At 47.3% G+C, this 72,089-nt stretch overlaps 1 pseudogene; it reads right to left on the bottom strand.

The window, feature by feature from the left end:
* Window positions 1–33,744: 33,744 nt before the first annotated feature.
* On the bottom strand, window positions 33,745–38,178 carry LOC149404017 (uncharacterized; annotated as a pseudogene).
* Window positions 38,179–72,089: the final 33,911 nt, after the last annotated feature.

The raw sequence follows: 72,089 nt of genomic DNA on the forward strand, positions 1-72,089 counted from the left end.
CAAGGCCGGACCAAGTGATCGCGCCCGGGCCAAAAATGGGAGCTCGTAGACCGAGCTGCACCCTCCAGACCCTGAGGTGTGTTTTGGGGGGTGTGACCGTGCCAAAGGTTGGCTGCCTACGTACCCTTTAGTCGGGATCAGGTCAGAACGTAGTTCCATTTGTGTATCGGGGGCTATCTTGGGCTCAGAGGCTTTGGGAATCCAAGGATTTAGAGTAGGACCCGTCTTGTAGCTTCTAGTGAAGACTTTAGAGGGGTCGCTTGTTCGTAGCTCGGAGTTCTAGCTCAAGCGCCAAGAAGCAGGAGAGCGGTGTGTACCGCAGAATCTCGGGTCACAGAAGAGGATCGCGCTCCCTCTCGTGGAGGGGGGTCCTCGTGTTTCTGAGCCGAGGGAGGAGGAGTGCGCGCTCTCGGAATATCACAAGAGCGCGAGAGAGAATTCTCGAGAGAAGAGAAGTAAAGATGTGTTGGCGTCAACCAGGGTGTTGTGGACTAAATCCATTGTCTCAATGTCCCCTTTTTTCCCTCCCCTAGGGGGGGGGGGGGGGGTATTTATAGTATTTGAGGGGAGGCCTAGGGCCGGACCCTTGAGGCCCACCGGGTGGCCGGGAGCGGGGCGCGCGAGGCTTCAAGCCCAGGAGGGCGCAGGGCGCGCGGGACATGTCGCCTGGATGGGCGCGGGGCGTGCCGGGCGCGGGACTTGGCCGGGCGCGGCGTGCCCGGCAGCGGGCGTGCCTGGCCGAGGTGGCAAGAATGCTCGGCCGAGTTAGCAGGGATGCTCGGCCGAGGTGGCCGTGGTGGCAAGGACGCTCGGCCGAGGTGGCCGAGGTGGCAAGGATGCTCGGCCGAGGTAGCAAGGACACCCGGCCGAGGTGACCGAGGTGGCAAGGATGCTCGGCCGAGGTGGCCGAGGTGGTCGAGGACACCCGGCCGAGGTAGCAGGGGCGCTCGGCCGGGGCAGCAGGAGTACCCGGCCGAGGCAGCAGGGGCGCTCGGCCAGGGTGTCGGGGCGCGCGCGGGCCGGGAGGCCGGGGCACGGGAGCGCGCGCGGGCCGGGAGGCCGGGGCACGGGAGCGCGCGCGGGCCGGGAGGCCGAGGCACGGGAGCGCACACGGGCCGGGAGGCCGGGGCGCAGGGTGCGCACGAGCCAGGGGCGCTAGGACGCGCTGAGACCGTGTCGGGCCGTGGGTGCGTCAGGGCGCTCGGGCTTGGTAGGCCGGGGCCCGTTGGGCTTCCCGCCGGCAAAACCTGGCCGGCCTTGAATCGTTTTTGAATTTCCGGTGTCTCGAAAACGACCGGTAACATTAGCCCCCCAAGTTTACGGCTTACGGGACGTAAGTCGCGAACTTTAGAAAAGAAAAGGGCGTTGAGGTAATTTCACCTTTGATCATGCGCGACCGTACGCACACATATCTTTTTTCTTTCTTTTTTTTTTTTTTGGCCGGACCCCTGGGGGCCGGACCGGGCCGGCCGGGCAGCAAGACCCGCGCGCGGCTTGGCGCTGGGGGAATGGCGCGTGCGCGAGGCCGGCCCGCGGGCCGGGCCTTCTGTCGCGCGCGCAGGGGGGGGGGGGGGAGGGAAGGAGCAGGGTTTGCTCCTTCCTCTCCTATAAATAGGAGAGCCCCCGCCCTTTCTGTTCACACTGGCAGCCTGTGGGTAATCGGAAAATTCCTTTGAGTTTGAAATTTCCCCTGGGCAGCTGACTTTTTTCCTTTTTTAATGAGGAGTGAGCTTGTTTCCCATGTTGATGATCCCGAGGTTGACCCTACCTGCCCTCTCCTAAATTTTGGGGGGGCGGCCAAGAGTCCCTTTGAGGAACTCGATGGGATTCCCATATTTGTCGAGGAAGACTCTAGCGCGGCCGACAAATGGCTCACGGAGTTGGAGACCGATGCCACGGCGATAGCCGAGCTGGCGGGGCCCGGGAGCGGCCACCTACTAAGTGTGGCGCCGAAAGGGAGGACGAAGGGTCCAAGGACCCACGTTCGTCACGGTTGGTGATCAAACTGGTCTCCCGCGAGGCGTCCTTTGACACCCTCTTGCTCAAGCAGCGAGGTGAAGCGGTAGTGGGTGCTGAGCTCCCTCGGGTGTCTAACTTGGACGCCTCGGGTGCTGAGCTTGCGATAGTGCCGTCCGAATCTTTCATGGACGAGATTTATTCGGACGATCCCCAAGGGTCGGGCTCAGAGGGCCCTGAAGAGGACTTGGAGGCTCCTCCCACGAGGGGGAATGAGAGACACAACGGAAAGGTGTTGGCGACGGCCTGGTCGGCCTTCGAGTCTGCGGAGGCTTCGGGCTACACTTATGTCCGGTCACTGGAGAGAACTCGTATGTACGGAGTAGGCGACTCTGTCGCCCCTGTAGGCTTAGCTTGCAGGGGAGTCGATGCCGCAAGCACGCTCACTTCCCGAGTCTTCAGCACGCTTTGGGAGACGTACAACATCCCTCCCTCGGTGGGATTGCTTAGACCTGCCCCCGAGGACAGGCCCTCTCGTCCCAGGGACGGGTACGCGGCCGTGACGATCGGGACTCTTGTCTGCGGGTTGCGTCTCCCGTTCCCCAAGATGGCTTCGACATCGGCGCCTCCTGAAGAGCGTTCCGAGCCCAAGAGGGCGAACTCGGCGGTGGAGCTGGAGGCGATAGAGGCTCGAGGGGATTGCTTCCGCCACCTCGAGGGATCCCCACTGTCCTGGTGGAAGGGCGTGGTATCGAAGAATGATATTGCCTTCTTCCAGGTGGGGGTTACAGACGCTCAGAGGGTCAGTATTTCTGTTTATTCTGTCGCAAGTGTAGGTCTTAGTTTTAACCCTTGCTTCTTTATCGTCGCAGGCGTATGCGAGGGCCGTGCGAAGCGACAGGATTTTGCACGACTTCGTCCGGCGCTTAGGGGCATCCCAGGAGGAGCTGGCTCGGACGAAGGCTAGGATGGCTCAGGTCGAGCGAGGTTCGCACCCGGGGGCAGAGACCAAGGCGCTTCGAGACCAGCTTCGCGAGGCCAAGGTGGAACTCCAAATTGCACAGGATCAACGTGACGGAGCCCAAATGTCGGTGGCCAAGATGGCGGGAGAGCTCATCGAAGAACGGCGAGCTTGCAAGGTGGCGACCCGATCAGCGGAGATTTTTCGCACTGAGGTTACCGACCTTCGGAGGCAATTGGATGCTCGATCCGATGCTTTGGAAATGTCGCACCGCGAGCTTACTTCGAGCGAAGCGACGCGTGTTCGGGCGGAGGGCGCGCGCGACTCTCTGGCGGAGGAAAACTGTCGCCTCCCGTCCCAGCTTGCTGAAGCAGAGCGAAGAGCGTCCGACTTGCAGGATGACTACGACATAGGCCGACGATTCGTCCTCCGCTCATTTCGTCGTTTAAACGTTCGATGTGAGGGGGTGTTTGCGCCCAGTTAGGTGATTGGCCGACCCGTGTTTGAACGGTGGTATCGGCCCGTCGGGTTAGGCCGACGATTCAGCGTGCCTAATGTGGACGTGGCCCAGTGACTTCGCTTCGTGCCTTCCGGCGGTCGAAGAGGTCGTACCGGGTAGTTCCTGGGGGCTCTGTATCCGTGCTTTTGGCGACTAGACATGTATGTCGCGCCGGGTTGGGCCGATGTCTTTTTGGGTTCGTGCCTTGGAGCAAGCGAACACGCTTTGCGTTGGGTTATGCCAACGTCTTTTTGAGTTCGCGCCCTGGAGCGTCGGAACGAAGGTGCGCTGGGTTAGGCCAGTGTCTTTTTAGTGTTCGCGCCCTGGAGCGTTGGAACGTAGGTGCGCCGGGTTAGGCCGGCGTCTTTTTAGTGTTCGCACCCTGGAGCGTCGAAACGTAGGTGCGCCGGGTTAGGCCGGCGTCTTTTTAGTGTTCGCGCCCTGGAGCGTCGGAAGGTAGGTGCGCCGGGATTAGGCATGTAGGACTACTCACATCTTCTTTGAGTCAAGTGGGAGTTTGTTGTCAATGGTGCCCACAAGAAGAGTAGTAGTGTCTATTTATGTACATTTGATGTCATATAGTCTTACGAAGACTCTTGCTTGTAATTGCTTATTCATTAATAAAAAGTTGAAACGTTCATTCAATCTTCTTTGTTTGAAGCTTTATGATAAAACCTTAGTCTTTTAGTCCATAAACAAACTTAACAACTTACGAAGAGACAAATGTAGATTTGCATGAACAAACTCTTCGTAGTTTGCTTAAAACGATATATTCGCAATCTTAGGGTCAAAGGACTATTGACCTCAGTATGATTGTTAGAAGAATCTATGATGTCTGGTTATGAGGCATTGAGAGTTGGAGACTCTATAGTTCTTCTAGGTATCTTCCGAAGGTACTGAATTGACCAGTGCACTTCTAGAGACAATATAAGAACAAACCATTTAACCTCTTATGTCTCGAAGTCACTATGTATGAATTGCATCATGCTTACCTTAATCCTGAAATGAGACATGCCATTTCACACCTTAGTATTCTCATTTGAGAAAGTCAAAGTTCGGACTCACTATGTGATTCCGAACAAGGCCTATTGGTGAAGTACTAAGTTGTGAGTCTGTCATGAGTAACTTTGTGAAGTTCTCATAGATATGGAATTCATGTACAAGATTGCTGAAATGCAATGTATGTCACCTCATGCTTTGTTCCTTGGAGTGTGAATAAATGAACTGGCCAGTGTCCAAATTGAGTCCTGACTCTTTTGGATGAAACAATGTGACTTGTTAGCTCCTCGTCAATACATTGTTTCTAACTTATTCACAAGCGACAAAGGAGTTGAGGAAATAACAGCTAGAAGGGTAAAATGGTAATTTAGTAAATCCCGACTAGCTGATGACATTCATGAAGGGTAAACATAGATAATATTCAGTGGATCCGCTCATCATAATTAGGTCGAATTCTTGAGTAGAAAACAAATTCATTTGAACCGAGAGATTTTCAGTGTCAGCTCTTTAGTGGAGTCAGTTGGCATTAAGCTAAACTTGGAAAAGGTTTGTGAACTTTTGAGTCCAAGTGTTTAGCTCAAGCTTTGTTCATTTGGGTCCATGAGGTCACTGTCACGAATCACATCGATAGGAATAGTTAAACTGGAAGCTAAGTCAAAACAAGAACGAGACAGTTTTACGAAAATTGTCAAAAGGGTATTTTTGTCTTTTTGGACATAGGACGAAAAGAATGTCAATAAATTTTTTTTTGACATTGTCATATGATGACAAATGAAATAAATATTACTCAGCCATATTAGTGTAATTGGGCCTTGAGGATTAATTTCATTTCATAGAATTTTACTTGAAAATTCTTAATGGGCTTTTCTTATGTTGTCATGAACAAATGAAGAAACATCTAGAAGCTCCTTCTAGAAGCTCAAATTTCGTCCAACCCAAGGAAAATAAGGCTGAATTTCGTTCATGCCATAGTGGGAAAGAGAGTTTATTTTGTGCATTGATGTATGAAGATACTTGCCAAAAGAAAAAGGGGAAACAAATTTCCTTAAGAAGGAAAGTGCATTTTCGGCCAACTAAGAGGAAATCAAATGAGGAAACAAATCCTAAGCCTTCATGAGGCATGTTGGACGTGCAAGGCAATAGGAAAAGAGGAAACTACCTTTTGAAGGTAATCCTCCTCCTATAAATAGGAGCATCATTCCTCACATTTCATTCATCCAAGTTTAAGAGATTTGAGACACTCTCTCTCTAGAACTTTGGCCGAACTCCTCTCTCTCTCTCTAGTTTATTTTCAATTTTGTTTTGGCACCTAGGTCCTCATTTGACCTAGAGTTTAGCTCTGCGACTTCAAGACTCGTTCTTAAGTCGTAGTGTTTAAAAGTGCCCACTCACTAATTCCTTTTCTCTCGAGTGATTTAGTGATAGAAACTTTCGTGGTTGCTCGAGGTGCCAAGGAAAGAAAGAGGGACGTGCTGCGAGGGGAGACGAGCGTTGCAACTTTTTAAGAGCTTCTCAAAGATCAAGCTTCAAGAAAGGTTAGTAAACTTCTTAGCTCATAATAGTTTTTAATTACGTGTACTTGCTCTTTTGTCTAGGTTAGTAAAAACTGTTTTTTCTTGTAAAAGAAAATTTTTAAAATTCCGCCGCTTACCGAAGCGTTAATTATTTTCTTAAACCCTAGATCGATTCCAACAAATGGTATCAGAGCTATGGTCAAAGATATGCATGTACATGTTTTTAAAATTATGAGCTTGAAAATCGTTTTCGAAAGTTTACTAATTTTGTGACAAGTTAGAATTGTAATCTTAGATTTTTTTTAATTTAATGCTCTTGTCTTTAAATTAAAAAGCATGTTGATTTTCTATGAGTTTGGGATGTTTTTAAAACACATTAGAATCAGTTCTAAAAGTTTTTAATTTTTTATATTGAAAAACGTGTTTTAAAGGTTTGAGAAATTTTGAGTAAAATTTTGTGACTAGTTTTGATATCTTACTAGTTTCTAATTTTTACTTGAATCGTTTTATGCATGTTGTTATCTCTTTTATTCTATGTTATTACCCTGCTAATAAAACAAAAATAAAAGCTTTAAACAACATCTTAAAACGTTCCGTTACACTCGATTCTTTTTCGCACCTAAAAAGGACCAATCTTTAATTTATTTCTTTTTCTTCGAGCTGGAGTAAACCCGCATTAAAAGTGGCATAACTCTCTGCTCAGAAATCGAAATATAACAATTCTTAAATTAAATTAAAGCTCTGTCTGTTCTCTGTCCAATGCCACCGGTTTCGGCTCAAAAGGACATCGGAGCCGCCAGATATGGCGATTTTACTCCGAGGTGCGCGGCTGTCTGAAACTCCAGTTTTTTTTGAAATCCGGATTTTCAAACCCCACTACCATGAGTTATAGAACTCTAATGAGAAAATTTTCTTGAGCAAAAATGTTTTTCATATGATTATAAACATGATGTGTAAGATTAAAAGTTTTGATTTTTGAAAGAGTAATTGAAATTGAATTTTTACAAAACTAGTTTGAATTTTGAAAAACCGTTTTCACTTTCAAACTTGAAAAATATTTTGTCATCCAAATCAAATAAATTTTCAAAATGTTTTCAAAACTATATCTATATCACATATGTTCAAAATCTATATGCTCTTGAAAATTTGAGTGGGAGGTCTCCTTGTAGACGAGCCGAAAAATAAAAAGATGTGTAATCTCAAACTTTCAAGTGTTCGAGTGAGTTGAAGTTCACACTTCCCTCACGCACTTTCCCGAAATAGAAAATAGGAAAAGATCGAGTATGTACCTTGTGCCTTTATGCACTAATACTGCTCTGAACATGTCGATCTAGGATTCTCTTCTAGTTGTCCGCTCTGTCGCTCTCTAACTAGGAAATCTGTTTCCGAACTTATAAGAGTCGATGAACCAACTCCAAAAACTAAGTGGGAGGGTTATACTTGTTGTTTGTAACCCACGATCCCCAACACTAATGAAAAGTGCAAGTGTCGCCGGACTAAGAGTCACCCTCGTGGCCCTCTCTTAAATGAGAGTACTCAAGGGCGCTTAGCTCTGATCATTGCTCAATGAGCTACGTCCGAGAGTGAGACGATGATGGCAAGGCCTCCCCTTGGGGGATTGTTTTTCAAAGTTGATCTTTTGGACTAAGTGGTTGGTTGCACACTTAGGCTCAATCCCTAGTAATCCTCCCTCGAGGCCCTGCGAAAGGATGTGAGTGATCAAACCAATTTACAAGGTGGCTAGTCAAAATAGATGTATTGACATCTTGGCTTAGCATTAATGATGTGTCATTTACTTATAAAAGGAGATTTTTTGCGGCCTTCTCTTGAGGGAGTAAATTATCGTTTGGTTTATAACACCTTTGGATTTTATAAAAGTCTTAATAAAACTTAAATCCTAAACCAAAGACTAATCATAAACTTGTTTCAACTTATATAGGCAATTTGTCTCTCAACCATCTCTCAATCTTTCTTTCCTCGAATAAACTCGAAAACGAAAACTACGTAGATTCGAAACGTAACCTCGACATAAAACCTACCGTTAACAAGCACAAAATGGGTACTCACCACCCCATGTCCTCCTCTGACGAATGATGATTCAACTCAAGAGGACAATGACGCCTTAGCGGCCTGGCTTCGATCCGATGAGATTGTGAGGTGCTATATCTTGGCATCTATGAACAATATGCTGAAAGAGCAACATCGTGACTTCGAGACTGCTGCTGACATGCTCTACAATCTCCTTGAGATGTTTTGAGGGCAAAGGCGTCAAACAAGGCAACAAGCAGTCCGACAGTTTATGAACTGTCATATGAAGGCTAGGACTCCTGTTAGAGACTTTATGATACTGATCATTAGTTTTCTGAATAGAATGGAAATCCTAGGATCCGAGATTGATGGGAAGAGTGTCATAGATATGATCTTAGAAACTCTCCCGGCATCTCTTGATACCTCCAAGATGAACTACTCCATTAACAAGCTAGAGTACACTGTTACCAAGCTTATGGAGGAACTTCACACTGCTGTAGGTCTCACTAAGAGAAAGAGGAATCAAGGAGAGGCACATGCTACTGAGCACAAAGCCTCCGCCTGTGGAACTGTGAAGAGACCTTACAACGCCGATAAAAAGAACTGTCCTGCCTATCTCAAAGCAAAGGAACATAGTATTGTACTAGTTACTGAAGCATGCTTAGTAGCTGATAATGTATCAACGTGGATTCTTGACTCCGCTGCTACTAACCATATTTGTTGTTCCTTGAATGGTTTCAAAAAAACCAAAAGCTTAGAGGAAGGCGAGTTCTGTTTTAAATGGGGTGATGGGAGCCTGGTGTCTGCAAAGGCTGTGGGATCCGTGACGCTGTCTTTTGAAGACCGCACTTTAAACTTGAATAATGTATATTTTGTTCCTACCTTTGGGAAGAACTTAATATCCGTTGCTCGTCTCCGTGAGCAAGATTATTGTTTAAAGTTCATTAAGAATGGAATTCGTATTTCGTTTCCTGATAATTCTTTTGTCACTGATGCATGTATGAAGAATGCTCTTTTCTACATCTATCCCGCTCAACCTTCTCTTTTAGACACCGAAATAGATAACGATCTAATTAGGGAGCCAAAGAGGATCAAACTTTCTGAATCCTCCGATCTAACAAAATCAACATACCTCTGGCACTTAAGACTTGGTCATATCAGTCTAGATAGGATTAAGAGACTTGTGAGGGATGGTCCACTCCAAGCCTCTGCAATAGGTTCACTACCTACTTGTGAATCCTGCATAGAAGGAAAAATGACTAAGCGACCTTTCTCCGATAAGGGTCGAAGAGCCACTGAGTTGCTGGAACTAGTACATTCTGATGTATGTGGTCCACTCAACCAACAGGCACGTGGAGGATACGAATACTTCGTTACCTTCACTGATGATTACTCAAGATATGGGTTTGTCTATTTGCTCAAACACAAATCCGAGACCTTTAACGTATTTAAGGTCTTTAGGGCTTTAGTGGAAAAGCAAACTGGCAAAGTGATCAAAACCCTTCGATCCGATCGAGGTGGTGAGTATATGTCTGGAGAGTTCGATGACTTTCTTAAAGAAGAAGGTATCGCTTCTCAGCTTACCGCACCTGGCACACCTCAACTAAACGGAGTGTCAGAGAGAAGAAACCGAACTCTTATGGAGATATTTAGATCAATGATGAGTTACTCATCACTCCCTCTTTCCTTTTGGGGATATGCCCTCGAAACAGCCGCTTATATTCTGAACCAAGTACCGTCCAAAACGGTTCCTGGTACTCCTTATGAACGATGGACTGGCCGTAAAGTGAATCTTGGCCGCATCCGAATTTGGGGTTGCCCTGCACACGTGCTGAGGCAAAAGACTAGCAAGTTGGCTAGTAGGTCAGAATTGTGCCTGTTTGTAGGATATCCGAAGGAAACCAAAGGTTTTACTTTCTATAGTCTCGAGCACGATAAGACTTTCGTTAGCACGAATGCTCGTTTCCTTGAGGAGGAATTTATGAAGGATGCGAAACCTAGAAGCAAAATTGTGCTTGAAGAAAAGTTGGGTGAGGAAGCTTCTACCTCATCTGTAAGAATTGTTCTTACCCCAACTGAAACACAACCTAACTCATCAGAATCTCGTCAAGTAGTACTTCGACGTAGTGGGAGGGCTGTTCAACAGCCTAACAGGTACATGTCGTATGGAGACTCTCTTGTAGCCGTCTCCGACATGGATGACCCTGTTTCCTATAGCCAAGCGATGGCTTGTTCTGAATCAAACCTTTGGCTTGACGCCATGAAAGTTGAAATGCACTCGATGTATGTCAACAAAGTCTGGAACCTTGTAGACCTTCCTGAAGGGATTAAACCCGTAGGGTGTAAGTGGATATACAAGAAGAAAAGGGGTCCTGATGGGAACGTTGAGACGTTCAAAGCACGACTTGTGGCGAAGGGTTATACCCAACAAGAAGGGATTGACTATGAAGAAAAATTCTCGCCAGTCGTGATGCTTAAATCCATCTGCATACTCCTATCCATAGCTGCAGCTCTCGACTATGAGATCTGGCAAATGGATGTCAAGACAGCCTTTCTGAATGGCAATCTTGACGAGCGCATTTACATGGCTCAACCAGACGGTTTCGTGGATAAAGGTCAAGAGACCAAGGTTTGTGAGTTGCTTAAATCCATTTATGGACTAAAGCAGGCATCTAGGTCATGGAATATTAGATTCGATGAAACTGTAAAGAGCTTTGGCTTTGAACAGTCAATAGACGAGCCTTGTGTTTACAAGTTAATACACGAAGGCAAGGTTGTGTTTCTGGTACTATATGTCGATGATATACTACTCATTGGTAATGACGTGGGTAAGTTATCTGAGGTTAAGGTCTGGCTAGCAAAGCAATTCGATATGAAGGATCTAGGAGAAGCCGCGTACATTCTGGGGATCCAAATCTTTCGAGATAGGAAAAACCGGACCCTGTCGCTCTCTCAAGCATCTTATATTGATAAGGTGATGGATCGCTTCTCGATGCAAGACTGCAAGAGGGGTCAAACACCCTTTAGGCATGGAGTTTCACTCTCTAAGGACCAGTCTCCCAAGACTGCACAAGAGATTGAAGACATGAGGAAGATTCCTTACGCCTCTGTTGTAGGAAGCCTCATGTATGCTATGCTTTGCACTAGACCTGACATCTGTTTCGCCGTTGGCGTAATTAGTCGTTTCCAATCCAACCCTGGACCCGAGCACAAGATTGCTGTTAAGCATGTTCTTAAGTATCTTCGAAGAACTAGGAACTTGATGCTTACATACTCAGGTACTGACCTGACTATGACGGGATATACCGACTCCGATTTTCAAGCGGATAAGGATTCCAGGAAATCCACTTCGGGATCTGTGTTCATCCTTAATGGTGGAGCTGTTGTGTGGAGAAGTATTAAGCAATCTTGCATTGCTGACTCCACATTGGAAGCAGAATAGGTGGCTGCTTGTGAAGCATCCAAAGAGGCTGTATGGCTTTGAAAATTCCTTAAGTATTTGGAAGTTGTTCCAAACGTCGACAAGCCCATGCCCTTTATTGTGATAATAGTGGGGTTGTCGCTAACTCAAAGGAACCTAGAAGCCATAAGCGCTCTAAGCATATTGAGAGGAAATACCATTTGATTCGAGAGATCGCGCAAAGCGGAGACGTGGAGGTGAAGTAGATCTCTGGAAGATCCATTCACCAAGGCCCTAGCGAACATGGTCTTCGACCAACTTCGAGAGGGATTAGGCATGTAGGACTACTCACATCTTCTTTGAGTCAAGTGGGAGTTTGTTGTCAATGGTGCCCACAAGAAGAGTAGTAGTGTCTATTTATGTACATTTGATGTCATATAGTCTTACGAAGACTCTTGCTTGTAATTGCTTATTCATTAATAAAAAGTTGAAACGTTCATTCAATCTTCTTTGTTTGAAGCTTTATGATAAAACCTTAGTCTTTTAGTCCGTAAACAAACTTAACAACTTACGAAGAGTCAAATGTAGATTTGCATGAACAAACTCTTCGTAGTTTGCTTAAAACGATATATTCGCAATCTTAGGGTCAAAGGACTATTGACCTCAGTATGATTGTTAGAAGAATCTATGATGTCTGGTTATGAGGCATTGAGAGTTAGAGACTCTATAGTTCTTCTAGGTATCTTCCGAAGGTACTGAATTGACCAGTGCACTTCTAGAGACAATATAAGAACAAACCATTTAACCTCTTATGTCTCGAAGTCACTATGTATGAATTGCATCATGCTTATCTTAATCCTGAAATGAGACATGCCATTTCACACCTTAGTATTCTCATTTGAGAAAGTCAAAGTTCGGACTCACTATGTGATTCCGAACAAGGCCTATTGGTGAAGTACTAAGTTGTGAGTCTGTCATGAGTAACTTTGTGAAGTTCTCATAGATATGGAATTCATGTACAAGATTGCTGAAATGCAATGTATGTCACCTCATGCATTGTTCCTTGGAGTGTGAATAAATGAACTGGCCAGTGTCCAAATTGAGTCCTGACTCTTTTGGATGAAACAATGTGACTTGTTAGCTCCTCGTCAATACATTGTTTCTAACTTATTCACAAGCGACAAAGGAGTTGAGGAAATAATAGCTAGAAGGGTAAAATGGTAATTTAGTAAATCCCGACTAGCTGATGACATTCATGAAGGGTAAACATAGATAATATTCAGTGGATCCGCTCATCATAATTAGGTCGAATTCTTGAGTAGAAAACAAATTCATTTGAACCGAGAGATTTTCAGTGTCAGCTCTTTAGTGGAGTCAGTTGGCATTAAGCTAAACTTGGAAAAGGTTTGTGAACTTTTGAGTCCAAGTGTTTAGCTCAAGCTTTGTTCATTTGGGTCCATGAGGTCACTGTCACGAATCACATCGATAGGAATAGTTAAACTGGAAGCTAAGTCAAAACAAGAACGAGACAGTTTTACGAAAATTGTCAAAAAGGTATTTTTGTCTTTTTGGACATAGGACGAAAAGAATGTCAATAAATTTTTTTTTGACATTGTCATATGATGACAAATGAAATAAATATTACTCAGCCATATTAGTGTAATTGGGCCTTGAGGATTAATTTCATTTCATAGAATTTTACTTGAAAATTCTTAATGGGCTTTTCTTATGTTGTCATGAACAAATGAAGAAACATCTAGAAGCTCCTTCTAGAAGCTCAAATTTCGTCCAACCCAAGGAAAATAAGGCTGAATTTCGTTCATGCCATAGTGGGAAAGAGAGTTTATTTTGTGCATTGATGTATGAAGATACTTTCCAAAAGAAGAAGGGGAAACAAATTTCCTTAAGAAGGAAAGTGCATTTTCGGCCAACTAAGAGGAAATCAAATGAGGAAACAAATCCTAAGCCTTCATGAGGCATGTTGGACGTGCAAGGCAATAGGAAAAGAGGAAACTACCTTTTGAAGGTAATCCTCCTCCTATAAATAGGAGCATCATTCCTCACATTTCATTCATCCAAGTTTAAGAGATTTGAGAGACTCTCTCTCTAGAACTTTGGCCGAACTCCTCTCTCTCTCTCTAGTTTATTTTCAATTTTGTTTTGGCACCTAGGTCCTCATTTGACCTAGAGTTTAGCTCTGCGACTTCAAGACTCGTTCTTAAGTCGTAGTGTTTAAAAGTGCCCACTCACTAATTCCTTTTCTCTCGAGTGATTTAGTGATATAAACTTTCGTGGTTGCTCGAGGTGCCAAGGAAAGAAAGAGGGACGTGCTGCGAGGGGAGACGAGCGTTGCAACTTTTTAAGAGCTTCTCAAAGATCAAGCTTCAAGAAAGGTTAGTAAACTTCTTAGCTCATAATAGTTTTTAATTACGTGTACTTGCTCTTTTGTCTAGGTTAGTAAAAACTGTTTTTACTTGTAAAAGAAAATTTTTAAAATTCCGCCGCTTACCGAAGCGTTAATTATTTTCTTAAACCCTAGATCGATTCCAACACCGGGTTAGGCCGGCGTCTTTTTAGTGTTCGCGCCCTGGAGTGTCAGAACGTAGGTGCGCCGGGTTAGGCCGGCGTCTTTTTAGTGTTCGCGCCCTGGAGCGTCGGAACGTAGGTGCGCCGGGTTAGGCCGGCGTCTTTTTGGGTCCGCTCACTCTGGAGCAAGCGAACGCAGGTGCGTCGGGTTAGGCCGACGTCTTTTGGGCCCGCTCACCCTGGAGTGAGCGAACGCGGGTGCGTCGGGTTAGGCTGACGTCTTTTGGGCCCGCTTGCCCTTGAGCAAGCGAATGCGGTTGCGTCGGGTTAGGCCGACGTCTTTTGGGCCCGCTTGCCCTGGAGCAAGCGAACGCGGTTGTGTCGGGTTAGGCCGACGTCTTTTGGGCGCGCTTGCCCTAGAGCAAGCGAACGCGGTTGTGTCGGGTTAGGCCGACGTCTTTTGGGCGCGCTTGCCCTTGAGCAAGCGAACGCGGTTGTGTCGGGTTAGGCCCGCTTGCCCTGGAGCAAGCGAACGCGGTTGCGTCGGGTTAGGCCGACGTCTTTTGGGCCCGCTTGCCCTGGAGCAAGCGAACGCGGTTGTGTCGGGTTAGGCCGACGTCTTTTGGGCGCGCTTGCCCTAGAGCAAGCGAACGCGGTTGTGTCGGGTTAGGCCGATGTCTTTTGGGCGCGCTTGCCCTTGAGCAAGCGAACGCGGTTGTGTCGTGTTAGGCCCACGTCTTTTGGGCCCGCTTGCCCTGGAGCAAGCGAACGCGGTTGCGTCGGGTTAGGCTGACGTCTTTTGGGCCCGCTTTCACTGGAGCAAGCGAACGCGGTTGCGTCGGGTTAGGCCGACGTCTTTTGGGCCCGCTTGCCCTAGGGCAAGTGAACGCGGGTGCGTCGGGTTAGGCCGACGTCTTTTGGGCCCGCTCACCCTGGAGTGAGCGAACGCGGGTGCGTTGGGTTAGGCCGACGTCTTTTGGGCCCGCTCACCCAGGGGTGAGCGAACGCGGTTGCGTCGAGTTAGGCCGACGTCTTTAGGTGTTCGTGCCCTGAGGCTAGCGAACTTTGTTTGGCTCAAATTTGGCCTTTTTCGGGTTTGAGGCAGCGCCTTTACGCGACTTACATGCGTCGCGGAAGACGTCTTTCAGCTGCGCCTTTACGCGTCTTACGGCACGCCGGGAAGGCCGACGTTTTACTCGAATCCGTATGCATGAAGGGCCGTCGGAGTCCGAGCTTCCTAAGTCTGTATCCCCGTGGGGGACTTAGGCCTGGGTTGAGCTCGTGGGTTGAGCGACCGAAGTGCTCGTGGGTTGAGCGACCGAACTTATGTGCTGCGCCGGGTTAGGCCGGCGTCTTTGAGCTCGTGCTATTGAGCGACCGAGCAGGTGTGTTGCGTCGGGTTAGGTCGACGTCTTTTCTCGGACCCGTATGCCTGATGAGCCGTCGGGATTCGAGCTTCTTAAGCCTTTGTATCCCGTGCGTGGGGGGGCTTAAGGTTTTTTTTTTGTGTACGTCTCAGGACCCATAGCCACCCGAGTTTTTAGTTTACAGGTCGTGCCATGATGACTAAAAACTGTGATAAAGTGGGTAAAAAGACCTCAAACTTTATTTCTTATTTTTGCTAACAGGGAACATCCTTGAACAGTGGCGCGTAGGCCTTATTGAATAAGGGAATTCAGAGCAATAAATGGGGGGATTTGGTCACTGATGGTACTGCCTCAAGTGCTCGGCGTTCCACGGGTGCCGGATTGGAGTTCCGTCCGTGTGTTCGATGTAGTAGGTTCCGTCGTGTATGACTTGTCGAACTCTATATGGTCCTTCCCAATTTGGGCCCAGGACCCCGGCGCCTTGCACTTGGGTGTTTTGGAACACGCGTCTGAATACAAGGCTGCCGACGGCGAAGATCCGCCTTTTGACTTTGGCGTTGTAGTATCTCTCAACCTTTCGCTTTTGTGCAGCGAGTCTGGTGAGGGCCTCGGATCTTTTCTCGTCGATTAGATCCAGTTCGAGGCGCATGGCCTCATTATTTTCTTTTTCGTCGAAAGTGTCGACCCGGTAGGTGGGGACTTCTGTTTCCACGGGGACCACTGCTTCAATCCCAAAGGCTAGGGAGAAGGGGGTCTCTCCAGTGGCGTTTCGAACGGTTGTTCGATAGGCCCATACGATGAAAGGCAATTCCTCAGCCCAGGCACCTTTTTTGGCTTCGAGCTTTTTCTTGAGGTTGCTTTTAATCGTCTTGTTGACGGCTTCCACTTGGCGATTAGCCTGTGGATGTCACGGGGATGAGAATGTCTTGCTTATCCCTAATTGGGCGCAGATTTCTCTAACCCTCGCGTTGTCGAACTGTGCGCCGTTATCGGTTACGATTGACGCGGGGATGCCGTGGCGGCATATTATGGACTTCCAGATGAAGTTTGTAGTGTTGGCCTCGGTGATCCTGGCCAGAGGCTCGGCTTCGACCTACTTAGTGAAGTAGTCGATAGCGACGATGGCGTATTCGTATTGCCTCGGGGCTTTGGGAAGCTTGCCGATAATGTCTACGCCCCATTTTGCGAAGGGGCGTGGAACAACGATGCTACTCAGGGGGGATGGCGGCTGTCGTGGAACGGTGGAGAAACGCTGACACTTGTGGCACTTTCTTGCCCAGTCGTAGGCATCTTTTTTCATCGTTGGCGAGAAATAGCCTTGTCGAAGCGCTTTGAGCGCGAGGGACCTCGCAGCGGCGTGGTTCCCGCAGAGGCCTTCGTGGATCTCGCGGAGGACCTTAGTCGACTCAACGTTGTTGAGACATCGAAGCAGCGGGGTTGAATACCCGCGCTTGTATAAGGCTTCGCCTCTCAACACGTATTTGGATGCGAGGGCTTTCAGCCTTTCGGCTTCTCTGCGGTCTTCGGGAAGTACCCCTCTTCGCAAGAAGTCCGTAAGCGGGGTCATCCAAGTTGGATGAGCGGCGCTCTCAATCGTTCCAACCTCGTCACGTGAGACGGATGGTCGTGAGAGAGACTCGATTGGGATAATTCGCAACCCGTCTTCGGTGATACTCGATCCGAGGCGAGCTAAGGAGTCAGCCTCGGAGTTCTCTTCTCGTGGGATCTGGATGATCTCGAACCAGGAGAAGGCATCTAGCTTGGCATTTGTCTTTGCCAAGTAGGCGATCATGTTAGGTTCTTTGGCAACGTAGTCGCCTTTAACCTGATTTACGATCAACTGCGAGTCACAGTGTATTCGTAAATTCTGTACGTTGAGCTTTTGAGCGAGCTCTAGCCCTAGGATGAGGGCTTCGTACTCGGCCTCATTGTTGGGGGCCTGGAATCCGTAGTGGAGGGCGTAGCGTAACTTTTCCCGGTCGGGATTTGTCAGAATCACGCCGGCGCTTGCTCCTTGGGCATTAGATGCTCCGTCTACGTGTAGTTCCCAGATGGGACCCGTAGGGTCGACCTTTCTCTTTCGAGCCGACAAGTCGTCGGTCGAGTTGTCTTCTGCTCTTCCCATGTCAAGAGTGTAGGAGAATTCTAATACGAAATCAGCTAAGGCTTGAGCCTTTATTGCTGGTCTCGGGTGAAACTCAATCCCGTACTCGCTCAATTCTTGGGACCAGATCGCCATGCGAGTCGATGTTCCCTTTTGAAGAGCTTTACCGATTGGGTGTCCGGTTCGGACAACGATTGGGTGAGCCTGGAAGTAAGGGCGTAGCTTTTTGGCGGCTACGAGGAGAGCGAGAGAGAGCTTCTCTATCTTTGTGTACTGCGTTTCGGCGTCAAGTAGGGCTTTTCTTACGTAGAAGATGGGCCATTCAGCCCTATCTTCTTCACGGATCAGCACATCGCTCACAGCTCGTTCGGAGACGGCGAGGTAGATGTAAAGCGTCTCGCCTTCTTTTGGCTTGGAGAGGAACGGAGGTGTCCCGAAGTAGGCCTTCATTTCTTGAAAGGCCTTTTCGCACACGTCCGTCCATTCAAAGCTGTCCGTCTTCTTAATTGCTTTGAAGAACGGTTGACACTTGTCGGTTGCTTTGGCCACAAAACGTGAAAGGGCGACAATCCGACCGGTCAGCCTTTGGACTTCCTTGACACGTCGCGGAGACTTTATGTCAAGGAGCGCCCTGATTTTGTCGGGGTTCGCTTCGATACCTAGACGGCTAACTATGTAACCTAGGAACTTCCCGGACTCGACCCCGAACACACATTTGTTGGGGTTGAGCTTCATTTTGTACCGGCGGATGATTAAGAACATCTCCCTCAGGTTGTCTACGTGATTGGTAGCCAGTAGGCTTTTTACGAGCATGTCATCCACGTATACTTCCATGGTCTTGCCGATTAGGCCGGCGAAGATCCGGTTTACCAATTGTTGGTAAGTAGCTCCTGCATTCTTAAGGCCGAAAGGCATGACCTTGTAGCAGTAAAGGCCGCGATCAGTAACAAAGGTTGTCTTGATTCGATCGGGCTCGTGCATTCGTATCAGGTTATAGCCCGAGTAGACGTCCATGAAACTTAGGAGTTCATGTCCTGCTGTGGCGTCGACCAGTTGTTCGATGCGTGGGAGTGGAAAGCAATCTTTCGGGCAGGCTTTGTTAAGATCTTTGTAATCTATGCAAATGCACCACTTCCCGTTAGGCTTTTTGACCCTGACTACATTGGCCACCCACTTTGGGTACTTGGCTTCTCGGATGAAACCAGCGGAGAGAAGTTTTTCGACTTCCTCGTTTATTGCTAGGTATCGTTCGGGGTTGAACGCACGTCTAGCTTGTACCTTTTCAGCGATAGTTTTATCGTTATTCAATCGGTGCACAATCACATCGGGGTCTATGCCGGGCATGTCTGCATGTGTCCAGGCAAAGACATCCTTAAACTCCCGAAGGAAGGACGCGAGTTGAGTTTTGATGGCGAGAGGGAGTTGTGCACCGATCTTCACTACCTGGTCGGGTTTAGCTTCATCGAGAACGATCGAAGTGAGATCATCGGGGGTGTCAACTTTCAACCTCTCGATATCGTCGCGGGGGTCTAATTCCCTGAGTTGCCGTGCGTCTTTCTGATCACACGGGTAGTCGTCTTCCAGTCAGTAGATCGTATTAACCCTTTTTCAGCGGGCTTGCTGTCCACGCCTTGGACGTAGCATATCCTCGCTTGGGTTTGATCAACGGCCATGATGCCAATTTCCTCTTCGGTGTGGAATTTCAGTAGTAGGTGATATGTGGACGTGATAGCCCTTAGTCTGTTCAACGTGGGTCGCCCAATGATAACATTGTAGGGCGACTCCTGGTCGACCACAAGAAAGGGGACCATGTGAACGATTTCGATGCCTCCGGTAGTTTCGAAGGTGACTGGTAAATCAATGATTCCTTCAGTCATGACCTTTTCTCCTGTGAACCCAAACAGAGGGGTTTGAGTCGGGACAGGGCGGAGCCCCCTGAGCTTCATGCGCTCGAAGGTGGTCTTAAAGATTATATCGGCTACGCTGCCGTTATCAATAAGAACTCTTTTTACCAAGTTGTTGGCGACCTGGGCCTTGAGGATTATAGCGTCATTGTGCGGGTGCACAACTCGCTTGGCCTCTTCATTGGTGAATTGTATCGTCTCGTGAGGTACGGACGGAGGTTCCTCGTAGGTGAGGTTAACCTGCCCGGCAAGGCCTTCTTGAGAGGCAGCTCTGAGGAGCTCTTTCCTTTGCCGGGCCGAGTCCCCATCTTGCAAGCGACCTAAGATGGTGGTGACGACGTGGAGTTGCGCATTAGCCGTAGCTGTGACCGCTGTGCGGTCGGTGTTTGCATTGGTCCCTCCACCTTTCTCAGGCTGCGGCCTGTTGTCGGCGGGGGCTGCCGCTCCTACCAAGCGAAGGACGAACTCTTTGAGCTCTCCCTTCTGGATTAATGTCTCAATTTGTTTCCTAAGATGGAAGCATTGAGCGGTCGTGTGACCGTAATCTCGATGGAACTCACAATAACGGGACCGGTCGCGAGATGCGAGGCTGCCCCTTATTGGAGCCGGAGCGACGAACTTGTCATGCGCCACAGCGTAGATTTGCTCTACCGGGGCGGTCAAGGGAGTGTAACCCGAGTAGTCTCTAAAATTGCTCGCAAGACGCGGCTTCTGAGACATAGGGGGTCGGCTATCGATAGCTTTACCTCCCTTGTTTATCCTCTTGCGGGGGTTTCCAGGCTCGTTGCCGGACTCATCCCGACGACGGGAGCTTTGGTTGCTGCTCCTGCGGCCGTCGAGGTAATCTTCTACCCCCATAAAGGTTTTGGCTCGGTTCATTAACTCGGCCATCGTAGAAGGGACTCTGCCGACGACGGACTTTAAGAAGTCTCTAGTGCGCAAGCCCTCGATGATGGCTGTAATTGCGTCACTGTCGTCAAAGCGGTCAACCTTATTTGATTCTGCGGTGAATCGGGTGAGATACTGTCTCAAGGACTCGTTACTCTCTTGCCTGATTGACCATAAGTACATCTTGGTCTTCTTTTGGACCATGGATGTAGCAAATCGTGCTAAGAACATGTCCTTCAGGTCTTTGAATGACTGGACGCTTCCTGGTCTTAAATTCTTAAACCACTCGAAACCGGGTCCGGTGAGGGTAAGACTAAAAGCTTGGCATAGAGCCCCAGGTGAGACGCCCTGCATCGTCATCCAAGTTTCGTAATGTTGGATGTGATACGTGGGATCAGTTTTCCCATTGTATGGAGGGAGATTTGGGAGTTTGAAGTTTCCCGTGCACACCTCAGCAAGGATTTGGGCGGTGAAGGGAGAGGAATGTTCTTCCACGACCCTGTATGTATCACCGGGCAAGCCGCCTTCACGCAAGTCACGCACCTCATTACGAAGGTTGTGAATCATGGTGACGACGTCGAGGCCAGTGTTGGGGGTCACTCCTTGTTCAGGAGGAGTCACCTGTCGCCTTTCGTTCGACCCTTGAGCCGTGCGAGGGTCCCCATTGATTGGGGCCGTAGGGTTGTGACCCTTACGAGCGCTCAGCCTCTCCCGGAGCTCTTCGACACGGTCGTTCCGTGGGGCGGTAAGTCGATCTCTAAGATCCGGCCCCGCGGTATGGGGGCGTGAGCTTCGAGCCACACACCTTACTCGCCGAGTCGTTGTACCTTCCCTGACGTTGCCTCTTTGACCGAGTCGGTCATGGGCTGAACATCGGGAGGTCTCTTCTTGAGAGGAGACCGGTATTGCTTTTGTTTTCGACGGACCGGCTTCAATCTCAACAGGGAGTTCCCCGTCTTTGGTGAGAGAAGTCTCGACGTCCGCCAAAATTTCCAAGCCTTCATAGTCACGGTCATAATCATGTCCCTCGTCCATGAGGTCCTCAGATTCCCCGTGGGGGGCGCCGTGTGCAGGTGCCTTGTCCGCCAGTTGGCGGTGGTACCTTGCATTGGCTATCTTCAGTTGGCGGATTTTCTCCTCCATTTCAAGGATGCGCTCGTCCCGACTGTCCTGAAGAGGAGGGGGCGAGGGAGTGTGGCTCTTGCCGTTGAGAGACTCCTCGTCGCCTTGCGCTCGGGAGCGCAGGAAGTATTTCTTCACCGCGGTTGCGTTTTCGGGGTTGTTCACGCCCTCAGAACGAACGGGTGGTTGACCACTCATGTCTTTCTCAAGTCGAGAAGAAAGGGGTCGAGCTGTAGAAGGGATTTCGGGTTGTGTAACTCGGGAAGTCCCCTCCTTCTAGCGCCAAAATTTTGTCGCACGAAAATGAACAACGATTAAATACCTCGGGCAGTTCGATCCAAGGCCGGACCAAGTGATCGCGCCCGGGCCAAAAATGGGAGGTCGTAGACCGAGCTGCACCCTCCAGACCCTGAGGTGTGTTTTGGGGGGTGTGACCGTGCCAAGGTTGGCTGCCTACGTACCCTTTAGTCGGGATCAGGTCAGAACGTAGTTCAATTTGTGTATCGGGGGCTATCTTGCGCTCAGAGGCTTTGGGAATCCAAGGCTTTAGAGTAGGACCTGTCTCGTAGCTTCTAGTGAAGACTTTAGAGGGGTCGCTTGCTTGTAGCTCGGAGTTCTAGCTCAAGGGCCAAGAAGTAGGAGAGCTGTGTGTACCGCAAAAGCTCGGGTCACAGAAGAGGAGCGCGCTCCCTCTCGTGGAGGGAGGTCCTCGTGTTTCTGAGCCGAGGGAGGAGGAGTGCGCGCTCTCGGAATATCACAAGAGCGCGAGAGAGAATTCTCGAGAGAAGAGAAGTAAAGATGTGTTGGCGTCAACCAGGGTGTTGTGGACTGAATCCATTGTCTCAATGTCCCCTTTTTTCCCTCCCCTAAGGGGGGGGGGTATTTATAGTATTTGAGGGGAGGCCTAGGGCCGGCCCCTTGAGGCCCACCGGGTGGCCGGGAGCGGGGCGCGCGAGGCTTCACGCCCAGGAGGGTGCAGGGCGCGCGAGACATCTCGCCTGGATGGGCGCGGGGCGTGCCGGGCGCGGGACTTGGCTGGGCGCGGCGTGCCCGGCAGCGGGCGTGCCTGGCCGAGGTGGCAAGAATGCTCGGCCGAGGCAGCAGGGATGCTCGGCCGAGGTGGCCGAGGTGGCAAGGATGCTCGGCCGAAGTGGCCGAGGTGGCCGAGGTGGCAAGGATGCTCGGCCGAGGTGGCCGAGGTGGCAAGGACATCCGGCCGAGGTGGCCGAGGTGGCAAGGATGCTCGACCGAGGTGGCCGAGGTGGCAAGGACACCCGGCCGAGGTGACCGAGGTGGCAAGGATGCTCGGCCGAGGTGGCAAGGACACCCGGCCGAGGCAGCAGGGGCGCTCGACCGGGGCAGCAGGAGCACCCGGCCGAGGCAGCAGGGGCGCTCGGTCGGGGTGCCGGGAGTGCGCACGCGGGCCGGGAGGCCGGGGCGCGCGAGAGTGCGCGCGCGGGCCGGGAGGCCGGGGCGCATGGTGCGCGCGAGCCAGGCGCGCTGAGGCCCATTGGGCCGGGGGCCTCAGGGTCGGGGGCGCAGGTGCGCGCGCGCCGGCCGTGCCGAGCCGTGGGTGCGTCAGGGCGCTCGGGTGGGCCTGGGCCCGTTGGGCTTCCGGCCGGCAAAACCCGGCCGGCCTTGAATCGTTTTTGAATTTTCGGTGTCCCGAAAACGACCGGTAATAGTTCCCACCACTCGACGGAGGCAATCCTATTGGCGACGATCCCGCCGAGTGATATATTTTCTTTATTATTTTTCCCACGCAAGTGTTTAGCGCATGCTTTCTTTTAGGTTTTTCCTTTCAGTGCACTTGTTTTAGCGCTTGCTTTCTAGTATTTTTGGGGCAGTTGCCCTTTTCTTTTATGAGAATTTATTTATTTTTATGAACGTTTTTGCTCATTCATTTGTCATGGCATGTTTTTATAGGCAGGATCCCACTTCAGACGTGCCAGTCGCTTGGATGGTTTGCGTTCTGTAAGTTTTTTCAACTGCGAGTCAGCCATGCTACATAGGCACCTTACGTGTGCCGGGTAGGTATCTTAATCATGCCATGTAGACGTCTTAGGTTGCGCCATGTAGGTGTCTTAAGTGCGCCATGTAGGCGTCTTAGATGCGCCGTGTAGGCGTCTTGAGTGCGCCATGTAAGTGTCTTAGTGCGCCATGTAGGCGTCTTACGTGCGCCATGTACGCGTCTTAGGTGCGCCATGTACGCGTCATAGGTGCGTCTCGAGAGACGACTTGGTTGCGCCATGTAGGTGTCTTACGTGCGCCATGTAGGCATCTTGAGTGCGCCATGTAGGCGTCTTAGTTGCGCCATGTAGGCATATCAGGTGCGCCATGTAGGCGTCTTAGGTGTGTCTCGAGAGACGACTTGGTTGCGCTATGTAGGCGCCTTACGTGCGCCATGTAGGTGTCTTGAGTGCGCCATGTAGGCGTCTTAGGTACGCCATGTAGGCGTCTTGGTTGCGCCATGTAGGCGTCTTGGTTGAGCCATGTAGGCGTCTTACGTGCGCCATGTAGGCGTCTTGAGTGCGCCATGTAGGCGTCTTAGGTGCGCCATGTAGGCATCTTGGTTGCGCCATGTAGGCGTCTTACGTACGCCATGTAGGCGTCTTGAGTGCGCCATGTAAGCGTCTTGAGTGCGCCATGTAGGCGTCTTGGTTGCGCCATGTAGGCGTCTTACGTGCGCTAACGTGGGGAACGCTAGCTACTGGTAGTAGTGCCTCAAGTGTTCCGCATTCCACGGGTGGCGAATCGGAGTTCCATCCGTGTGTTCGATGTAGTATGTCCCGTCGTGAATGACTTTGCGGACTCTATAGGTGCCTTCCCAGTTCGGGCCTAGGACGCCGGCGCCTTGAACTTGTGTATTCTGGAAAACTCGTCTGAGTACAAGGCTTCCGACGGCAAAGGTTCGCCTTTTGATCTTGGAGTTGTAGTATCTTTCGAACTTGCGCTTCTGTGCGGCGAGGCGTCTGAATGCTTCTGATCTCTTTTCATCGATCACATCCAACTCCAAGCGCATGGCCTCGTCGGTGTTTTCTTCGTCGAACGTCTCGACTCGGAACGTGGGTATCTCGATTTCGATCGGAACCACGGCCTCGATCCCATACGCGAGGGAGAATGGCGTTTCGCGCGGTTGTCCTGTAAGCCCATAGGACGAACAGCAATTCCTCGGCCCAGGCACCTTTCCTGTCTTCGAGCTTCTTTTAAGATTGCTCTTGATAGTCTCGTTAACTGCTTCGACCTGGCCGTTGGCCTGAGGATGACGCGGCGAGGAGAAGGTCTTGCTGATCTTTAGTTGATCGCAAATATCTCTTACTCGTGCATTTTCGAATTGTGCTCCATTGTCGGTCACAATCGAGGCGGGGATACCGTGCCTGCATATGATGCTTTTCCAGATGAAGCTCGTCGTGTTTGCTTCAGTTATTCTGGCGAGCGGCTCGGCCTCTACCCAATTAGTGAAGTAGTCAATGGCGATTATGGCATATTCGTATTGCCTTGGCGCTCTAGGGAGCTTGCCAATGATGTCCACGCCCAATTTAGAAAAGGGACATTGGACGACGATGCTGCTTAATGGGGTCGGTGGCTGTGGTGGGATTTCCGTGAAGCGTTAGCATTTGTCGCAACGCCTTGCCCAGTCGCAAGCATCTCGCTTCATGCTAGGCCAGAAATAGCCTTGCTTAAGCGCTTTGAGCGCGAGGGAAGTTCCGGCGGCGTGGTTCCCATAGATGCCCTCATGTATTTCGCGGAGGACCTTGGTCGACTCAACGCTATTGAGGCATCGGAGAAACGGTGTTGAGTAACCGCGCTTATAGAGTACGCCCTCTCGGAGCGTGTATTTGGATGCTAAGGCCCTCAGCTTATCGGCTTCTTTGCGGTCTTCGGGAAGTTCCCCTCTTCGCAGAAACTCGACAATTGAGTCCATCCAAGTGGGATGAGATGCCACCTCTATGGTCCAGATTTCGTCTCGGGAGATGGATGGCCGTGGGAGAAATTCAATGGGTACGGTCCCCAATCCGTCTTCGTCGATGCCAGATCCAAGGCGAGCAAGTGCATCAGCCTCTGAATTTTGTTCTCTAGGGATTTGGTGGATCTCGAACCAAGAAAAAGCATCAAGTTTGGAGTTTGTCATAGCCAGGTATGGAACCATGTTAGGTTCCTTGGCACTGTAATCCCCTGTAACCTGGTTCACGATCAACTGCGAATCGCAGTGTATTTGCAGGTTATGAGAGCCAAGCTTTTGCGCTACCTCTATCCCCACAATGAGCGCCTCATATTCGGCTTCATTGTTGGAGGCCTGGAAGCCGTAGTGCAGGGCGTAACGCAACTTTTCCCCGTCGGGGTTAATCAGGACTATTCCGGTGCCAGCCCCCCGAGCATTAGATGCTCCGTCTACGTACAACTCCAAGATGGGACCCGTCGGGTCAACCTTTCTTTTCCGAGTTAATGCGTCATCGTTTAGTAATTTTCTGCTCTTCCCATATCGGGAGTACAGGAGAATTCTGCCATAAAGTCGGCTAAGGCCTGCCCCTTTATACCCGTTCTTGGGTGGAACTCAATCCCGTACTCCCTCAATTCTTGGGACCAGATCGCCATGCGAGTCGATGTTCCCTTTTGAAGAGGTTTACCGATCGAATGCTCGGTTCGCACCGCGATTGGGTGAGCTTTGAAATACGGATGTAGCTTCTTAGCTGTCGTTATGAGAGCTAGAGAAAGTTTCTCTATCTCGGTTTACCGCGTTTCCGCGTCGAGTAAGGCTTTGCTCACGTAGTAGACCGGCCATTGGACCATGTCTTCTTCGCGGACAAGAACAGCACTTACAACTCATTCAGAGACGGCGAGATATACGTATAGCATCTCGCCCTCTCCTTGTTTAGAGAGGAATGATGGGGACCCAAAGTAAGCCTTCATTTCCTGGAAGGCATTTTCGCATTCGTTCATCCACTCAAAGCCGTCCGTCTTCTTTAGAGCTTTGAAGAACGGTTGACACTTGTCGGTGGCATTAGACACGAAGGGTGTTAGAGCGGCAACCCGACCGGTCAGGCTTTGCACCTCTTTGACTCGTCTTGGAGACTTCATTTCAAGGAGTGCCTTGATTTTTTCGCGATTCGCCTCTATCCCTCGTCGGCTGACGTTGTATCCGAGGAATTTCCCGGATTCAACCCCGAACACGCATTTGTTGGGATTGAGTTTCATTTTGTATCGACGGAGGATCGTGAACATCTGTCTTAGGTCGTGTACGTGATTGGTTGCCAGTAGGCTTTTAACGAGTATGTTGTCCACGTACACTTCCATTGTCTTGCCGATTTGATCGGCGAAGATCCGATTTACCAAGCGCTGGTACGTTGCTCCGGCGTTCTTAAGGTCGAAAGGCATGACTTATAACAGTAGAGACCTCGATCGGTGACAAAGGTTGTCTTAATTTGATCGGGCTCGTGCATCCGAATTTGGTTGTAGCCCGAATAGGCTTCCATGAAGTTGAGAAGTTCATGGCCAGCCCTGGCGTCCACCAGTTGTTCGATACGCGGGAGTGGAAAGCAGTCCTTAGAGCAGGCTTTGTTAATATCTTTGTAGTCTATACAAATTCGCCACTTCCCATTAGGCTTTTTCACCATTTCCACGTTGGCCACCCACTTGGGGTACTTAGCCTCTCGGATGAAGTTTGCGGCGAGGAGTTTCTCGACCTCTTCATTTATGGCCAGGTATCGTTCTGGGTTGAACGTTCGTCTAGCCTGCACCTTTTCGGCGACCTTTGGGTCGTCGTTCAATCGGTGCACTATTACCTCGGGATCAATTCCAGGCATGTCCGCATGGGTAATCGTCTTCCAGTTGGAAGATTGTGTTGACCATTTTTACCGCGGATTTATCATCAACTCCTTGCACGTAGATTATTCTGGCTTGGGATTGGTCTCCGGCCATAATGCTAATTCCATCTTCGGTGTGGAATTTCATTAGTAGGTGGTACGTGGAAGTGATTGCCCTTAGCCGATTCAACGTGGGTCGCCCGATGATTAAGTTATAGGGCGACTCCTGATCGACCACTAGGAATGGGACCATGTGAACGGCCTCAATGCCTCCAGGGGTCCCGAAGGTGACCGGAAAATCGATGATGCCCTCGGTCATAACCTTTTCCCCAGTGAACCCAAACAAAGGCGTTTGGGTCGGAGTCGGGCGCAGCCCCCCGAGCTTCATGCGCTCTAGGGTGGACTTGAAAATTATGTCGGCAGCGCTACCGTTGTCGATGAGAACCCTTTTCACCAAGTTATTGGCCACTTGGGCTTTGAGCACAACTGCGTCATTGTGTGGATGCACAACGCGCTTGGCCTCTTCATTGGTAAAATACATTGTCTCGTGAGGCACGGACAGAGGTTCTTCATATGTAAAGTTGACGTGCATAGCAGAGTCTTCCTAAGCCACGGCCCTAAGGAATTTCTTCCATTGTCGGGCTGAATCTCCATCTTGTGGACCTCCCAATATGGTGGTTACCACGTGGAGCTGTGGATTGGCGTTGGCAGTAGCCGCGGTTCGGTTTGCAGAAGCGGCTGTTCCTCCTCCCTGACCAGACTGTGGTCCGTTCGTGGTGGGGCCCGCTGCGCTAATCATGCGTAACACGAACTCTTTCAGCTCACCCCATTGGATCAAAGCCTCGATTTTCCTTTTAAGGTTGTAGCATTCCGAGGTCAAATGACCGTATTCCCGATGGAACTCACAATATCTAGATCGATCGCGAGTTGCGGGATCCTTTTTCATTGGAGCTGGGGGTGTGAACTTGTCACGTGCCAGAGCCAGGATCCGTTCCGGCGCCGTGTTCAACTGGTGTGAACGACGAGTACCCTTTGAAGTTTTCCGCAAGTCGCGGCTTCTGGGCTACAGGGGGTTGGTTTTTAGAAACATGATTTTCCTTGTTTCGTCTTTTACGAGGTTTGCCTTGCTCGTGGCTGGGTTCTTCTCGACGACGAGACCTTTGATTGTTACTCTTGCGGCCGTCGAGGTAATCTTCGACTCCCATGAAGGTCTTAGCCCGAGTCATTAACTCGGCCATGGTAGAAGGGACACGGCCGACGACTGACTTGAGGAAGTCACTTGTGCGCAAGCCTTCTATGATAGCAGCAATTTCGTCACCGTCGTCAAAGCGGTCGACCTTGTTTGACTGTTCAGTGAATCGGGCGAGGTATCATCTAAGGGATTCGCCACTCTCTTGCCTGATTGACCACAGGTACATCTTGGTCTTCTTTTGGACCATAGACGTAGCGAACCGTGCTAGGAACATGTCCTTCATGTCTTTGAACGAGTGGATGCTTCCTGGCCTTAAGTTCTTGAACCACTCAAAACCGGGTCCGGCGAGGGTCAAACTAAAAGCTTGGCACATGGCGCCAAGAGAGACGCCCTGCATCGTCATCCAGGTTTCATAGTGCTGGATGTGGTAAGCAGGATCTGCTTTTCCATCATAGGGAGTGAGGTTCGGGAGTTTGAAATTTCCCGTACAAACCTCGGCCAATATCTGAGTCGTGAAAGGCGAGGAGTTCTCCTCAACGACCCCATAGGTGCTACCACCTATTCCTCATTCTCGGAGATCTCGTACCTCATTCCGAAGATTGTGGATCATAGTGACCACATCGAGACCGGTCGTTGGAGTAACCCCCTGTTCGGGAGGAGTTACTTGTCGCCTTTCGTTAGACCCTTGCCCTGCGCGGCGATTCCCGTTAGTTGGGGTTGCCAGCGGGATGTTGGGTCTAGAGCTTAGCCACTCTCTCAGATCAATGCCACGCCCAATGCGTTGAGCAATGAGGCGGTCCCTAAGGTCAGGTCTGGTCGTACGGAGGCACAGGCTTCGTCTGCGACGGCGCGCTCTCCGCGTGCCATGACTTTCCGCAACATTCTCCCTTTGACCTAGTCGGTCGAGGGCTGAACTTCGGGAATTCCCCCCTTGAGAAGCTGCCGACGCGTCACCTGTCCGAGGTAGGGGATTCGATGGACCGGCTTCAAACACGGAGGGGGGTCCCCCGTCCTTCGTGAGAGAAGTCTCGATATCCTCCGAATCGCCAGTACCCTCGTAATCAGGGTCGCGGTCACGGCTTTCCTCGTTGAGGTTCTCAGGATCCCCGTTGGGGATTACCGTGTCATGCGCAGGTCGCTTTGCAGCCAGTCGGCTGTGGTACCTTGCGTTCTTTGGCTTTAGTTGGCGGACATTCTCCTAAAACTCCATGATGCGGTTGTCCCTGCTATCTGGAGATGGAGATGGTGAGCGGGTCGAGCTCTCTTCGTGGAGCGACTCTTCGTCACCATGCGCTCGGGAGCGCAAGAAGTATTTTTTGGTCCCAGTGACGTTATCGGGGTTGTTCACGCCCTCAGAACGTACGGGTGGCTGATTACTCATCTTTTCTCAAGTCCGAGAAAGTCAAGTTTGCAGAAGAAACGAAGATGATGGACAGAAGGGTTTTCGGGCTGAACAAGTCGAGAAGTGCCCTCCTTCTAGCGCCAAAATATTGTCGCACGAAAATGAACAACTATTGAATACCTCGGGCGGTTCGATCTAAGGCCGGACCAAGTGATCAGGTTAGAACGTAGTTTAGGTCAGGTCAGAACGTACCCGTGTGTGGGATCAGGTCAGAACGTAGTTCAGGCGTGTAAGACGCAGTGTGAGGCGCGGAGCCTTGGTGGAGAAACGAGCTCGACGAAGGAGACGAGGCACGGAGGAGTCCTCGGCGGCGTCTCAGAACTTCGGAGGAGGACTCTACTCGAGAACCCTAGAAGCGTGTTTGAGCACGGGGGGGCGTTCGGTCAGAGGGAGCGACATCCGGGAAGTCCCCGTGAGTGCTTCAGAACCTCTGAGAACGAGAGAGACTTGCGAGAATGCTGCAGGCCAAAGATGGCATCAAGAGAAGCAAAGGAGAGAGAGAATTCGAGTGTATCGATTGGAGATGAAGGGATGGCTTCCCCCTCAGTGAGAGGGGGTTTATATAGGTGTTTGGGGACCTTAAGAGGGTCCTTCATTGCCCATGTGGGACTCGGGGCGCGCACCTTTTCAAGAGGAGGCGCACAAGAGGCAGCGGCGCACCATGCGCGGCGCGCGACCTACGGCGCGCAGGCTGTGCCGCTCAGCGCGCGGCGCGCACTGGGCCGTGTCTTCGTGGGCTTTTCGCGATCGTCGTCCTTCCGGACCCGTTGAGCTATTGTGGGCTTTTCATTTCGGGTTTATGACACAAATGTATCTATTCGACGGATAGAATCCGAGTCGAGGCTCGACTCGAGGAGCGAGGCTCGACTAGAGGAGACTGACTCAAGGCTCGACTCGAGGAGACTGACTCAAGGCTCAACTCGAGGAGCGAGGCTCGACTCGAGGAGACTGAATCAAGTCTCAACTCGAGGGGCGAGGCTCGACTCGAGGAGCCGACTCAAGTCTCAACTCGAGGGGCTAGGCTCTACTCAAGGAGTCAAGAGTTTGGGCGAGGGCTTGAAGGCTTTCCGCTCTACAGGACCTCCGGCCTGACCATCGGCCCTTTGAGCGACGTGTCTTCTTGGTGTCTCGGGTTTTCCGAAAATGACCGATAACACTTTCTGCCACGAAACCGTATGGTTGAGCCATATAAATGCGCTCGTCAAGAAATCCTGGAATCACGGGCAGCGAACACCTCGGAGTAAAAATGTCGTACATGGCGACTCCAATGTCTAACTGAGCTAATTCAAACTGTTTGGAAAGTAGACTCATGGACCTTTAAGTGTAACAATACGTTTTATTGAGTTGTTAAGTCTTTGAGATGTGTCTTATTAACATATTAATAGTACAGCACAATAGATAATAACAACAAAAATAAAACGAGAGAGTAAAAAAGCAAAGAAAGCAAGACAATATTATTTGCCACAAAATTACCCGAAATTTTTCAAACTTATCAAAACGTGATTTTGATTACGAAAAAATTAAAAACTTTTAGAACTGATTCTAATGTGTTTTAATATCATTCCAAGGTTGTAGAAAATCAACATACTTTTTAATTTAAAGACATGAGCAATAAGTTAAAAAAAAATCTAAAATAACTATTTTAGCAAAACCATAACTCGAGTAAATTCAAGAAAAAAATCTTCAAACTCATATTTCAAATTATATGCACACGCTTATACTTTAACCATAGCTCTGATACCATTTGTTGGAATAGATCTAGGGTTAAGAAAAGTTTTATCTCTTCTAGCAAGCGGCGGAATATATAAAAAATTCTTTTAAAACTCGTAAAACGTTTTTACAACCTAGACAAAGTGTATGAACATATAATTTAAAATTTTAAAACTACATATAGTTTTTATTCGGTACCAACTTCAAATAGAGCTTGAACGTTGAGAAAGCCTTAGAAAGGTTGAAACGTTTGTATCCCCACGCAGCTCCCCTCTCGCACTAGTCTTCTTGAACCTGTGAGCAACCACGAAAGTTTCTACCACTAGAGTCTTAAGAGATTGGTTGGATTTAGTGTGTGGGCACTTTTAAACACGATGACTTAAGAACAAGGCTTTGAGCCAAAGAGCTAAAACAAATGCTAGGTCTAATGAGGACCTAGGTGCTAAAATAAAAGAACAGGAAGGGTAAGAGAGAGAGAGAGATGGGTGGCCAACAAGTCTAGAGAGAGAAGTTCTCAATCTCTAAAATTTTATGTTGTGAGTTGTGAATGAGGTGGGGTATTTATAAGAAGAGGACTACCTTCTAAATATAGTTTCCTCTTTTCTACAGAATATCACATATTCATGAGCAAATATTTGCTTCAACTTACTTTGACCATAGCTCAGGATACCATTTGTTGGAATAGATCTAGTGTTAAGAAAAGTTTTATCGCTTCTAGCAAGTGGTGGAATATAAAAAATTTCTTTTAAAACTCGTAAAACGTTTTTACAACCTAGACAAACTGCATGAACAGATAATTTAAAATTTTAAAACTACATTTAGTTTTTACTCGGTACCAACCTCAAATGGAGCTTGAACGTTGAGAAGCCTTAGAAAGGTTGAAACGTTAGTCTCCCCACGCAGCTCCCCTCTCGCACGAGTCTTCTTGAACCTGTGAGCAACCATGAAAGTTTCTACCACTAGAGTCTTAAGAGATTGGTTGGATTTAGTGTGTGGGCACTTTTAAACACGATGACTGAAGAACAAGTCTTTGAGACAAAGAGCTAAAACAAATGCTAGGTCTAATGAGGACCTAGGTGCTAAAACAAAAGAACAAGAAGGGTTAGAGAGAGAGAGAGAGATGGGCGGCCAACAAGTCTAGAGAGAGAAGCTCTCAATCTCTAAAGTTGTATGTTGTGAGTTGTGAATGAGGTGGGGTATTTATAAGAGGAGGATTACCTTCAAAAGATACTTTCCTCTTTTCTACAGAATATCACATATTCATGAGCAAATATTTGCTTTCCCTTTTCCATATGTCACAATCTAAACTAAGCTTCTAGAAGAAAGTTTGTTTCTTCTTTTGATTTCCTATCTCCTTGCCTTGGCCGTCCACCTTGATTTCCTTCTAGAGGAAATTTGTTTCCTCTTTTTCTTTTGGCAAGTATCTTCGTACGTCAATGCACATATTGCTCAAGAATCCACATATTGCTCATGAATGCATTGATGTATGAAGATACTTGCGAAAAGAAAAAGAGGAAACAAATTTCCTCTAGAAGTAAATCAAGGTGGACGGCCAAGGCAAGGAGAGAGACAATCAAAAGAGCAAACAAACTTGCTTCTAGAAGCTTGATTTGGAATGATGAAGACGCCACAAACGAGAGTGGAAAAAACGATTGATGATCAGGAACAAACAAGAACAATTCAGGAATGAATAAAAAAACGATTTTTTTTTGCGTAATATGATATTTGGCGGAAGAGAACAAAGTGGAGGTGGAATAAAACAATTGATGATCATAAAAGGATTTTTTTTTCTTTTTCTCGAAGTTTGATATAACAATATAAAAGATAGATTGAACCTTGATGAACTCGAATTAGTTATGATACCAACTGATGCGAACCAAGCCAACAATGTGACTATGACCCTTCTCAATTTGTTGGATTGGATCAGACTCAAGGATCCTTCGAGATCAGATTCGGTGAATCCGCGACCCGTAGCTTATGTTGAAGCTCGAACTTTGGAATGATGAAGACGCCACAAACGAGAGTGGATATTTGCTTGATAAGTCAGATTCGAACGCCACAATGAATTCCCTTGATAAGTTCATTATAGTTCATTCAAAGTGTTCTGAAAAACTATTCAGACTATTACAACCATTATAAGACGTTTTTCAAAGCTAACAAAGCAAAAAGAAACTGAAATGAAATAAACACACTTAAAGACAATTAAAACTATACATTAAATGCCATAAAACATTAATCTGATGACATTCCTTGTGAAATTCGGAATCCCCTTTGTTGCTGCTCTAAATGGTGTCATAAATGGCTAATTATGCCTCTCATTAGATGCCATAAGCCTTCTCTAATCATATGTTGTTTGGAGAACTAGGTACTACTCTTTATTAGGCTTAAAAGAGTGTATTTGGACTGCTTGTTTTTGGGCCTCACGGATAAAGTTCTCCATCTCCTCCTTGAGCTGTTTAGCTCTTGATCTTGTCATTGGTCCTGGTTGATCTTGGATTAAGTCCTTCTTTACTTGTTTATGAGTTGAATCCATCTTGACTTGATCTTCATGCGAATCCATGTTGATGTCCACATCATTCCCTCCATGTTGAAAATGATTTGTCCTCAAATCTGAATCAACATCAAATGGACTCAAGTCGGAAAAATTAAAAGTTGTACTCACGTTATACTCAGTCGGTAAATCAAGCTTATATGCATTGTCATTGATTCTTTCAAGCACTTGAAAAGGACCATCCCCTCGAGGCAGCAACTTTGATCGTCTTTGGATCGGAAATCTTTCTTTTCGCATATGTAACCAAACCCAATCACCAGGTTTAAAAATCAGTTCATGACGTCCCTTGTTGGCTTGTTTGATGTATTGCTCAGTTCTTTTCATAATGTTATTCCGCACCTGCTCATGAAGTTTCTTCACAAATTCTGCTTTTTTCTTGCCATCTAAATTTAAATGCTCAACAATAGGTAATGGTGATAAATCCAAAGGAGTCAAGTGATTAAAACCATAAACAATCTCAAATGGTGAAAATCTAGTAGCGGAATGAATTGAACGATTATATGCAAACTCCACATGTGGTAAACACTCTTCCCAAGTCTTAATATTCTTACTAATGACAGCCCTTAACAAAGTAGACAAAGTCCTATTCACGAACTCAGTTTGACCATCGGTTTGTGGGTGACAAGATGTAGAAAATAAAAGCATAGTCCCTAATTTACCCCACAATGTCTTCCAAAAGTAACTCAAGAACTTAGCATCTCTATCCAAAACAATTGTCCTGGGCATACCATGTAATCGCACAATCTCACGAAAGAACAGATTTGAAACATTTGAAGCATCGTCTATTTTATGACACGGAATAAAATGAGCCATTTTAAAAAACCGATCTACGACCACAAAAATTGAATCACGACCACGCTTACTCCTAGGCAAACCTAAAACAAAATCCATTGAGATATCAATCCATGGTGAACTAGGAATGGGCAGCGGTGTATATAAACCATTTGGTTGCACTCTCGATTTTGCTTGCTTACAGGTTATACATCTCCCAACTATCCTCTCAATATCCCTTTTCATGCGCGGCCAAAAGAAATGTTCTTGCAAGATGCCTAAGGTTCTTGCTATCCCAAAATGTCCCATCAACCCTCCACCATGAGATTCCTGAACTAACAAATCACGCATTGACGAATTAGGCACACACAACCTATTTTCCCGAAACAAGAATCCCTCATGCCTATAAAACTTCCCATGGCCAGATTTCTCACAACATCTATATATATCCTTAAAATCAGTATCATCCATGTACATACCCTTAATATGCTCAAAACCAAGTAATTTAGCATCAAGAGTTGAGATTAGGGAATACCTTCGCGAAAGCGCATCTGCGACAACGTTCTCCTTACCTTGTTTGAACCTGATCAGGTATGGGAATTGTTCAAGGAATTCGGACCAACGGGCATGTCTTTTATTCAGCTTGTGTTGTGTCTTGAAGTGCTTCAATGATTCATGATCGGTGCGAATCACAAACTCCTTGGGCAGAAGGTAATGTTGCCATGTTTGAAGGGAACGAATCAGCGCGTACAATCCCTTATCATATGTAGGGTAATTCAAAGTTGCACCATTCAATTTCTCGCTGAAGTATGCAATTGGCCGACCATCTTGCATGAGTACAGCTCCAATACCTACACCTGAAGCATCACACTCAATTTCAAAAGCTTTTTCAAAGTTAGGTAGAGCAAGTCAAGGAGCATGGGAAAGCTTATTCTTTAGAATTTTGAACGCCTCTTCTTGTTCCTCGCCCCACTTGAATGGTGGATTCTTTCGTATGACATTGGTAAGTGGTGATGCGATGGTACTAAAGTCCTTGACAAACCGTCTATAAAATCCAGCGAGCCCATGAAAACTCCTCACATGGCCCACATTTGTTGGGGTTGGCCATTCTTGAATTGCTCGCACCTTTTCTTCATCAACCTGTATACCTTGTGCACTAACAACCAATCCAAGAAATACAAGCTTGTCGGCGCAAAAAGTGCACTTTCCAAGGTTAGCGAATAACTTTTCTTTGCTAAGCACCTCCAAAACAGATTGCAAATGAGAAACATGATCTTTCAAATTTGTGCTATAGATCATAATATCATCAAAATATACAACCACAAACTTTCCAATGAAATGACGCAAAACATGATTCATTAATCGCATGAAAGTACTAGGCGCATTAGTTAATCCAAATGGCATAACCAACCACTCGTACAATCCTTGTTTGGTTTTAAACGCTGTTTTCCATTCATCTCCCTCTCTCATTCTAATCTGATGATATCCACTCTTAAGATCAATTTTTGAAAACAAGCAAGATCCATGCAACTCATCAAGCATATCATCCAAACGAGGGATAGGGTATCGATACTTTACCGTGATGCTATTATAGCGCGACAATCAGTACACATCCTCCATGTTTTATCCTTCTTAGGGACCAAAAGAACTGGTACAGCGCACTTACTCATACTCTCTCTCATGTACCCTCTATATATCAATTCTGCCACTTGTCGTTGCAACTCTTTCGTCTCATTGGGATTCATCCTATAAGCTGGACGATTTGGAATTGTTGCTCCGGGAATGAAATCGATTTGGTGCTCAATTCCACGAATTGGTGGCAAGCCTTTTGGAAGTTCCTCCGGAAACACATCATCAAAAATCTGCAAGAGAGAAGTAATCTGACTAGGCAAAGCTAGATCGGTTTTGTTAGTATTAAAAAATGCCTCGCTATACGCGAGAAATATAATGGGTTGGTTGGTGTTTATTGCTCGCGTGATATCTCTCTTTGTGGCATATAGGCTTTGTTTTCTCTCAGGGTTGCTCTCTTTGGCTAGAACTTGTCTCTCTTGTTTTTCTCTCTTTGCGTTGTGTTTGATTTTCTTGTTTTCTCTCATTTTTCTTTTGTTCACTCAATTTGTGTGATCCGTTTTGATCCTCAAAAACTTCATATGGGGTCAGTGGTGCAAGAATGATTTTGCGTTCTTTGTGGAAGAATGAGTATTTGTTGGTGAAGCCATCATGTTGAACCCGACGATCGAATTGCCATGGCCTTCCCAAGAGAAGATGCCCAGCTTGCATTGGCACTACATCACATTTCACTTCATCTTCATACTTCCCGATTTTGAATGGTACCAAGACCTGCTTTGTTACCCTAACTTCTCCACTATCATTTAGCCATTGAAGCTTGTATGGTCGGGGAAGTTTCAGTGTTTTAAGTCCAAGTTTCTCCACCATTGCTGCGCTAGCAACATTAGTGCAACTCCCTCCATCTATGATGAGACTGCAAACCTTTTCTTTCACATGGCACCGGGTGTGAAATATGTTCTCACGCTGAACCTTCTCATCATCTTCTTTGGCATGAGTACTCAAAGCTCTTCTTGAGATCAATAAGAAATCTCCATGTTCAGCACCAAACTCTTCATCTTCCACCGATGCATCCTCCAATTCTGGCATATCCGGATGTACTTCTTCTTCACTCGCCTCCGACTCAATCTCTCTATTCTCTCGGAGCACCATAACTCGCTGATTGGGGCATTGATTTGCGATGTGCCCTCTTCCTTGACATTTGAAACACTTGATCTCACTAGATCGAGTTTGTGTAGTCGGCGGTTTAACATTATTCGGGGCTATCGGTGGGGCTTCCTTTTGCTCAAATCTTCCCTTTGAACTTGAAGGGGCTTCTTCTTTTTTTGGGTTCTTAGATCTCCAAGGTTGTGGTGTTGAGTTTTGTTGCACTTGTCTATGACGCATATTACTTCGTTTTAATTGCCTTTCCAACTTCAATGCCATATGGACTAGATCCTCCATCTCCACATAATGGTGTAGCTCTATCGCATCCCCAATCTCCATGTTTAGGCCATTTAGGAACCTAGCCATCATTGCTTCCCGATCCTCCTCAACATTGGCCCTGATCAACGTCACCTCCATCTCCATGTGGTACTCATCCACGCTGCGACTACCTTGTCGTAGACTTTGTAATTTGAGGTGTAAATTGCGCCGGTAATGACTTGGCACAAATCTTTTCCTCATCGCCCTCTTCATCCCAGCCCAACTTTCAATGGGTAGTTTGCCATCATACCTCTGATTAGTGGTCAGCTTATCCCACCAAACAATGGCATACTCGGTGAACTCAATGGCTGCCAGCTTCACTTTCTTCAACTCGAAGTAGTTATGACAGTCGAAAACCAACACCATCTTCCTTTCCCACTCCAAGTACTCCTCCGAATCTGTTCTTCCACGAAACGCTGGCATATTCACTTTAATGCTCCCCAGATTATTGTCAACTTCATTACGGTTTCCTATATCACGTGGGCCATTCCTCCTACGACTCCCTGCAGACTCTCTTTCAAATCTTTCCTCCAAATCGCTCGCGTCAGATTGATCATGGGGATTTTGAGGTTGTTCTCGCTGACCACGTTGTTCAACAAGTTCAAGACGGTTGTTGATGCGATCCACTTCCTGTCTCATTATTCTCCTTACTTCTCCCATGATAGCCTCAACTTGGAAACAGTTGTTATTGTTTTGTGGCTGGTCGTTGTCATTTCCGGACCCCGACATGCTTGTTTAGTTCCTGCACAAGTCAGCAAACGGTGAAATAAAAGGACCTCACAACACTCGCTCACGTGTTGCACTCGTATTATGAAATTCACACAACTTCCACTCGTGTTTTGCACTCAATTATTCAGCTTTTACCCTCTAATGATCTCACTCACTCTTGCCTATTTCCACTCAAATTCTCTTTCGTTTCTTTGAAAACTAGACGAAAAATAATGGAAAGCAATTCCTTATACCGATCAAAATCACAACAACCCAAGCGAAGAAGTACGAACGACAACAACACAAAGAGAGTATATGGTAAAATCTGGACGAATTTGAAAATACATCAAGGGAGCGAAAGAAAAGAATGATATTTAACACGAAGATCTAAAGAGAAGCACTTAATTTCAATTCAGGGATTTTTTTTTTCTTGATTCAGGATTCTTCTTTTTTTTTTCAGGAACAAAGAAGAACAACTCAGGAATGAATAAAAAAAAGAACTTTTTTTTGCGTAATATGATATTTGGCTAAAGACAACAAAGTGGAGGAGGAAATAAAACAATTGATGATCAGAAAAGGATTTTTTTTTTCTGGAAGTTTGATATAACAATATAAAAGATAGATTGAACCTTGATGAACTCGAATTAGCTCTGATACCAACTGATGCGAACCAAGCAAACACTGTGACTATGACCCTTCTCAATTTGTTGGATTGGATCAGACCCAAGGATCCTTCGAGATCAGATTCGGTGAATCCGCGACCCATAGCTTATGTTGAAGCTCGAACTTTGGAACGATGAAGACGCCACAAACGAGAGTGGAAATTCGCTTGATAAGTCAGATTCGAACGCCACAAGGAGTTCCCTTGATAAGTTCAGTATAGTGTCTTCAAGAAACAAAGAGAAATCTCTCACAAATTCATTCAAAGTGTTCTGAAAAACTATTTAGACTATTACAACCATTATAAAACGTTTTTCAAAGCTAACAAAGCAAAAAGAAACTGAAATGAAATAAACACACTTAAAGACAATTAAAACTAGACATTAAATGCCATAAAACATGAATCTGATGAAATTCCTTGTGAAATTCGGAATCGCCTTTGTTGCTGCTCTAAATGGTGTCATAAATGGCTAATTACGCCCTCATTACATGCCATAAGCCTTCTCTAATCAGATGTTATTTGGAGAACTAGGTACAACTCTTTAAAGGCTTAAAAGAGTGTATTTGGACTGCTTGTTTTTGGGCCTAATGGATAAAGTTCTCCATCTCCTCCTTGAGTTGTTTAGCTCTTGATCTTGTCATTGGTCCTGGTTGATCTTGGATTAAGTCCTTCTTTACTTGTTTATGAGTTGAATCCATCTTGACTTGATCTTCATGCGAATCCATCTTGATGTCCACATGTAGAGGCGTGCTGCATGGAAAGACGAAAGTTTCAACCTTCCTAAGGCTTCTCAACGTTCAAGCCCCATTCGAGGTTGGTACTGAGTAAAAACTAAATGTAGTTTTAAAATTTTAAATTATATGTTCATACAGTTCGCCTAGGTTGTAAAAACGTTTTACGAGTTTTTAAAGAAATTTTCTATATTCCGCTGCTTGCTAGAAGCGATAAAAGTTTGCTTAACCCTAGATCTATTCCAATAATATCACCTCATGCTTTCTTCCTCGGAATGTGTATACATGAGCTCGCTAGTGTCTAAATTTAGTCATGACTCAATGTGACTTTTTAGCTCCTCGTCAATACATTGTTTCTAACTTATTCACAAGTTACAAAGGAGTTGAGGAAATAACACCAAGAAGGGTAAAATGGTAATTTCATAAATCCCACCTAGTTGATGATATTAATGAAGGGTAAACATAGATAATATTAGGCATGAAGAATAGTTGGCCGCCCATCTCCCTCTCTCTCTAACCCTTCTTGTTCTTTTGTTTTGTCACCAAGGTCCTCATTAGACCTAGCATTTGTTTTAGCTCTTTGGCTCCAAGACTTGTTCTTGAGTCATCGTGTTTAAAAGTGCCCACACACTAAATCCAACCATTCTCTTAAGACTCTAGTGGTAGAAACATTCGTGGTTGCTCACAGGTTCAAGAAGACTAGTGCGAGAGGCGTGCTGCGTGGAGAGACGAAAGTTTCAACCTTCCTAAGGCTTCTCAATGTTCAAGCTCCATTCGAGGTTGGTACCGAGTAAAAACTAAATGTAGTTTTAAAATTTTAAATTATATGTTCATGCAGTTTGCCTAGGTTGTAAAAACGTTTTACGAGTTTTTAAAGAAATTTTTTATATTACGCTGCTTGCTAGAAGCGATAAAAGTGTGCTTAACCCTAGATCTATTCCAATAATATCACCTCATGCTTTCTTCCTTGGAATGTGTATACATGAGCTGGCCAGTGTCTAAATTGAGTCATGACATGTGAGTTTTTAGCTCCTCGTCAATACATTGTTTCTAACTTATTCATAAGTTACAAAGGAGTTGAGGAAATAACACCTAGAAGGGTAAAATGGTAATTTCATAAATCCCACCTAGTTAATGATATTTGTTGTCGGCCCGTCTAGGGCCGACGAGGACAAAGGCATTTCCTCGACCCTCGTGGCCGGTACGAGGTCTTGAACGGCGAGGCCCTGACCCAACCAGGGGCCGGCCCAAACCAAGGGCCAAGTCAAATGCCCATGCAGCCGGCCCAAGGTTTGCCTCGGCCAATGGCCGGCCCAAGGTTTGCCTCGGCCATTGGCCGGCCCAAGGCTTGCCTCGGCCATTGGCCGGCCCTAAGGCTTGCCTCAGCCAATGGCCGGCTCAAAGGCTTACCTCGGCCATTGGCCGGCCCTAAGGCTTGCCTCGGCCAATGGCCGGCCCAAGGCTTGCCTCGGCCATTGGCCACCCAAGGCTTGCCTCGGCCATTGGCCGGCCCAAGGCTTGCCTCGGCCAATGGCCGGCTCTAGAGCCTTGCCTCGGCCATTGGCCGGCTCTAGAGCCTTGCCTCGGCCAAAGGCCGGCTCTAGAGCCTTCCCTCGGCCAATGGCCGGCTCTAGAGCCTTCCCTCGGCCATTGGCCGACCCAAACTTGTTCACTCGGCCAAGGGGTCTTCAAACCACCCCTTGGCTGCCTATAAATACCAAGGCACCTCCCCTTGGTCCAGGTAATCCAATTTTGAGTCCCGAAACGCTGCCGAACTCGTACTTTGCTCGTTTCGCTCATCTTTGGCCTCTCACCACCCCTAAAACCTCTGTACTCCACCTCAATCCCACTAATGTTGAGCGTCGGAGAGGTAAACAGGGGCACCCCCCCTGTTTCCCCTTTGTAGTTCACAATCTCTTTCTTGCTTTTCAGGTATCGAGACAAGGTGAGCTTCACCCACAGCTAAGGGACGACTTGGGACACCAAGTCCGACACGCTCGAGCCGTAGTGAGACCACTTGGTCCGGCCTTGGGTCTAACCACTCTGGGCTCCTAAATAGTTGTCCAAAAATCAGCGACAACAATATTCATGAAGGGTAAACATAGATAATATTAGGCATGAAGGACTACACACATCTTCTTTGAGTCAAGTAGGAGTTTGTTGTCAATGGTGCCCGCACGAAGAGTTGTAGTCTTTACTTTTGTACATTTGATGTAATAAAGTCTCACGAAGACTCTTGCTTGTAATTGCTTATTTATTAATAAAAAGTTGAAACATTCATTCATTCTTCCTTGTCTAAAGCTTTATGATAAAACCTTAGTCTTTAGTCCATAAACAAACCGAACAACATATGAAGAGACAAATGTAGAGTTGCATGAACAAACTCTTCATGGTTTGCTTAAAACAATATATTCGCAATCTAATGATCAAAGGGCTGTTTATCTCAGTATGATTGTTAGGAGAATCTATGATGTCTGGTTATGGGACATTGAGAGTTGGAGACACTATAGTTCTTCTAGATATCTTCCGAAGGTACTAAATTGACCAGTGCACTTCTAGAGACAAGATAAGAATAAACCATTTAACCTCTTATGTCTCGAGGTCACTATGTATGAATTACATCATGCTTACCTCAATCCTGAAATGAGACATGCGATTACATACCTTGCGTATTTTCATTTGAGAAAGTAAGAGTTTGGATTCACTACGTAATTCTTAACAGGACCTATTCGTGAAGTACTAAGTTATGAAGATGTCATGAGTAACTTTGTGAAGATCTCATAGATATGGAATTCGTGTACAAGATTGCTGAAATGCAATGTATATCACCTCATGCTTTATTCCTTAGAATGTGAATAAATGAACCGGCCAGTGTCCAAATTGAGTCATGACTCTTTTGGATTAATCACTGTGACTTGTTAGCTCCTCGTCAATACATTGTTTCTAACTTATTCACAAGCGACAAATGAGTTGAGAAAATAATAGCTAGAAGGGTAAAATGGTAATTTTTTAAATCCGACTAGCTGATGATATTCATGAAGGGTAAACATAGATGTTATTCAGTGGATCCAATCATCACAATTTAGTTGAACTCTTGAGTAGAAAATAAATTCATTTGAACCGAGAGATTCTCAGTGTCAACTCTTTAGGGGAGTCAGTTGACATTAAGCTAAACTTGGAAAAGGTTTGTGAACTCTTGAGTCCAAGTATTTTAGCTCAAGCTTTGTTCGTTTCGATCCATGAGGTCACTTCACAAATCATATCGAGTAGGAATTGTTAAACTACAAGCTAAGTCAAAACAAGAACGATACAATTTTTACGAAAATTGACAAAAGGATATTTTTGTCTTTTTGGACATAAGATGAAATGAATGTCAATAAATTTTTTGACAATGTCATGTGATGACATATTAATACTTGGCCATGCTAAGTTTATTAGGCCTTGTAGATTTATTTCATTTCATAGAATATTACTTGATAATTCTTAATGGGATTTTCTGATGTTGTCATGAACAAGTGAAGAAAATCTAGAAACAGCTTCTAGAAGGCCTTCTTGGCCGCCCAACCCTAGTGTGAAAGAGAGTTTATTTTGTGTATTAATGTATGAAGATACTTGCCAAACAAAAAAGAGGAAACAAATTTCCTCTATGAGGAAGATGAGGAATTCGGCCAACAAGCTAAGGGAGAACAAAAGAGGAAACAAATCCAAGGCTTCTAGAAGGAAGCTTGGTCGTGTGACTCTAAGGGAAGGAGAGCAAAATTTGCTCATGAATATGTGATATTCTATAGAAGCGGAAACTACCTTATTGACGGTAATCTCTCCCCTATAAATAGAGGCCTCATTCTCATTGTTTATTAATTCTAAAGTTTTAGAGATTGAGAGCTTCTCTCTCTAGCTTGGCCGCCCACTCCTCTCTCTCTCTCTCTCTCTCTCTCTCTCTCTCTTCATTTTTGTTTTGGCACGTAGGTCCTTATTTGACCTAGTGTTTTAGCTCTTCGACTTTGAGACTTGTTCTTGAGTCGTCGTGTTTAAAAGTGCCAACACACTAATTCCTTTCTTTCTTGAGTGATTATTGTGATAGAAACTCTCGTGGTTACTCGAGTTCCCGAGGAATGAAGAGAGACGTGCTACGAGGGGAGACGAACGTTTCAACCATGGAAAGGCTTCTCATTGTTCAAGCTTCTCAAAGGTTAGTAGACTTATAATGCTCATTTATAGTTTTATTTATATGTACTTGCTCTTTGTCTAGGTTAATAAAAATGTTTTACTTGTTTTAAAGAAAATGTTTAAACTCCGCCACTTGCTCGAAGCGTTAAATCTTTTCTTCACCCAAGATCAATTCCAACAAATGGTATCAGAGCTATGGTCAAAGATATCCATGTACATGTAATTAAAATTATGAGCTAGAAAATTGTTTTCGAAAGTTTACTAATTTTGTGACAAGTTAGAATTGTTTTCCTATAATTTTTTTTAAATTTATTGCTCATGCCTTTAAATTAAAAATCATGTTGATTTTCTATGAGTTTTGGATGTTATTAAAATACATTAGAATCAGTTCTAAAACTTTTTAATTTTTTATAATGAAAAACGTGTTTTTAAAGTTTGAGAAATTTCGGTAAATTTTTGTGACTAGTTATCTTGTCTTACTAGTTTCTTTTATTTACTCGTTTCATTTTCTGTTTGTTGTTTTTTTCTTTTATACCATGTTAATAAAACATAAATAAAAGCTTTAACAACTTCCTAAAACGTTCCGTTACACTCGATTCTTTTTTCGCACTCAATGTCCGAACTTTAATGATTTCCAGTTTTCTTCGAGCTCGAAAAAACCCGCAGTAAAAGTTGCATAACTCTCAGCTCGGAATTCAAACTTTAATGATTCTTGAATAAAATTAAAGGTATTTTTGTCGTCTTTCTAGTACAATTGAGTTTAGGTAAAAAGGACATTGGAGCCAGAAGTTATGATGATTTTAATCCGAAGTGCGCGGCTGTTCCGAAAGTCCAGTTTTTTAGAATTCCGGATTTTCAACCCCACTACCATGAGTTATAGAACTCTAACGAGAAAAATTTCTTGAGCAAAATTGTTTTTCATAAGATTAAAAACATAATGTGAAAGATTAAAATGTTTTAATTTTTGAAAGTTTAATTGAAATTGAATTTTTACAAAACTAGTTTGAATTTTAAAATACCGTTTTCGTTTTCAATCTTGAAAATATTTTGTCATCCAAATCAAATAATTTTTCAAAATTTTTTCAAAACTATATCTATATCACATATGTTCAAAATCTATATGCTCTTGAAAATTTCAGTGGGAGGTCTCCTTGTAGACAAGCCGAAAAATAAAAGATGTGTAATCTCAAACTTTCAAGTGTTCGAGTGAGTTGAAGTTCACTCTTCCCTCATGCACTTTCCCGAATAGAAAATAAGAAAATGTCCGAGTATGTACCTTGTGCCTTTATGCACTAACACTGCTCTTCCTTGAACATGAATATCATCTAGGATTTATTTCTAGTAGTCCACTCTATCTCTCTATAACTAAGAAATTTGTTTCCAAACTTATTTAGACGATGTGCCAACTCCAAAAACTAAGTGGAAGTGTTATACTTGTTGTTTGTAACCCACAATCCCCAACACTAATGCAAGAAGCAATTAACTTGAGACTAAGAGTCACTCTTGTGGCCATCTCTTAAATGGGACTACTCTATGGCGTTTTTGCTTCGATCATTGCTCATTGAGCTACGTTCGAGAGTGAGATGATGAAGACATGGCCTCCTCTTGGGGGATTGTTTTTTCAAAGTTGACATTTTGGACTTAGTGGTTGGTTGCATACATAGGCTCAATCTGTAGTAATCCTCCCTTAAGGCTCTGCGAAAGGATGTGAGTGATCAAACCAATTTAAAATGTGGCTAGTCAAAATTGGTGTATTGACATCCTGGCTAAGGATTAATGACGTGTCATTTACTTATAAATGGAGATTTTTTGCGGCCTTCTACTGAGGGAGTAAATTATCATTTGATTTATACTACCTTTGGACTAATCATAAACTTGTTTCCACTCTTATAGGCAATATGTCTCTCAACCCTCTCTCAACCATTCTTTCCTCGAATGAACTCGAAGGCGATAATTACGTCGACTTGAAACGTAACCCCGACATAATACTTACTGTCGACAAGCACAAATGGGTTCTAACCACCCCTTGTCCTCAAACGAATGATGATTCGACACGAGAGGAAAAAGACGCCCTGGCGGCTTGGCTCCAATCCGATGAGATTGCGAGGTGCTATATTTTAGCATTAATGAACAATGTGTTGCAACAACAACATCATGACATCGAGACTGCCGCAAATATGCTCTACAATCTGCATGAGATGTTTGGAGGGTAAGGACGTCAAGCTAGGCAACAAGTGGTCCGACAGTTTATGAACTGTCGCATGAAGGCTGGAACTCCCGTTAGAGATCATATGATGCTGATCATTAGCTATCTAAACGAAATGGAGATCCTTGGATCTGATATTGATGGGGAGACTAAAATAGATAAGATCTTGGAAACTCTGCCCGAGTCTTTTGATACCTTCAAGCTGAACTACTCCATGAACAAGCTAGAGTACACTGTTACCGAGTCTATGAAGGAGCTTCACACCGCTGAGGGACTCACTAAGAAAAAGAGGACTCAACGATAGGTACATGCTACTGCCTCCACCTCTGGATCTAAGAAGAGACCTCGCAAGGCCGAGAAGAAGAACCAACCTAAGGTTCAAAAGAAGAAGAAGACGCCGAAGGCTCCGAAGGTGGACGAGTCTAACGACAAGTGCCACCACTGCAATGAGCCTGGTCACTGGCGTAGGAACTGTACTGTCTACCTCAAAACAAAGGAAAAAGGTATTGTACTTGTTACCAAAGCTTGCTTAGTAGCTGATAATGTATCATCGTGGATTTTTGACTCCGCTGCTACTAACCATATTTGCTGCTCCTTGACTGGTTTTAGGAAAAGCAAAAGCTTAGAGGATGGCGACTTCTGCTTCAAGTGGGGTGATGGGAGCGTGGTGTCTGCGAAGCATGTGGGATTCGTGACGATATCTTTTGAAGACCGAACATTAAATTTGAATAATGTTTATTATGTTCCTTCCTTTGGGAAAAACCTAATATTTGTTGCTCAACTTTTCGAGCAAGATTATTATTTAAAGTTTATAAAGAATGGAATTCGTATTTCTTTTTCAAATTCTTTTGTCACTGATGCATGTATGTAGAATGGTCTTTTTTACATTTATCCCACACAACCTTCTCTTTTAGACACCGAAATAGATAATGATCTAGTTAGGGAGCCTATTGTTGGTCGTTTTCGGAAAACCCTGAATGCCGAGAAGACACGCCGCTGAAAGGGCCGATAGTCAGGCCAGAGGTCCTGAAGAGTGGCAAGCCTTCTGCCACGAGTCGCTAGCAAGCCCTCATGTCGAAACTTCCAACTCCTCGAGTCAAGTCACTCTCCTCGAGTCGAGCCTCGCTCCTCGACTCGAGCCTCACTCCCCGAGTCGAGTCAATGTGTCCACGAGTCTATTAACAAATCCTCGTGTTGACTTTGATGCCTCGAGTATGCACTTTACGTTCCACGCAACTTACGAAATCTCAAGTCCTAAACGCCCAACGGGCCGGTTAAACGAAGACCACTAAGGCCAACAAGAGTTCGACAAGACGGGGCACGCGCACGCAGCACGCCATGCGCCGCGCCAGCCATGGGCGTGCTGCATGCGCGTGCATGGCGCATGGCGCGCCGCGCCAATCACGAGGCGCGCCGCGCCACCAAGCACGCCGCGCGCGCGCAGTCCTGGAAGCGAGGCCCACGCGCGCGCACTGCACTCCACTTCTTGGCGGGGTGCACTCCACCTCGAAGGGAGCGCGCTCTCTAGTCCCACATGGACGAAGTAAAAGCCTCCTAGGCCCCTCCAACTGCTATGAATACCCCCTCTCATTAAGGGGAAATCCATCCCATTCATTCCCTTGAATACTCACTCTTCTCTCTGCTTCTCTGGATGCCATCCTTGGCTTGAAGCGGATTTTCCATGATTTCTCGTTCTCAGAGATTCCGAAGCGCTCCCGGGAACTCCCGAGCACCGCCTCTCTCGATCGAACGACTAATCCTAAGACCATGAGTGCTCCTGCGGTTTTTGACGAAAAATCGCCTACGCGTCTAGCACACTAGCATCCTTGACAAGAAATCACCTACGCGTCCTGCATTTCCGACTGGAAATCGCTTACGCGTCCGGAAGCTCCGCCACGATAAGGAACTCTTGACTAAGAGTCTCCCACGTCTCCAAGAGGGAGAAAACACACATTTGTTGTTAATGGTGCCCACAAGAAGAGTTGCAGTGTGTATTTATGTACATTTGATGTCATATAGTCTTACGAAGACTCTTTCTTGTAACTGCTTATTTATTAATAAAAGTTGAAACGTCCATTCAATCTTCTTTGTCTAAAGCTTTATGATAAAACCTTAGTCTTTTAGTCCATAAACAAACTTAACAACTTACGAAGAGACAAATGTAGATTTGCATGAACAAACTCTTCGTAGTTTTCTTAAAACGATATATTCGCAATCTAAGGGTCAAAGGACTATTGACCTCGATATGATTGTTAGGAGAATCTATGATGTCTGGTTATGGGGCATTGAGAGTTGGAGACTCTATAGTTCTTCTAGGTATCTTCTGAAGGTACTGAATTGACCAGTGCACTTCTAGAGACAAGATAAGAACAAACCATTTAACCTCTTATGTCTCGAAGTCACTACATATGAATTGCATCGTGCCTACCTTAATCCTGAAATGAGACATGTCATTTCACACCTTACGTATTGTCATTTGAGAAAGTCAGAGTTCGGACTCACTATGTGATTCCGAACAAGGCCTATTGGTGAAGTACTAAGTTGTGAGAATGTCATGAGTAACTTTGTGAAGTTCTCATAGATATGGAATTCATGTACAAGATTGCTGAAATGCAATGTATATCACCTCATGCTTTGTTCCTTGGAGTGTGAATAAATGAACTGGCCAGTGTCCAAATTGAGTCTTGACTCTTTTGGATGAAACAATGTGACTTGTTAGCTCCTCGTCAATACATTGTTTCTAACTTATTCACAAGCGACAAAGGAGTTGATAAAATAACAGCTAGAAGGGTAAAATGGTAATTTTGTAAATCGCGACTAGCTGATGATATTCATGAAGGGTAAACACTGATAATATTCTGTGGATCCACTCATTACAATTAGGTTGAATTCTTGAGTAGAAAATAAATTCATTTGAACCGAGAGATTTTCAGTGTCAACTCTTTAGTGGAGTCACTTGACATTAAGCTAAACTTGGAAAAGGTTTGTGAACTTTGTTGTCAATGGTGCCCACAAGAAGAGTAGTAGTGTCTATTTATGTACATTTGATGTCATATAGTCTTACGAAGACTCTTGCTTGTAATTGCTTATTCATTAATAATAAAGTTGAAACGTTCATTCATTCTTTCTTTGTTTGAAGCTTTATGATAAAACCTTAGTCTTTTAGTCCGTAAACAAACTTAACAACTTACGAAGAGACAAATGTAGATTTGCATGAACAAACTCTTCGTAGTTTGCTTAAAACGATATATTCACAATCTTAGGGTCAAAGGACTATTGACCTCAGTATGATTGTTAGAAGAATCTATGATGTCTGGTTATGAGGCATTGAGAGTTGGAGACTCTATTGTTCTTCTAGGTATCTTCCGAAGGTACTGAATTGACCAGTGCACTTCTAGAGACAATATAAGAACAAACCATTTAACCTCTTATATCTCGAAGTCACTATGTATGAATTGCATCATGCTTACCTTAATCCTGAAATGAGACATGCCATTTCACACCTTAGTATTCTCATTTGAGAAAGTCAGAGTTCGGACTCACTATGTCATTCCGAACAGGGCCTATTGGTGAAATACTAAGTTGTGAGTATGTCATGAGTAACTTTGTGAAGTTCTCATAGATATGGAATTCATGTACAAGATTGCTGAAACGCAATGTATGTCACCTCATGCTTTGTTCCTTGGAGTGTGAATAAATGAACTGGCCAGTGTCCAAATTGAGTCCTGACTCTTTTGGATGAAACAATGTGACTTGTTAGCTCCTCGTCAATACATTGTTTCTAACTTATTCACAAGCGACAAAGGAGTTGAGGAAATAACAGCTAGAAGGGTAAAATGGTAATTTAGTAAATCCCGACTAGCTGATGACATTCATGAAGGGTAGCATAGATAATATTCAGTGGATCCGCTCATTATAATTAGGTTGAATTCTTGAGTAGAAAACAAATTCATTTGAACCGAGAGATTTTCAGTGTCAGCTCTTTAGTGGAGTCAGCTGGCATTAAGCTAAACTTGGAAAAGGTTTGTGAAATTTTGAGTCCAAGTGTTTAGCTAAAGCTTTGTTCATTTGGGTCCATGAGGTCACTGTCACGAATCACATCGATAGGAATAGTTAAACTGGAAGCTAAGTCAAAACAAGAACGAAAATAGTCAAAAGGGTATTTTTGTCTTTTGAGACAAAGGATGAAATGAATGTCAATAAATTTTTTGACAAGTTCATTTGATGACTTAATGTCACTCGGCCATAATATGATTAATTGGGCCTTGTGGATTAATTTCATTTCATAAGAATTTTATTGAAAATTCTTAATGGGCCTTTTTCATGTTGTCATGAACAAAATGGAAAAGCTTCTAGAAGCCCCTTCTAGAAGGTGATAGGCGCCCATAATACCCATAGGAAGAGAGAATATTTTGTGCATAAATGTATCAAGATACTTGCCAAAAGAAAAAGAGGAAACAAATTTCCCCTAAGAGGAAACATGGTGGGCGCCCAAATGTGGTCAAGAGAGAAGCAAACAAAAGAGGAAACAAATCCAAGGACTTACTTGTTTTGTCTTGGACGTGCACCTCTTTGAAGGAAAAGGGAAATTGGCTCATGAATATGTGATATTCTATAGAAGAGGAAACTACCTTATTGAAGGTGAGACCTCTCCTATAAATAGGAGCCTCATTCCACACTTTTCATTCATGCAAAGTTTTAGAGATTGAGAGCTTCTCTCTCTAGACTTGGCCGCCCCTTCCTCTCTCTCTCTCTAGTTTATATTTTCGATTTTTCTTGTCTTGGCACCTAGGTCCTCACTCGACCTAGTGTTTAGCTCTGCGACTTCGAGACTCGTTCTTAAGTCGTAGTGTTTAAAAGTGCCCACTCACTGATTCCTTCTTTTCGAGTGATTTAGTGATAGAAACTTTCGTGGTTGCTCGAGGAGCCGAGGAAAGAAAGAGAGACGTGCTGCGAGGGGAGACGAGCGTTGCAACTTTCCAAAAGCTTCTACAAGGTTCAAGCTTCAAGAAAGGTTAGTAACTTTAATAGCTCATATTAGTTTTTATTTACATGCACATGCTCTTGTCTAGGTTAGTAAAAACTAGTTTTACTTAAAAAGAAAATTTTTAAAATTCCGCCGCTTAACGAAGCGTTAAACTTTTTCTCAAACCCTAGATTGATTCAAACAAATGGTATCAGAGCTATGGTCAAAGGAATGCATGTGCATGTTTTTAAATTATGAGCTTGAAAATCGTTTTCGAAAGTTTACTAATTTTGTGACAAGTTAGAATTGTAATCTTAGATTATTTTTAATTTATTGCTCTTGTCTCTAAATTAAAAACCATGTTGATTTTCTATGAGTTTGGGATGATGTTAAAACACATTAGAATCAGTTCTAAAAGTTTTTAATTTTTTATATTAAAAAACGTGTTTTAAAGGTTTGAGAATTTTCGAGTAAATTTTGTGACTAGTTTTATTTTCTTGCTAGTTTCGTTTATTTACTTGAATTGTTTTATGCATGTTGTTATTTCTTTTATTCTATGTTATTACCCTGCTAATAAAACACAAATAAAAGCTTTAAACAACTGTTGTCGGTCGTTTTCGGAAAACCCGAGACGCCAAGAAGGCACGTCGCTCAAAGGGCCGATGGTCAGGCCGGAGGTCCTGAAGAGCGGCAAATCTTCAAGCCCTCGCCCAAACTCCTGACTCCTCGAGTCGAGCTTCGCTCCTCGAGTCGAGCCTTGAGTCAATCTCCTCGAGTCGAGCTTCGCTCCTTGAGTCGAGCCTTGAATGGTTCCTCGAGTCGAGCGTTTAATTGTCCCTCGAGTCGAGCCTCGAGTCATTTTCGAGTCGAGCCTCGAGTCATCCTCGAGTCACTCCTCGAATCAAGTCGCTAGTCGCTCTCGCCGGGCCGAGCCTTGCCCCTCGGATCGAGTCACTCTCATCAAGTAGAAAACTTCATATTTCACGTGAGAAGAATGGCATTCGAAGGCCCGCAAGAGCCCGGCAAGACGAGCCGCTCACTGCGCACGCAACGCGCTGCACCGGCCAGCCGGGCAGCAGGCAGCGCGCCGCGCCGGCCAGGCAGCGCACCGCGCCGGTCAAGGAACCCTGCGCCGCGCGTCCTGCGCCGCGCGTCCCGCGCCGCGCCCGGTGACCCGCGCGCCGCGCCCCCTGCGCCGCGCCCCGCGCGCCGCGCGTTGTGCGCCGCCCTTTGTGCGCCGCGCGCGCCGTGCGCCTCCACTTGATGCCACACGCATTCCTAGTCCCACATGGACGAAAAAGGGACCTTCTAAGGCTCCCAAACACCTATAAATACCCTCTCTCATTGAGGGGAAAGCCATCCCAAGATATCCCAAGATATCCAAGAATATCCAATAATTCTCTTCATCTCCTATCGACACGCTCGATTTCTCTGCTTCTCTGGATGCCATATTTGGCCTGAAGCAGGTTCTCTTCTCTCTCTCCCTCGTTCTCAAAGGTCCCGAAGCACTCACGGGAACTTCCCGGACGTCGCTCCCTTTGACCGAACATTCTCCGGTGCTCAAGCACGCCCCTAGGGTTCTCAACTAGAGCTACCCTTGCGCGTCTAACACGCTAGACGCGTACGCGATCTCCGAAGTTCTGAGACGCTGCCGAGGACTCCTCGCGCCCCGTTTCCTTCGTCGAGCACGCCTCTCCGCCAAGGCTCCACGCCTCTTACTGCGTCACACACGCCTGAACTACGTTCTGACCTGATCCCACGCACGGGTATGTAGGCAGCCGACAACCAAGGCACGGTCACTCATCCTCCTCACCCCCTACCTCTCCCGAGAGGCGGGTTGATCGGAGAGAACCCTAGCTCGAGACTATCGAGTTCACACTCTTGGCCCGGGTGCGATCACTTGGTCCGGCCTTGGATCGAACCGCCCGAGGTTTTAAATAGTTGTTCATTTTCGTGCGACAACATTTTGGCGCTAGAAGGAGGGGGCTTCCCGACCTATTCAGCCCGAAATCCCTTCTATTCATCTTCTTCTTTTCTTCTGCGAACTCAACCTTCTCGAACTTGAGAAACGATGAGTAGCCAACCACCCGTACGTTCTGAGGGCGCAAACAACCCCGAAAACGTCGCTAAGACCAAGAAATACTTCTTGCGCTCCCAAGCGCATGGTGACGAAGAGTCGCTCCACGAAGAGAGCTCGACCCGCTCACCATCTCCATCTCCTGATAGCAGGGACAACCGCATCACGGAGTTGGAGGAGAGTATCCGCCGACTGAAGGCGAGGAACGCAAGGTATCACCGCCAACTGGCTGCGAAGCAACCTATGCGTGACACGATGATCCCCAACGGGGATCCTGAGAATCTCAACGAGGAAGGCCGCGATCCTGATTATGAGGATACTGGTGACTCGGAGGATGTCGAGACTTCTCTCACGAAGGACGGGGGACTCCCCGCCGTGTTTGAAGCCGGTCCGTCGAATCCCTTACCCCGAACAGGCGATGCGCTGGTAGCTTCTCAAGAGGGGAATTCCCGACGTTCGGCCCTCGACCGACTAGGTCCGAGGGAAAATGTTGCGGAAAGTCAGGGCGCGCGGAGAGCGCACCGCCGCAAGCAGAGCCGGCGCCTCCGTACGGCCAGCCCTGATCTTAGGGACCACCTCACTGCTCAACGCATTGGGCGTGGCAATGATCTGAGAGAGCGACTCAGCTCTAGACCCAACATCCCGCTGGCAGCCCCAACTAACGGGAACCGCCGCGCAGGACAGGGGTCTAACGAGAGGCTGCAGGTGACTCCTCCCGATCAAGGGGTTACTCCAACGACCGGTCTCGATGTGGTCACTATGATCCACAACCTTCGAAATGAGGTACGAGATCTCCGAGAATACGGAATAGGTGGAAGTGCCTACGGAGTCGTTGAGGAGAACTCATCGCCTTTCACTACTCAGATATTGGCTGAGGTTTGTACGGGGAATTTCAAGCTCCCGAACCTCGCTCCCTATGATGGGAAAGCAGATCCTGCTTACCACATCCAGCACTACGAAACCTGGATGACGATGCAGGGTGTTTCTCCTGGTGCCATGTGCCAAGCCTTTAGTTTGACCCTCGCCGGACCCGGCTTTGAGTGGTTCAAAAACTTAAGACCAGGAAGCATCCACTCGTTCAAAGACCTGAAGGACATGTTCCTGGCACGGTTCGCTACGTCTATGGTCCAAAAGAAGACCAAGATGTACCTGTGGTCAATCAGGCAAGAGAGTGGCGAGTCTCTTAGACGATACCTCGCCCGATTCACAGAAGAGTCAAACAAGGTCGACCGCTTTGACGACAGTGACGTGATTGCCGCTATCATAGAAGGCTTGCGCACGAGTGACTTCCTCAAGTCTGTCGTCGGCCGTGTCCCTTCCACCATGGCCGAGTTAATGACTCGAGCTAAGACCTTCATGGGAGTCGAAGATTACCTCGACGGACGCAAGAGCACTAATCAAAGTTCTCGCCGCCGAGAAGAACCTAGCCGCGAGCAGAACGAACCTCGTAAAAGGCGAAACAAGGGGAACCAGGTTCCTAGCAACCAACCCCCTGTACCTCAGAAACCGCGACTTGCGGAAAACTTCAAAGGGTACTCGTCGTTCACGCCGCTGAACACAGCGCCGGAAAGGATCTTGGCTCTGGCACGTGACAAGTTCCCACCCCCGGCTCCAATGAAGAAGGATCCCGCAACTCGCGATCGGTCCAGGTATTGTGAGTTCCATCGGGAATATGGTCATTTGACCTCGGAATGCTACAACCTCAAAAGGCAAATCGAGGCTCTGATCCAACGGGGCGAGCTGAAGGAGTTCGTGTTGCGCATGATTGGCGCTGCGGGCCCCACCGCGAACAGACAGCAGTCTGGTCAAGGAGGAGGAGCAGCCGCCTCTGCCAACCAAACCCCGGCTACTGCCAACGCCAACCCACAACTGCACGTGGTAACCACCATACTGGGAGGTCCCCAGGATGGGGATTCAGCCCGTCAACGGAAGAAATTCCTTAGGGCCGTGTCTCAGGAAGACGCTGCTATGCACGTCAACTTCACATATGAAGAACCTCCGTCCGTGCCTCACGAGACGATGTATTTCACCAATGAAGAGGCCAAGTGAGTTGTGCATCCGCACAATGACGCGATCGTGCTCAAAGCCCAAGTGGCCAATAACTTGGTAAAAAGGGTTCTCATTGATAACGGCAGCGCTGCCGACATAATTTTCAAGTCCACCCTAGAGCGCATGAAGCTCGGGGGGCTGCGCCCGACTCCGACCCAAACGCCATTGTTTGGGTTCACTGGGGAAAAGGTTATGACTGAGGGCATCATCGACCTGCCGGTCACCTTTGGAACCCCTGGAGGAATCGAAGCCGTTCACATGGTCCCATTCCTAGTGGTCGATCAAGAGTCGCCCTACAACTTAATCATTGGGCGACCCACGTTGAACCGGCTAAGGGCAATCACTTCCACGTATCACCTACTGGTGAAGTTCCCCACCGAAGGGGGAATTGGCATCATGGCTGGAGACCAATCCCAAGCCAGGATATGCTACGTGCAAGGAGTTGATGGCAAGTCCGCGGGAAAAGCGGTCAACACAATCTTCCAACTGGAAGACGATTACCCATGCAACCTAAGGGATGCAAGGAAGTTCGGAGAACTTGACCCCTCGATGAAATCAAAAGACTTAAAGTGGAAACCTCCGATGATCTTGTGCCAATCGTCCTGGACGAGTCGAAGCCTGATCAAGTTGTAAAAATCGGCACCCGATTTCCACTCGCCATCAAAACTCAGATTACCGCCTTCCTTAGGGAGTTCAAGGATGTTTTTGCATGGACTCATGCGGACATGCCCGGAATCGATCCCGAGGTAATAGTGCACCGACTGAACGATGACCCAAAGGTCGCCGAAAAAGTGCAGGCTAGACGAACGTTCAACCCAGAACGATACCTGGCCATAAATGAAGAGGTCGAGAAACTCCTCACCGCAAACTTCATTCGAGAGGCTAAGTACCCCAAGTGGGTCGCCAACGTGGTAATGGTAAAAAAGCCCAACGGGAAGTGGCGAATTTGTATAGACTACAAAGATCTTAACAAAGCCTGCCCTAAGGATTGCTTTCCACTCCCGCGCATCGAACAACTGGTGGACGCCACGGCCGGCCATGAACTCCTAAGCTTCATGGACGCCTATTCAGGCTACAACCAAATTCGAATGCACGAGCCCGATCAAATTAAGACAACTTTTGTCACCGATCGAGGTCTCTACTGTTACAAGGTCATGCCTTTCGGCCTCAAGAACGCGGGAGCGACATACCAACGCTTGGTAAATCGGATCTTCGCCGATCAAATCGGCAAGACGATGGAAGTGTACGTGGACGACATGCTCGTTAAAAGCCTACTGGCAACTAATCACGTACGCGACCTTAGGGAGATGTTCACAATCCTCCGCCGATATAAAATGAAGCTCAACCCCAACAAATGCGTATTCGGGGTTGAATCCGGAAAGTTCCTCGGTTATATCGTCAGCCGACGAGGCATAGAAGCGAACCCGGAAAAAATCAAGGCACTCCTTGAAATGAAGTCGCCAAGACGAGTCAAAGAAGTGCAAAGCCTGACCGGTCGGATTGCCGCTCTGACACGCTTCGTGTCTAAAGCCACCGACAAGTGTCAACCGTTCTTCAAAGCTCTGAAGAAGACGGACGGCTTTGAGTGGACGGACGAATGCGAAAGTGCCTTCCAAGAAATGAAGGCTTACTTTGGGTCCCCACCATTCCTCTCTAAACCAAAAGAGGGTGAGACACTGTACGTGTATCTCGCCGTCTCTGAAAGAGCTGTAAGCGCCGTCCTTGTCCGCGAAGAGAACAAGGTCCAATGGCCAATCTACTACGTAAGCAAGGCCTTACTCGACGCGGAAACACGCTATACCGAGATTGAGAAACTTTCTCTGGCTCTCGTAACGGCAGCTAAGAAGCTACGACCATACTTCCAAGCTCACCCAATTGCGGTGCGAAATGAGCATCCAATCGGTAAAGCTCTTCAAAAGGGAACGTCGACTCGCATGGCGATCTGGTCCCAAGAATTGAGCGAGTACGGGATTGAGTTCCACCCAAGAACGGCTATAAAGGGGCAGGCCTTAGCCGACTTCGTGGCAGAATTCTCCTACGCTCCCGATATGGGAAGAGCGGAAACTGACTTAAACGATGACGAGCTGACTCGGAAAAGGAAGGTAGACCCAACGGGTCCCATCTGGGAGTTATACGTGGACGGAGCATCTAATGCTCGGGGGGCTGGCGCCGGAATAATCCTGATTAACCCCGATGGGGAAAAGCTGCGATATGCACTCCACTACGGCTTCCAAGCCTCCAACAATGAAGCTGAATACGAAGCGCTCATTGTAGGGATAGAGCTAGCACAGAAGCTCGGCTCCCATAACCTACGAATACACTGCGACTCGCAGTTGATCGTAAACCAGGTTAAGGGAGATTACATCGCCAAGGAGCCCAACATGGTCGCATACCTGGCTAAGACGAACTCCAAACTCGAGGCCTTCTCTTGGTTCGAGATTCACCAAATCCCGAGAGAACAAAATTCGGAGGCTGATGCACTTGCTCGCCTCGGATCTGGCATCGACGAAGATGGATTGGGGACTGTGCCCATTGAATCTCTCCCACGACCATCCGTCTCCCGAGACGAAGTCGGGACCATAGAAGTGGCATCTCAGCCCACTTGGATGGACTCAATTGTCGAGTTTTTGCGAAGAGGGGAACTCCCCGAAGACCGCAAGGAAGCCGATAAACTGAGGGCCTTAGCATCCAAATACACGCTCCGTGAGGGCACGCTCTATAAGCGCGGTTACTCGACACCGCTGCTCCGATGCCTCGATAGCGTTGAGTCGACCAAGGTCCTCCGCGAAATCCATGAGGGCATCTGCGGAAACCACGCCGCTGGGACTTCCCTTGCGCTCAAAGCGCTCAAGCAAGGCTATTTCTGGCCTTCCATGAAGCGAGATGCTTGCGAATGGGCAAGGCGTTGCGATAAATGCCAGCGCTTCGCGGAAATTCCGCGACAGCCCCGGACCCCGTTAAGCAGCATCGCTGTCCCACGTCCCTTTGCTAAGTGGGGCGTGGACATCATTGGCAAGCTCCCTAGAGCGCCAAGGCAATACGAGTACGCCATTATCGCCATCGACTACTTCACTAAGTGGGTAGAGGCCGAGCCGCTTGCCAGAATAACTGAAGCAAACACGACGAACTTCATCTGGAAGAACATCATATGCAGGCACGGTATCCCCGCCTCGATTGTGACCGACAACGGGGCACAATTTGACAACGCGCGAGTAAGAGATATCTGCGATCAACTGAAGATCAGCAAGACCTTCTCCTCGCCGCGACATCCTCAGGCCAACGGCCAAGTCGAGGCAGTCAACAAGACTATCAAGAGCAACCTGAAAAAGAAGCTCGAAGACAAGAAAGGCGCCTGGGCCGATGAATTACCATTCGTCCTATGGGCGTATAGGACAACCGCGCGAAACGCCACCGGCGAGACGCCATTCTCCCTTGCATATGGGGTCGAGGCTGTGGTTCCAATTGAAACCGAGATACCCACGTTCCGAGTCGACACGTTCGACGAAGCGGAAAACAACGAGGCCATGCGCCTTGAGTTGGACCTAATCGACGAAAAGAGGGCGGAAGCATTCAGACGCCTCGCCGCACAGAAACGCAAGGTCGAAAGATACTACAACTCCAAAATCAAAAGGCGAACCTTTGCCGTCGGAAGCCTTGTCCTCAGACGAGTGTTCCAAAACACACAAGTCCAAGGCGTCGGCGTCCTAGGCCCAAACTGGGAAGGCCCTTACAGAGTCCGCAAAGTCATTCACGACGGGACATACTACATCGAGCACACGGACGGGACTCCGATTCGCCACCCGTGGAACGCAGAACACTTGAGGCAGTACTATCAGTAGCTAGCGTCCCCCGCTTTTTTATCGCTTTTATTTTCAATAAGGCCTACGAGCCAATGTTTTAGGATTTAAATTTTCTCGCAAGTTTTTTTTTTTCGCAAAAGTAATAAAACTCAAGTTTTCCATTCAATTTCGTTTTATGCAAGTTTTCTGGTTATCAACATTTAACTTATAACCCAAAAAACTTAGGGGGGCTAGCTATGGTAAGGAAACTCTCAAAAGAACACGCTCCACCAAAAAAATCGTAAGACGCCTACATGGCGCAACCTAAGACGCCTACATGGCGCACGTAAGTCGCGAAAAGGCGCAGCCCGTAAGACGCCTACATGGCGCAACCTAAGACGCCTACATGGCGCACGTAAGTCGCGTAAAGGCGCAGCCCGTAAGATGCCTACATGGCGCAACCTAAGACGCCTACATGGCGCACGTAAGTCGCGTAAAGGCGCAGCCCGTAAGACGCCTACATGGCGCAACCTAAGACGCCTACATGGCGCACGTAAGTCGCGTAAAGGCGCAGCCCGTAAGACGCCTACATGGCGCAACCCAAGCCGCCTACATGGCGCACGTAAGTCGCGTAAAGGCGCAGCCCGTAAGACGCCTACATGGCGCAACCCAAGACGCCTATATGGCGCACGTAAGTCGCGTAAAGGCGCAGCCCGTAAGACGCCTACATGGCGCAACCTAAGACGCCTACATGGCGCACGTAAGTCGCGTAAAGGCGCAGCCCGTAAGACGCCTACATGGCGCAACCTAAGACGCCTACATGGCGCATGTAAGTCGCGTAAAGGCGCAGCCCGTAAGACGCCTACATGGCGCAACCTAAGACGCCTACATGGCGCATGTAAGTCGCGTAAAGGCGCAGCCCGTAAGACGCCTACATGGCGCAACCTAAGACGCCTACATGGCGCACGTAAGTCGCGTAAAGGCGCAGCCCGTAAGACGCCTACATGGCGCAACCTAAGACGCCTATATGGCGCACGTAAGTCGCGTAAAGGCGCAGCCCGTAAGACGCCTACATGGCGCAACCTAAGACGCCTACATGGCGCACGTAAGTCGCGTAAAGGCGCAGCCCGTAAGACGCCTACATGGCGCAACCTAAGACGCCTACATGGCGCATGTAAGTCGCGTAAAGGCGCAGCCCGTAAGACGCCTACATGGCGCAACCTAAGACGCCTACATGGCGCATGTAAGTCGCATAAAGGCGCAGCCCGTAAGACGCCTACATGGCGCAACCTAAGACGCCTACATGGCGCACGTAAGTCGCGTAAAGGCGCAGCCCGTAAGACGCCTACATGGCGCAACCTAAGACGCCTATATGGCGCACGTAAGTCGCGTAAAGGCGCAGCCCGTAAGACGCCTACATGGCGCAACCTAAGACGCCTACATGGCGCACGTAAGTCGCGTAAAGGCGCAGCCCGTAAGATGCCTACATGGCGCAACCTAAGACGCCTACATGGCGCATGTAAGTCGCGTAAAGGCGCAGCCCGTAAGACGCCTACATGGCGCAACCTAAGACGCCTACATGGCGCACGTAAGTCGCGTAAAGGCGCAGCCCGTAAGACGCCTACATGGCGCAACCTAAGACGCCTACATGGCGCACGTAAGTCGCGTAAAGGCGCAACCCGTAAGACGCCTACATGGCGCACGTAAGTCGCTTACATGGCGCAACCCAAGATGCCTACATGGCGCGATTTGAGACGCCCACGTGGTGCAATCCGGCGCACGTAACACACCTACGCAGCATGGCTGACTCGCAGTTGAAAATACTTAAGAACGCAAACCATCCAAGTGACTGGCGTGTTTGAAAAAGTATCCTGCTGAGATAAAAGGATGGACAAAATCATTGACACAAACAAGTGACCATCCATGCATGCCATAGAAGATAAATGTGCGAAAACGTTCATAAAAATAAATGAATAACTCCTCATAAAAGAAAGGGGCAACTGCCTCAAAACCTAGAAAGCATGCGCTAAGACAAGTGCGCTAAAGGGAAATATCCTAGTAAGCAAGCGCTAAGACAAGCGCGCTGAACGGAAAAACCTAAAAAGCACGCGCTAAAACATTTGCGCAGGAAAAATAAAGAAAGAAAACGGTCACTCGGCGGGATCGTCGCCCACAGGGTCAGCCCCGTCGAGTGGTGGGAAAAGCGAGTCGAAGAAGTCAAAGGTGACCCCCCGAGAAATATTCTCGGCAGCCGTGGCATCCCGACACACCACTGCCGCTGCATGCCTTGCCTCCTCGACTCCGACATCAAAGTCGTCCTGAAGGTCGGACGCAAGCTGCTCCGCCGTGGCTTTCTCCTCGGTGACCCGAACCACCTCCTCCGCCAAGGAGTCACGCTTACGCTCCGCACGAACACGGGCAGCCTCACTCGATGTAAGCTGGCCCTGAAGAATGCCAACTTCTTCCGTGCGCGATTCCAACTGACGTCGAAGGTCCCGCGCTTCGCTCCGGAAGACCTCCGTCGATCGAGTCGCCACTTCAAGGGCTTGACGTTCCGTCGTTAGCTCCTCAGCCATCTTCGCCACCGCCGCCTGAGCGCGGTCGCACTTGCCGCGGGTAACTCCCAGTTCCACGCGAGCCTCCTGAAGCTGCTCGCGGAGACTCGCAAACTCCGCCTTTGAGTGAGAACCTCGCTCGGCGTGGGCCAGCTGAGACTTCGCTTGAGCAAGCTCCTCCTGGGCGCGACTCATCCGCCTGATGATGTCGTGAAGGATCTTCTCGCCTCGGGTCGCTCGAGCAAGCACCTGAGAAGGCAAAAAGACAGTTTAGCAAAAGACAGATTCATCGCAAGCGAGGCTAGGGAAACTCACTCTCTGTGCATCGGAAACGCCGTGACGAAAAAACTCTACGTCACTGCTGGCCACAACGCTCTTCCACATCTTCATCGAAGATTGAGCAAGGCCCAGGGAACATTCCCCCCTAACCTCCGCGGCCTCCACGTCGACCATCGAATTCACGCGCTTAGAGTCCGAAGACGTGTCTGGCAAGGCCGAGGAGGAAGGTCGCTTCAAAGAGGCGCGAGGACCGCTCTCCGCCCGGTGATCGGTATCGAGTTTCTCCCGACCATCCCGCGCAGCAATCCGACGACGAATCGCCGCCAATGACTTCGGGTCCCGGGAAGCCTTCGCTAGACGAGCCCGAGCCCTCGCCCTAGCCGAAGAGACTGCAAAAGCGACAAAGTCAAAACCTTGAGCTAAAAACAAAAGCAAAAATACGAAACGTCAACATACCTTGAGGATCGCCGCTCGAGAGAGATGATGCGGCACTTGGGGTACCCTCGGTCCGCTGAGGAAACGGCGGGAACCACCCAGTGGAAGCCATCAGCTCAGGAGAACGAAATCGTTCAACGGCTTTCCGAGCCTCTGACATTCCCCGGATCTCCTTCACAAAGTCGAGATCATCGGCCCCCTCGTTAGCAGGAAACTCGGACAAGGGGCCGAACCGGAGCGGGGCATCACCAAAAGCCTCCGCCGAGACCCACACCCACGGTCGTCGATTGTACTTCTCTGAATCGATGATCAGCTTAGTATTCCGTCGATCGCGGGCCACAAAGAAACTGGGTTGCCCGGGCGCAGGGAAGACCGCGATGAGATTGCGAAAATCACTCACGGTCATCACCCGCTCGGTCTGGCAATGCCACTCCGTATGGCACATCGCCACTATGCGGTAGAATGCCGGGCTCATCTGACATGCGTGCACCCCCAGACGGGCGAGAAGCTGCTGAACGATGGGTTGAAACGGCAGCCGCAACCCGCAGTTAAGACTCGCAACTGAAACTGCGGCGAAACCACGACGAGGCCGGAAAGGACGGTCGTCCTTTAAAGGACGGAGAAGCGCCACGGATGACGGAATGGAAAAAGCCTCCCGGAGACCGACGAATGTCCGGTAGGTAAGCGTGCTCGAAGCATCGACCCCCGAACAATCGAAGTCCTCGGGAGCAGCAAGGCCCTCCTCGGGATACCACTCCGTCCTAGCAAGCGACCTCGCCGATACCAACGCCTCCGCGTCAGGGGTCTCGGGCTGAGAATCCCCTGGCTCCACGGAAGGATCCCCGCCCTCCGACACGACCGCGGCAGCTGCCGACGGTACCTCGGGACACTCCGACGCGAGGCCTTCGGCCCCCGGACATGTCTCTGACTCACCTCCGGGATCTTCAGACTCGGGACCAAAGTCGTCCACGCAGTCTATCTCGTCGAGAACCGACTCTAGTGGAGTCACCGCATCCGCGTCCGTAACATCTCCCGGCGCGCCTTGAAAGCCCAAGTCGAACTGCGGCGCGTCGAGGCGAACTTTGTCACGGACCCCCCCGCCAACTAAGTTGATCACGAGGCGAGGGGCAGGCTCCCCGGACGCGGGACGATCAAACTCCCCGCCTGTACCGCGCCCAGTTTGCGCACACTCTTCGAGAGGCTGAGCAGCGGGCACGGTCGCACCCAGCTCGCCTTCCTCCAACCACTGCTCTACTCCGCTTGGATTTTCTTCCACGTGCAGAGGAACTTCCCTTAATCCCGCGAAGAGATCATCCTCTGCGTGTTCAGAACCCTGAAACAAGAGAGAGAAATCAATCTCGGGACTCTCAGCTGAGAAAAGGGGAGGGACACCCATAATGCAAACGTAAAAGAAGAAAACAAGCGTAAGAAAAGAGAAAAAATAATGTGAGGAGTAAAGGGAAGGGGGGAGGTCTATTTATAGACTTCTAGGGGGGTAGGAGTCGAAATCCTACTCCCACAAGGAGCAAAATCGGAGTAGAAACTCCAAAAAGTCGGAGTTCTCCCGCGCGAAGCGACCCAGCCCCGCGCACGGGGCGCGCCGCGCGCCAAGCCCGCGCGCCGCGCGGGTCGTGCAGCGCAGACCGCGCGCCGCACCGTCCAGGGCGCGCGCCGCGCGGCCACCCCCTAAAAAAAAAAAAAAAAAAAAAAAAAAAGAAAGAAAGAAAAAAGAGAAGAGGAAAAAACTTTCCTCGGGGCCACAAGGCACGGGAAACATTTTCCTCAAACACCCAACTAGAAGAACAAAAAGTTCATCGCTGGGACGCCTCCCGAACGACGAACTTGGGGGGCTAATGTTGTCGGTCGTTTTCGGAAAACCCGAGACGCCAAGAAGGCACGTCGCTCAAAGGGCCGATGGTCAGGCCGGAGGTCCTGAAGAGCGGCAAATCTTCAAGCCCTCGCCCAAACTCCTGACTCCTCGAGTCGAGCTTCGCTCCTCGAGTCGAGCCTTGAGTCAATCTCCTCGAGTCGAGCTTCGCTCCTTGAGTCGAGCCTTGAATGGTTCCTCGAGTCGAGCCTTTAATTGTCCCTCGAGTCGAGCCTCGAGTCATTTTCGAGTCGAGCCTCGAGTCATCCTCGAGTCACTCCTCGAATCAAGTCGCTAGTCGCTCTCGCCGGGCCGAGCCTTGCCCCTCGGATCGAGTCACTCTCATCAAGTAGAAAACTTCATATTTCACGTGAGAAGAATGGCATTCGAAGGCCCGCAAGAGCCCGGCAAGACGAGCCGCTCACTGCGCACGCAACGCGCTGCACCGGCCAGCCGGGCAGCAGGCAGCGCGCCGCGCCGGCCAGGCAGCGCGCCGCGCCGGTCAAGGAACCCTGCGCCGCGCGTCCTGCGCCGCGCGCCGCGCGCCGCGCGTTGTGCGCCGCCCTTTGTGCGCCGCGCGCGCCGTGCGCCTCCACTTGATGCCACACGCATTCCTAGTCCCACATGGACGAAAAAGGGACCTTCTAAGGCTCCCAAACACCTATAAATACCCTCTCTCATTGAGGGGAAAGCCATCCCAAGATATCCCAAGATATCCAAGAATATCCAATAATTCTCTTCATCTCCTATCGACACGCTCGATTTCTCTGCTTCTCTGGATGCCATATTTGGCCTGAAGCAGGTTCTCTTCTCTCTCTCCCTCGTTCTCAAAGGTCCCGAAGCACTCACGGGAACTTCCCGGACGTCGCTCCCTTTGACCGAACATTCTCCGGTGCTCAAGCACGCCCCTAGGGTTCTCAACTAGAGCTACCCTTGCGCGTCTAACACGCTAGACGCGTACGCGATCTCCGAAGTTCTGAGACGCTGCCGAGGACTCCTCGCGCCCCGTTTCCTTCGTCGAGCACGCCTCTCCGCCAAGGCTCCACGCCTCATACTGCGTCACACACGCCTGAACTACGTTCTGACCTGATCCCACGCACGGGTACGTAGGCAGCCGACAACCAAGGCACGGTCACTCATCCTCCTCACCCCCTACCTCTCCCGAGAGGTGGGTTGATCGGAGAGAACCCTAGCTCGAGACTATCGAGTTCACACTCTTGGCCCGAGTGCGATCACTTGGTCCGGCCTTGGATCGAACCGCCCGAGGTTTTAAATAGTTGTTCATTTTCGTGCGACAACAACAACATCTTAAAACGTTCCGTTACACTCGATTCTTTTTCGCACCTGAAAGGACGAACTTTAATTTATTTCTTTTTCTTCGAGCTGGAATGTAAACCCGCATTAAAAGCGGCATAACTCTCTGCTCAGAAATCGAAATTTAATGATTCTTGAATCAAATTAAAGCTCTGTCTGTCCTCTGTCTAATGTCACCGGTTTCGGCTCAAAAGGACATCGGAGCCGCCAGTTATGGCGATTTTACTCCGAGGTGCGCGGCTGTCTGAAACTCCAGTTTTTTTAGAAATCCGGATTTTCAAACCCCACTACCATGAGTTATAGAACTCTAATGAGAAAATTTTCTTGAGCAAAAATGTTTTTCATATGATTATAAACATGATGTGTAAAGATTAAAAGTTTTTATTTTTGAAAGATTAATTGAAATTGAATTTTTACAAAACTAGTTTGAATTTTGAAAAACCATTTTCACTTTCAAACTTGAAAATATTTTGTCATCCAAATCAAATAAGTTTTCAAAATGTTTTCAAAACTATATCTATATCACATATGTTCAAAATCTATATGCTCTTGAAAATTTGAGTGGGAGGTCTCCTTGTAGACAAGCCGAAAAATAAAAAGATGTGTAATCTCAAACTTTCAAGTGTTCGAGTGAGTTGAAGTTCACACTTCCCTCACGCACTTTCCCGAAATAGAAAATAGGAAAAGATCGAGTATGTCCCTTGTGCCTTTATGCACTAATACTGCTCTGAACATGTCGATCTAGGATTCTCTTCTAGTTGTCCGCTCTGTCGCTCTCTAACTAGGAAATTTGTTTCCGAACTTAAAAGAGTCGATGAACCAACTCCAAAAACTAAGTGGGAGGGTTATACTTGTTGTTTGTAACCCACGATCCCCAACACTAATGAAAAGTGCAAGTGTCGCCGGACTAAGAGTCACCCTCGTGGCCCTCTCTTAAATGAGAGTACTCAAGGGCGCTTTGCTCTGATCATTGCTCAATGAGCTACGTCCGAGAGTGAGACGATGATGACAAGACCTCCCCTCGGCGGATTGTTTTTCAAAGTCAATCTTTTGGACTAAGTGGTTGGTTACACACTTAGACTCAATCCCTAGTAATCCTCCCTCGAGGCCCTGCGAAAGGATGTGAGTGATCAAACCAATTTACAAGTTGGCTAGTCAAAATTGATGTATTGACATCTTGGCTATGCATTAATGATGAGTCATTTACTTATGAAAGGAGACTCGTTGCGGCCTTCCCTCGAAGGAGTAAAGTGTCATTTCGTTCATAACACCTTTGGATTTTACAAAAGTCTTAATGAAACTTAAATCCTAAACCAAAGACTAATCATAAACTTGTTTCAACTGTTATAGGCAATATGTCTCTCAACCCTCTCTCTATCTTTCTTTCCTCGAACCAACTCGAAAACGAAAACTACATAGATTCGAAACGTAACCTCGACATAATACCTACCGTTAACAAGCACAAACGGGTACTCACCACCCCGTGTCCTCCTCTGACGAATGATGATTCAACTCAAGAGGACAATGACGCCTTAGCGGCCTGGCTTCGATCCGATGAGATTGTGAGGTGCTATATCTTAGCATCTATGAACAATATGCTGAACAAGCAACATCGTGACATCGAGACTGCCGCTGACATGCTCTACAATCTCCTTGAGAGTTTTGGAGGGCAAAGGCGTCAAGCAAGGCAAAAAGCAGTCCGACAGTTTATGAACTGTCATATGAAGGCTAGGACTCCTGTTAGAGACTTTATGATACTGATCATTAGTTTTCTAAATAAAATGGAAATCCTAGGATCTGAGACTGATGGGAAGAATCTCATAGATATGATCTTAGAAACTCTCCCCGCGTCTCTTGATACCTCCAAGATGAACTACTCCATAAACAAGCTAGAGTACACTGCTACCAAGCTTATGGAGGAACTTCACACTGCTGTAGGTTTCACTAAGAGAAAGAGGAATCAAGGAGAGGCACATGCTACTAAGCAAAAAGCCTCCGCCTCTGAAACTGTGAAGAGACCTTACAAGGCCGACAAAAAGAACTGTCCCGCCTATCTCAAAGCAAAGGAACATAGTATTGTACTAGTTACCGAAGCATGCTTAGTAGCTGATAATGTATCAACGTGGATTCTTGACTCCGCTGCTACTAACCATATTTGCTGTTCCTTGAATGGTTTCAAGAAAACCAAAAGCTTAGAGGAAGGCGAGTTCTGTTTCAAATGGGGTGATGGGAGCCTGGTGTCTGCAAAGGCTGTGGGATCTGTGACGCTGTCTTTTGAAGACCGCACTTTAAACTTGAATAATGTATATTTTGTTCCTACCTTTGGGAAGAACTTAATATCCGTTGCTCGTCTTCGTGAGCAAGATTATTGTTTAAAGTTCATTAAGAATGGAATTCGTATTTCGTTTCCTGATAATTCTTTTGTCACTGACGCATGTATGAAAAATGCTCTTTTCTACATCTATCCCACTCAACCTTCTCTTTTAGACACCGAAATAGATAATGATCTAATTAGGGAGCCAAAGAGGATCAAACTTTCTGAATCCTCCGATCTAACAAAATCAACACACCTATGGCACTTAAGACTTGGTCATATCAGTCTAGAAAGGATTAAGAGACTTGTGAGGGATGGTCCACTCCAAGCCTCTGCAATAGGTTCACTACCTACTTGTGAATCCTGCATAGAAGGAAAAATGACTAAGCGACCTTTCTCTGATAAAGGTCGAAGAGCCACTGAGTTGCTGGAACTAATACATTCTGATGTATGTGGTCCGCTCAGCCAACAGGCACGTGGAGGATACGAATACTTCGTTACCTTCACTGATGATTACTCACGATATGGGTTTGTCTATTTGCTCAAACACAAATCCGAGACCTTTAACGTATTTAAGGTCTTTAGGGCTTTAGTGGAAAAGCAAACTGGCAAAGTGATCAAAACCCTTCGATCTGATCGAGGTGGTGAGTATATGTCTGGAGAGTTCGACGACTTTCTTAAAGAAGAAGGTATTGCTTCTCAGCTTACCGCACCTGGCACACCTCAACAAAACGGAGTGCCAGAGAGAAGAAACCGAACTCTTATGGAGATGGTTAGATCGATGATGAGTTACTCATCACTCCCGCTTTCCTTTTGGGGATATGCCCTCGAAACAGCCGCCTACATTCTGAACCAAGTTCCGTCCAAAACGGTTCCTGGTACTCCTTATGAACGATGGACTGGCCGTAAAGTGAATCTTCGCCGCATCCGAATTTGGGGTTGCCCTGCACACGTGCCGAGGCAAAAGACTAGCAAGTTGGCTAGTAGGTCAGAATTGTGCCTGTTTGTAGGATATCCAAAGGAAACCAAAGGTTTCATTTTCTATAGTCCCGAGGACGATAAGACTTTCGTTAGCACGAATGCTCGTTTCCTTGAGGAGGACTTTATGAAGGATGCGAAACCTAGAAGCAAAATTGTGCTTGAAGAAAAGTTGGGTGAGGAAGCTTCTACCTCATCTGTAAGAACTGTTCTTACCCCAACTGAAACACAACCTAACTCATCAGAATCTCGTCAAGTAGTACTTAGACGTAGTGGGAGGGCTACTCAAAAGCCTGACAGGTACATGTCTTATGGAGACTCTCTTGTAACCGTCTCCGACATGGATGACCCTGTTTCCTATAGCCAGGCGATGGCTTGTTCTGAATCAAACCTTTGGCTTGATGCCATGAAAGTTGAAATGCACTCGATGTATGTCAACAAAGTCTGGAAACTTGTAGACTTTCCTGAAGGGATTAAACCCGTAGGGTGTAAGTGGATATACAAGAAGAAAAGGGGTCCTGATGGGAACGTCGAGACGTTCAAAGCACGACTTGTGGCGAAGGGTTATACCCAACAAGAAGGGATTGACTATGAAGAAACCTTCTCGCCAGTCGCGATGCTTAAATCCATCCGCATACTCCTATCCATAGCTGCAGCTCTCGACTATGAGATCTGGCAAATGGATGTCAAGACAGCCTTTCTGAATGGCAATCTTGACGAGCGCATTTACATGGCTCAACCAGACGGTTTCGTGGATAAAGGTCAAGAGACCAAGGTTTGTGAGTTGCTTAAATCCATTTATGGACTAAAGCAAGCATCTAGGTCATGGAATATTAGATTCGATGAAACTGTAAAGAGCTTCGGCTTTGAACAGTCAATAGATGAGCCTTGTGTTTACAAGTTAATACACGAAGGCAAAGTTGTGTTTCTGGTACTATATGTCGATGATATACTACTCATTGGTAATGACGTGGGTAAGTTATCTGAGGTTAAGGTATGGCTGGCAAAGCAATTCGATATGAAGGATCTAGGAGAAGCTGCATACATTCTGGGAATCCAAATCTTTCGAGATAGGAAAAACCGGACCCTGTCGCTCTCTCAAGCATCTTATATTGATAAGGTGATGGACCGCTTCTCGATGCAAGACTGCAAGAGGGGTCAAACACCCTTTAGGCATGGAGTTTCACTCTCTAAGGACCAGTCTCCCAAGACTGCACAAGAGATTGAAGACATGAGGAAAATTCCTTACGCCTCTGCCGTAGGAAGCCTCATGTATGCTATGCTTTGCACCCGACCTGATATATGTTTCGCCGTTGGCGTAGTTAGTCGTTTCCAATCCAACCCTGGACCCGAGCACTGGATTGCTGTTAAGCATGTTCTTAAGTATCTTCGAAGAACTAGGAACTTGATGCTTACATACTCAGGTACTGACCTGACTATGACGGGATATACCGACTCCGATTTTCAAGCGGATAAGGATTCCAGGAAATCCACTTCGGGATCTGTGTTCATCCTTAATGGTGGAGCTGTTGTGTGGAGAAGTATTAAGCAATCTTGCATTGCTGACTCCACAATGGAAGCAGAATATGTGGCTGCTTGTGAAGCATCCAAAGAGGCTGTATGGCTTAGAAAATTCCTTAAGTATTTGGAAGTTGTTCCAAACGTCGACAAGCCCATGACCCTTTATTGTGATAATAGTGGGGCTGTCGCTAACTCAAAGGAACCTAGAAGCCATAAGCGCTCTAAGCATATTGAGAGGAAATACCATTTGATTCGAGAGATCGCGCAACGCGGAGACGTGGAGGTGAAGTAGATCTCTGGCAGATCCATTCACCAAGGCCCTAGCGAACATGGTCTTCGACCAACTTCGAGAGGGATTAGGCATGTAGGACTACTCACATCTTCTTTGAGTCAAGTGGGAGTGTGTTGTCAATGGTGCCCACAAGAAGAGTAGTAGTGTCTATTTATGTACATTTGATGTCATATAGTCTTACGAAGACTCTTGCTTGTAATTGCTTATTCATTAATAATAAAGTTGAAACGTTCATTCATTCTTTCTTTGTTTGAAGCTTTATGATAAAACCTTAGTCTTTTAGTCCGTAAACAAACTTAACAACTTACGAAGAGACAAATGTAGATTTGCATGAACAAACTCTTCGTAGTTTTCTTAAAACGATATATTCGCAATCTTAGGGTCAAAGGACTATTGACCTCAGTATGATTGTTAGAAGAATCTATGATGTCTGGTTATGAGGCATTGAGAGTTGGAGACTCTATAGTTCTTCTAGGTATCTTCCGAAGGTACTGAATTGACCAGTGCAGTTCTAGAGACAATATAAGAACAAACCATTTAACCTCTTATGTCTCGAAGTCACTATGTATGAATTGCATCATGCTTACCTTAATCCTGAAATGAGACATGCCATTTCACACCTTAGTATTCTCATTTGAGAAAGTCAGAGTTCGGACTCACTATGTCATTCCGAACAGGGCCTATTGGTGAAATACTAAGTTGTGAGTATGTCATGAGTAACTTTGTGAAGTTCTCATAGATATGGAATTCATGTACAAGATTGCTGAAAAGCAATGTATGTCACCTCATGCTTTGTTCCTTGGAGTGTGAATAAATGAACTGGCCAGTGTCCAAATTGAGTCCTGACTCTTTTGGATGAAACAATGTGACTTGTTAGCTCCTCGTCAATACATTGTTTCTAACTTATTCACAAGCGACAAAGGAGTTGAGGAAATAACAGCTAGAAGGGTAAAATGGTAATTTAGTAAATCCCGACTAGCTGATGACATTCATGAAGGGTAGCATAAATAATATTCAGTGGATCCGCTCATTATAATTAGGTTGAATTCTTGAGTAGAAAACAAATTCATTTGAACCGAGAGATTTTCAGTGTCAGCTCTTTAGTGGAGTCAGCTGGCATTAAGCTAAACTTGGAAAAGGTTTGTGAACTTTTGAGTCCAAGTGTTTAGCTAAAGCTTTGTTCATTTGGGTCCATGAGGTCACTGTCACGAATCACATCGATAGGAATAGTTAAACTGGAAGCTAAGTCAAAACAAGAACGAAAATAGTCAAAAGGGTATTTTTGTCTTTTGAGACAAAGGATGAAATGAATGTCAATAAATTTTTTGACAAGTTCATTTGATGACTTAATGTCACTCGGCCATAATATGATTAATTGGGCCTTGTGGATTAATTTCATTTCATAAGAATTTTATTGAAAATTCTTAATGGGCCTTTTTCATGTTGTCATGAACAAAATGGA

The sequence above is a fragment of the Urtica dioica genome, chromosome 2 (genome assembly GCF_054948205.1).
Source record: "Urtica dioica subsp. dioica isolate 48M chromosome 2, U.dioica_male_clone48M_v1_H2, whole genome shotgun sequence".
Classification (NCBI taxonomy): Eukaryota; Viridiplantae; Streptophyta; class Magnoliopsida; order Rosales; family Urticaceae; genus Urtica; species Urtica dioica.